Source organism: Mustela nivalis (assembly GCF_964662115.1).
Source record: "Mustela nivalis genome assembly, chromosome: 8".
Classification (NCBI taxonomy): Eukaryota; Metazoa; Chordata; class Mammalia; order Carnivora; family Mustelidae; genus Mustela; species Mustela nivalis.
The window spans coordinates 30549836-30621443 of record NC_139027.1 but is presented as its reverse complement, the minus strand read 5'-3'; the positions used below and the strand labels follow the sequence as shown (position 1 = coordinate 30621443).

The 71608-nt window shown below is 48.5% G+C and overlaps 1 long non-coding RNA gene across 1 annotated transcript; it reads left to right on the top strand.

Annotated features, from left to right (window-relative positions):
* The first annotated feature begins 62392 nt into the window (after positions 1–62392).
* On the top strand, positions 62393–65544 carry LOC309872088. The gene is made up of 3 exons (XR_014315657.1): positions 62393–62463; positions 62886–63024; positions 64886–65544. It is a non-coding gene; the product is annotated as an uncharacterized lncRNA (long non-coding RNA).
* The last annotated feature ends 6064 nt before the right edge of the window (positions 65545–71608 follow it).

The following is a 71608-nucleotide window of genomic DNA, read 5'->3' as shown; positions in this document are numbered from 1 at the left end:
GTGTGCGTCCTGCAGTGGGGGGGTCTTGGGGCGATGGTAGCCCAGCTGCTCTGCTGAGACACCACGTGACTTTGACAAGTTCTCGATCCCTTTGAGCCTCACCCTGTTTAGCCTTTAAAACAGGGTGTTCGATTAGGCCGCCTTGCTCCGAAACTTGAATGATGTTATGGTGCGAGGGGTTGAATTTAAATGATTTCTGTAGTGATACAACAGTATTTCCATGGGAAAATCTGAGGCACGGGTTGAGAGGGAGATTGACATATGGAGAAAAATTGGACCATATGGGATTAGGAAATTAAAAATTATCTCCTCCTGCTCAGTAGATGTGCCAAATATGAGCCTCTCATCCTAAGAACTGTCTTCCTTTTAGCAAATGGAAAGGAGACATCATGAGCATTTCCAAAATTAAAAGAATATTCATGTCATGTCAAATGTGTGATGTGTGTAGGCAGTGATGTGTTAGGTTCTAGGAAGGAAATTTGTATTTCAGGCAACATCTTCGTTATTTAAGAGATTACAACCAAGCAAGACTAGCCCAGACGCAACCATTAGCAAACAAAGCTGGTGAGATAGAACCATAACCCGTGATTCATGTTGGGCTAATTTCGTAAACTATGGTACATCAACTCTATGGAATACTATGCAGTCATCAAATAAAAGGAATGACACATTTATCCATATTAACTTGGAAAGGTGTTGACGACATATTGTTAAGTGCAAATAAACAAGTGGTAGAATAATATGAAGAGCAGGATCATGTTTTTGTAAAAAGCAAAAGTGAGACTATAAGTAGGCAACTCCGTATGAGCATAGAATAGCATGGAATGATCTATACTGATACACTAACGTCAGTTACGTTAAGAGGGTGGGATTGGGCAGAGGAGGAAGAAAGGAATTTTAAAAAATCTTTCTGTCATTCAATGTGTTTAAATTGTTTCGGTGAGTGGGTACTAGAATCTTTAAAAGTGTTTTTGTAAAATGCGAAAATTGCCTGACCTTGGTCTGCAGATCTGTGGATGTCCGTTGGGTTGTGTAATAGTTATAGCTTTCACTCTGCAGTGGCCCCAGCTCCCATCAGGTTGCCCCCAGTGATTTCAGAGCCAGCCTTCTCCGGTTTTGGGGGGGTGTGTTAGCCCACCACCCAGACAGAGGTGTTCCCCCACCCCGAGGAAACGCTGTCTGTGCTCAGGGCTTGGCCACGCTACCCGGTAGCAGTGTGCCTCAGATTCCCAAAGTGCCAGCAGCCCTCGGTTCTTCGGGAAGGAGGAACACCTTTCCTCCCCTCCCCTCTCCCCTGTCACACTCTGCTGGGTGGTCACAGGGTGGGCCTGCTTGGCCTGCCTTCCACGCGGGTCCCACTCCTCTCCAGAAACGCCTGCAGCCTTGTGCTGGGGTTCAGCCTGCGTGGGCCCGCAGACACACAGTGAGTGCTGAGTTGTACGAACAGGCAGAAATTCGGTGAAGGGAGAAATCCAGGGTCCAAACAGGGCCGTGGGGGAGAGGACATCAAGACGGAGGAGGGGGAGTGAGAGAAGAGAAAAGCCGCTGGCCTCCCGCGATGGACTGGTCTGTGGTCCTCTCTTGTCGATTTCACGCCACACCAGCGGCAGCCAAGGCCACTCCGTGGCTGTGGGGGATCCAGACGAAAGCAAGACCCATCTGTCATCATGTCTGACCCTAATCAGTGGCACGAAATTGTCCAGATCACGAAAATGAAATGACCACCTACGATTCCCCTATTCCTGGGTAATAGGAGTGACTGTGGCTTCTTTCTCCGAGGTCGCTGTAGGCTCACTCTCTCCTTCCACCTTGTAGGTAAGAGTTAAGGTTCCCATCGCAGGAGCGCCTCTGCTTCCCGCCGAGACCCCCAATCCAGAGCGGAGCCCCACGTCCCACCCCTGCCCGGAATCACCGACCACAACCCCAGATCCTCCCGTCAGCTCCCTGGGACGCCCTCTTGCCGAGGCCCTGCGGTCTCCTTCAGCACAGCAAGCCCCCGACCCCACAGCTGACTGGAGGTGTGTTTGGGGGGCTTTCGGCTGGCGGGCGCTGACGAAGGGCAGGCTCCCGGGGGGCGTGGGGCGTGCGAGCGAAGGCCAAGGCCTCCGAGGCTTCCCCCCCGCCATTTCCTTTCCCACTCGTGAGAAGCTCCCGTACACATTTGCACGCCCAGTATGAATTCATTGCCTGAAGGAGCCACGGGTGTGAGAGCCTTTCAGAGAAGGATCTGAGTGGGGACACGAGAGTGGGGACAGAAGAAGACGTGTCTGAATTCCAGGTGCTTCACCAATCTGTGTTCTACCCTCCTGGGGGCGGTTGGTGTTGACCATGTGGAGTGTAGAATCAGCCCCGGCTCCGCGGCTGGCCAGGCGTGTGACCTGGAGCAAGTTTCTTAACCTCTCTGAGCTGCTGAGTCTGCATCTCATGAATGAAGAGGAGACCGCTGACCCGAGGCTTGGGTAGCATGTGTAAACCCCTGGTCCGCAGGGCCGCGGGCACTCGCCGGAGATGCCACTCGTTCCCTTCCCAGTCAGCAGTGGACAGCCTCTGTGGGTTCCTGAAAGAGAAGCGGCCCCCGGACAGTCGGCATCCTAGGAAGACAGCCTGATGGCGGCGTGAGAGACCACCGGAGTTGGGAGGCTGTAGGCAGACCTCAGAGAGGCTGGGGCGCTCCGGCTCCCTCTGCAGACACTGCATTGCGTTCTCACAAGCAACACAACTGTCCTGGATGGACGTGGGCAAAGTACGAGGGATGGGGACCGGCCACGCAGCGCGTCTTCCTGCAAGCCTTAGTGGCATAGGGTAGAAAGGAGAAATGTTCACTTCAGGGACCCTTCTAGAAAGGCAGCCAAACTCTGGACTGGCTGGAACAGCAAAAGGAACGGACTCCCTCAGAGGGCCGCAGTCAGCAAAGACTTGCCCCTTTCTAACAATAAGCCCACAGGCGGTAACGTCTTCTAGTTGTGGCTTGTTGCTGGTCACGCAGACAGCCTGCTTCAAAAGGGAGGAGGACGCCGAGCTCTGAAAGCCAGCTTGGGCTTTCCTCTGCGTGTTATTTCTTGAGTGACCCAGGCGGATCGTTCCACCCTGGCCCCAGGGCACATTAAGTCCTAGGAGGAGAAAACGGATGATTGATGGCAAGAGCTGCAACTGGCAAGCACTCTCTCCTCACTAGTTTCACCTCTAGGAGCTCTTTGATTTTGTAGCTAATAGTACCCCAAGCAGACCTCAAGCTGGCACATTCCTAACCGAGCAAGGAACTTTGGGACCTGAAGCATTTGTATTAAAAAATCCAAACAAAACACAAAACCCCAGGCGATGTGTGAAGGCTATAAAAAAATAATGGCAGCACGTGAGTTAGCTGCAGATGGGGGTAAGAGCCAAGTCAAGGTGAAACCAAGTTGCCCCAATGGTCTGAGTCATAAAGTAAATCAGCGTTTATGGGGCAGCTACTTTCTGTGAGGTTGGGCTCTGAGGAACCTGAAGATGAATGGGCTGATCTCCTCCTTCACAGAGTTGGTCATGGAGTGGAGAAGCAACAAGTCTATCAACCAGTGGAATGCAAGGGTGTAGGAAATGTGCCCAAGCCGTCAAGGTCATGTGAAGAAGCGGATGATTACATCTTACTAGAAGGATCAAGATTTTATTGTGTGTGAGTATGTATGTATGTGTGTATGTATTTATTTTCAAAAATTTTATTTTTTATTTGACAGAGATCACAAGAAGGCAGAGGGGCGGGCAGAGAGAAAGAGAGGGGGAAGCAGACCCCTTCCAAGCAGGGAGCCCAATATGGGGCTTGATCCTAGGACTCTGGGATCATGACCTGAGCCAAAGGCAGAGGCTTCAACCTGCTGAGCCATGCAGGCGCTCCAGTATGTGGGTATTTAAAGTAGGCTCCACGTCCAGCATGGAGCTCAACACAGAGCTTGAAGTCACCACCCTGAGATTAAGACTTGAGCTGAGATCAAGAGTTAGGTGCTGACCGAGCTACCCAGACACCCCGAAGGATCGAGATTTTGAAAGAAAGGGTTTCTGAGGAATTCTTTTTTAAAGATTTTTTTTAAATTTATTTATTTGACAGAGAGAAATCACAAGTAGATGGAGAGGCAGGCAGAGAGAGAGAGAGAGGGAAGCAGGCTCCCTGCTGAGCAGAGAGCCCGATGCAGGACTCGATCCCAGGACCCCGAGATCATGACCTGAGCCGAAGGCAGCGGCTTAACCCACTGAGCCACCCAGGCGCCCCTGAAGAATTCTTGATTTCGGTTTTAGGCCATCTGCCAACAGCAATGGACATAATGGTCCCCTCCTAGCCCCTCTCCTGGAAGCATGGGCCAGTCCTGATTCCTACGAGACTGTACTGCCCTGGACTTTCATGCCTCTGGCTTGCAGGCATGACAGAAGGAAGGATTCAGGGGAGAGTCAGCTGCTGCTCAGCTCCGTGGATCCCTAAGGACTCTCATCCTCAAGGTGCAGAGGTCCCTAGGCATTGGAGACCTAGCCTTGTGGGGCTCTTGGAATCCTAACCCAGACACTGGAGAATAAGGATCAGCAAAAGGCATAATTGTGCTAGATAGCTCAGCCAGCTTGCTAAAAGAGAATGGTGGAAACTGGGAATTATATACCTAGGTCTAGACAGTTTCTCTGCTTGATATAACTTAGTTACATTTTTTTCCTGTTTTGAGAATGAGAGCAAGACAGATGCCTACTTTATAAATATAACAAGAGAAAAGCACCAAGATGTGTACACCAGTGTTGATTCAGTGAGAGAATCCACTTAGCTCATTAAACTACAAATTAGAATACTGTGCGTGAGTCTGTGTGTGTATGTATTCCTGGATTCGTTTGCATTTTTGTCTCAGGGCCCTCCTTTGTAAAATGGTTATAATCCCAACTTCATAGGGTTGTGAGGAATTGTCTTTTCTTGTGAAAGTCCCTTATTAACAGCACTATAAATGTTACAAAGTCTGAGACCCCCTGATGTTGGCTACTGTTATTAATTATACTGGAAATAGGATAACCCTTTCCATAGAAGCTCAAAACTATCCCACAGCGCAGTGTGCTCCTGCTTCCCATCACTATCTGTCACTCAGGCAGTAATGACAGTAGAGCTGAATTTCAAAAGGACCCAGGATATAAGACCTTATTATGTGTTTGGCTTCCATCTGTCTAAAAGGGCTCTCAATGTAAGGAATATGAGGCAGATGTGTATGGACCTATGTATCTTACATCAATCGTTTAAAATGTTAACATAGTTCCAAATGCCTTGAGGAAAAAAAAAATTGGTTAAATTTTCTTTGTGCAAGTGGCAGTGTAAGGAACACTCTAAGCAGATAATGGTTTACCCCCTGAAGTGCTGGGTGTGTCTCCTAAAACCTTCACGTGTAGGGAGAAGAGTTTTCCTTCTTGAAATGGATCATATCCTGCTCTGAGTGCAGGAATCTGACTTTGTAATTAGGAGAAATCTCCTTCCCAGCCATTCAGCCTGGGCTGGGTTTCCTTGGATAAAAAGATCAGCCTCAGGGCGCCTGGGTGGCTCAATGGGTTAAGCCGCTGCCTTCGGCTCAGGTCATGATCCCAGGGTCCTGGGATCGAGTCCCACATCGGGCTCTCTGCTCGGCAGGAAGCCTGCTTCCTCCTCTCTCTCTCTGCCTGCCTCTCTGCCTACTTGTGACCTCTCTCTGTCAAATAAATAAACAAAAATCTTAAAAAAAAAAAAAAATCAGCCTCTCGGTTCTCTCTGGGAGGAAGCCAGTGGCTGAAGGCAGTGTTCTTTCCTTAGAACACGTCTGTTGCGAAGTGGAAATACTTTTCCAGCAAAAAAAAAAAAAAAAAAAAAAAAAAAAAAAAGCAACCACACACACACAAAAACCTGTTGCTCCAAATTTTTCATTACTGATTCAGTATTCAGTTCCAATTTTTGTGTCAAACACTGCTGTGGAAAAGATACTCAATGTCATGGGAAATTGCATACTGATGAATACAACAGATTATTCACAGAGGCAATATGAAATAAACATTGAGCTTTAAAAATTACCGTGCAATAGTCAAGTGTGTAGGAATGAAGTAATACGAGATCTGGGGTTCGCTTTAGAATAACCCAGCTGACAGGAAGAGGGGGCATGGGGTATAGACTAAACAGAATTGGCCATGTGTTGATAATTCTTGAAACGAGGTGATGGGTCCATGGGAGTTCATCATACTATTTTCACTAGTTTTAGAAATATTTGAAAATCTTCATATAAAAAGATAACAAAAAAGCCCCACATGTGTAACTTTCTCTTGTTTGAATGAAAGATTTTTTTTAAAAAATTAGTTATTCATGGACGTTGCATACTGGAATATAGGTATGCTAACAGGGGTGCTCACTAGGTTAAGCATTTGTATACTATTACATATATCACTGTAACTTTATATAGATTACTATATATAATAATGTAATTTATAGATATACATACTTATACATGTACATATATAATTTAATATGTACATACATTTAACACACACATACATATGTAGTGTATCAACTCATTTAATTCCTGTTCACAACTCCATGTGTAGGTTCTATATAAATTATCTGCATTTGCGCTTGAGGCCAAGGGATATGGAGATTAGTGCACAAGGTCATTAAGTATGTTTCAAAGGCATTTAGACTTCGGAACCCACGGTCCTTCTTAAACAGAGCCCTCCCCTGCTGTCAGTAACCACGCTGTTCTGTACTATTACATTGTCGCCATCAACTTTCCTTATCACAGTTTATTTTTTATTTTTAAATTGATGCTAGGGTGGTGGGTGGGGTGGAAAGTTTTTTTAAGAGACTGTTCAGTAATCCCGCTGAAACTGCCTGCCCCCCTTAGCCTCAGGCACGGAGCCGGTGTGACCGGAGGAGTGAGGTCCGGCGCGTTGCTCAGAGCGATCCTCGGTCCTTGGTTCCCTGGACCGCAGGGACTCAGACCACCCTGGAGACGCGCCCTGGCCGCCCAGTGGCGCCACCTGGTGGCCAGAATCCCCGCAGCGGGCGTCTCCGCGGCCGAGGGCCTTCGGGGAGGAGTGAGCCGCCGCGATCGGGCGGACCTGGCGCCGCAGCCCAGAGTGGGAGGAGGCAGGCCCTTTCCCCGGGACGAGGTAAAGGCGTGACACGCTCAGGACAATTGCGCCTTTGACTTTGCCGGGAGCCTCTTGTCCGGCAGAGCCGGCCTCGGGAGGGCGAGCTGGGGCCTCGGGGACCGGAGAGACTGAGTAGGGCTCCCTCCAGGGGCCCGCCTTCCCTGCCCCAGCCAGCGCTCAGCCAGAGCCTGGAGAAAGTGGGAGTTGAGAAGGGGGTGGTTTTGCCTAAGGACTCTTAAAATGAGCTCTTTAACATTTCCAAGTACTTGAGATTCACGTATTTATGTACATAGACATATGTATATTTCTTTGTATCCTCACCTCTTTGCAGAAACGGTATTCAAGCTGGAATCGTGTCATACAAGGTTGTTTTTTTTCTCACCACAGTCATCCTAGGCTTGTGAAGAGCACAGACCTGCTGCTGCTAGTACCCAGACCTAGGGAGCAAGGCCACCCCAGGGCATTTGTACAGGCTTGAGGACCTCAGCCCAAGTTCTGAGCCCTGTATCGCCTGCAGACGAGCCCCACCCCCACCCCGTTTGCTGGAGGAAGATGGCACAGCTCTAGAGCCAGAGAATGTGGGCGCCCTGGCAGAGGGCACAGTGCTCCCGAGGGCACAGCCCCCATGCAGGCAGGGACCTGGGCACCAACTCTCCCTCCTTCATGTACCTGCCGAGATCAGTGAGGCCCAAACAGGTGAATCTACAGGACTTCATGGGCTACCTGGACCCAAAGGCAGTCTTTGAGGCACGTGCTCTGTTTTCCGTGGCCTGCGCTGCTGCTCCGGGGCTAAGCCAGGAAGCTCCTCGCTGGATGTCCTTCAGCTCTCGGGGCACCTTCTGTTAACGTGAAGCAGTTTCTGGATGCCACAGAGGGAGGGCAGCCCCTCAGAGGGCAAGGCCTCATCTGTCCTCCAGAGCTGCCGAAAGTGACTACAGCAGAGGCCCAGGTCCATGGAAGCCTGCCCTGGCCAGGGACTAGACTGGCCAACTGGTCTACTTTGTGAATGCGGCAGGGCACACCACACTAGGAAAAGGCAGGGTCCTAACTGAAGGGCGAGGTCATTCATTATTAAGGCTACTCTAGTGAGGAGGGACATTTTCCAGTTCTGATTCCATGATCTGAGCAGTGTAAACGTGGGGAGGCAGCAGAGGGGCGCTGGCACTCTGTCTAGAGATGGAAGATGTCAAGATTGCCCATGAGGGGACTCCTGGGGGCTGGGCTGGAGGATGGGCTGCCCTCCATGTAGAAATGAGGAAGGCAAAGAGTGTACTCGAACACTTGTATCAGATCCTTTGGGCAAGTGTGTGGGTCTCTCAGATAGCGACTGAGCTGGGTTAGAAACCAAGGACAAATTAGCCAGGTTGGAGGCAATTCCCATACTACCAAGGCCATTTATCTTCGGAGAGCCAAGAGAAAATCAATGGATGAGGGAAGGGGGTGGTGTCCACATTTAGATTCCAACTGGAAGAGAAGGCCTTGGCCTGGGCATCGGGGCAGTGTTGACGTGGTGACAGAAGCAAGAGAACCTAAAGGTTACTGAAGACTAGGGGCTCCTTAGTCATCCCGTCCTCTTTGACGTCTCCTTCTGATCCCCAAGCTTGCAGGATCTAGGGTTAGTTTTACTTAGGAAAAAGTTGTTCCTTATAATGAATGATTTAGTAAGAGCCAAGAGCAAAACCAGTTCAATAGGTGACTGCGAGGTTTGCCTGTGGGACCAGCAGCAAGCACCTGGGCCAAGGGATGGAATTATCCACTGTAGTTACTCACTCCTGGGTGGTTGGTGGCTTCTTCTGTGTTGGGTAGAAGGAGGTAGAGATGGCTGGTCTTGGCCAGCCCTCATGGCTGGGCAGGCTTCAGCCATACCTTATCCCTAGAACTAAGTCCAGGCCAAAGGCAGGCCAAAAGCCTCTCTGGATCCCTTTATCTGGCCTTTTGACTTGGCTAGTGAGAAGGCCTGGGTAAAAGACCACAACCCTTCAGAACCTGGGGTACAGCTGCCAGCCAGCCACTCGGTATCTCCTTTGCCTGGCTTCCGTTTGGGCCCTAAGGGCACGTTCTCCTCTCTGCCCACAAAGGAGGCAAACCCTGGTCCTTTTGATAAGACTAGGCATGTGCTTCCGGGAGATAGAGATGCTAACAGGGAGAGGGAAAGAAGCCAAAACAATGTTCAATTCTGTACCCTTTTCCAGTTCTAGCTTCCTCCTCTTCCGGGGCAGATTAAAGGAGTTTCAAGCTTCCCTTTGTGGCTAAAGTGTGCCATGACTCTGGTCAAATCATCTTTCTTAAAAAAAAAAAAAAAAAAAAAATGCATCGTCCATTAGCGTATAGTTAACAGGGAATTGTGGGCAACAGGCTTGGGAACCAAGTAACAGTTGCAGGAACTAAGGATGTTTGTTTTAGAAGATATGCAAGGACCAGTCCCTCTTTAAATAATTTTGAATGTGTGGGACGCCTGGGTGGCTCAGTTGGTTAAGCAGCTGCCTTCTGCTCAGGTCATGATCCCAGTGTCCTGTGATTGAGTCCCATATCAGGCTCCTTGCTCAGCAGGGAGCCTGCTTCTTCCTCTGCCTCTGCCTGCCATTCTGTCTGCCTGTGCTCGCTCTCTCTTCCTCTCTCTCTAATAAATAAATAAAATCTTTAAAAAAATTTTTAAAAAAATTTTTGAATGTGGGGGCACCTGGGTGGCTTAGTTGGTTGAGCATCTGACTCAGCTCAGGCCATGATCTCAGGGTTGGGGGATCAAGCTCCACATTGGGCTCGGTTCTTGATGTGGAGTCTGCTTGAGAGTCTCTCCCTCTCTCCTTCTGCCCCTCTACCAGCTGTGGCTCTCTCTTTCTTTGTCTCTCTCTCAAATAAACAAATAAAACCTTTAAAAAAAGATAAAAAAACAATTTGGAATGTGGAAGAGAAGGTATTTATCTGTGGAGGATAAGAGGGCAAAATTGGGACCAAGGAATGAATAGGAAGGGGATTTCTGCCTCAATATTAAAATTACTTCCACTCCTACTTCCAGACATATTCGAGAAGGTGCCTTGGGAAGGAACATCCTGGCTGGAAAGCTGCGCATTCCTGCAATCCCTCGTCACAGGCTTTCCACGACAGTACTATTTTCAATATTAATCTGTGATGGTGCCTATAAATGATGCCGTGTCCTGGAGACTCCAGTATGCCCACGTGCACTCCACACCCTCTTGAAGGCATCTCGCCTCTGGAAATGGAATAAGGATGTTTGCCTAATAGATCTTGACTTGTGGTTTGCAAATCATGGGCAAGGGGCCATTAGAGTTGCCTCTAATTCTGAAGGTCTGTAACTCCACATTTATCACAGGAGATCAAGTAACCACTTTAGATTACCTAGTGAAACAGTGACCGGGTGGGATCTAGAACCAAGGATCCGACTCCTCTCTGGGTGCTATTTGAGACTTTTACAAATTCTGACTCGAAGGAGGCTGGCTTCCCTTGATAAGATAAAAGAATCATCTTGTTATTGGATGGGATTGGAATCAGCTTTCCTTATTTAGCTCTGCCCGCTGCGTTCTTCAGGTCTTCCCCTTTGTCCTCCCCTCCCTTTAACACAGCCCCACAGTGCCGGCTTTCCTCTGCTCCCCGGGATGCCCCTGGTACAGTAGGAGATGGAACAGAGCTCACTCCGGAGTGGAGCCAGGGTTTCTCCAGAGATGAGCTCACTTCTGTGTGTCTGTCCGCCTGGGGCAGAGACCGGCCCTGGTGTCATCCAGTGCCCCTCCCTCAACCCTCCCCTTTGTGTCTCGGGAGAGTCTGTTCTTGCCTTCGAGGCTGGAAGTCCTTGCAGGCAAGCAACACCTACTTGTTACTCTAAATCTCCAGGCAGCTAATAAGGTGTTACGCCCTGTGGGTATTTGGTGCACACGTGGTATTTGCTCCTCTTCTCCCACATGTAATTTCAAGATTCCATCATCTGGGGAGGCCGTTCCACCTGTCACTCCTCTTCCAAGCTCCGCCTTGGGAGATAGGCTTCCAGGGAAGTGCATCTTCTCGCAAACGGCTCTGTTTTAAACTCACTATGTTTATTCCACTACCTAGATACCATGGTGATCGGCGCTATAGAAACAGAAAGATCCGGGAGGCGGAACAGAGAAAGGGAGCACCCCAAACACCAGGGGGCTGGAAAGCAGTGTTTTGCGACACTGGTGTTTATTTGGAGCTGGTAGTGTTATTTATCATATCCTCCGTGCACGGATCTGTCCCCTGGGAACGTGCGTGCCGGCTGCTTCCTTACCCACTTACATTTTCTGGGCCTTGACAGGAGAGACGCTGCCTTCGGCATCATTGTCACGACTTCTTACATGGGTCTGTCACTCGCTGGTTCGCAGTGCATGTTCAGGCCCATTACTTCCCTCCTTTGATCCTAGGACAGCGCAGATTGCATTCACCCTATTTCTTGGTGAATTGCGTGTTCAGGGCTAACTTGCGCAAAGTCACGCGGCGAGTGAGTGGTCAGAGCTAGTGTGCACCTGCTTCCGAGAGTCAGCCCCCTTCCCCTAAGGTCGGACTGCGCGGCGCGGGCGAGCTCGGGGCAGGCTGGACGGAGGCAGTGCGCTGTGGGCCGAGTCCTTCCAGGTAGAATGAGCTGCGCGGAGGAGTCCAAGTCGCAGAGAAACGGGGAGCTCCTGCACGGAGCCCACAAAAAAATGTGATTGGCTGCGGAAGAAATGTTGCTAATCTGATGTCTGGAGACAAAAGAAAGCGCAGGCCGGGGTGCCTGGGTAGTGCAGTCTAATAAGTGACAGACTCTTGATTTCGGCTCAGGTTGGGATCTCCAGGTTGTGAGATGGACCCCGCTCCTCTCCCTCTGCCCCTCCCCCCACATGTGTGTTCTCTCTCTCTCCCACATACATACATACATACATACAACCTTTAAAAAACAAAAACAAACAAACAAACAAACAAAAAAAACTCGACTCTAGATCCCCCAAACCCCCAAATCCCTAAACCCCCCAAAACCTCCACTCTAGATTGTGGGATTATGAATGTCTTTTGTTTTCTATTTTCTTTCCAATATGAACAGATATGCCCTGTTCCATTCTCCTGAACTCAGAAAGACCTTCTTTTCATGTTAGAAGCTTCAGAGGACTGGAATGTGTGTTCCTGAGAGGATGTAATGCAGGCCCAATGAGAATACTTTTGTGGAGACGTTTGTCCATAATTCATCCGCAGTCAAACAGGGAGGATTTGAGGGCTTACCATACATACCCACCAGGGAACACGAGGAAGAGCACGGCCATCTGAATAGACATGTCTAAAAGTCAAGTCTGCTATCCTGGAGGGGACTGTAAGGGCCTACTTAGCCAGAGGGAGCCATTTTGTTGTTTATTTATTTATTTTTTTTTAAAGATTTTATTTATTTATTTGAGAGAGAGACAGTAAGAGAGCATGAGCGAGGAGGTCAGAGAGAGAAGCAGACTCCCTGTGGAGCTGAGAGCCCGATGCGGGACTCGATCCCGGGACTCCGGGATCATGACCTGAGCCGAAGGCAGTCGTCCAACCAACTGAGCCACCCAGGCGTCCCCATTTTGTTGTTTATACAGTAAACTTAGATCGACCCTGCCCCTCCCAGAGGAACTTATTTAAAAAAGCAAGTCTGGGAAACCAGTCCCAGGTAGCAAAGCCCAGATACAAGGGCGGGTCAGGCCAGGTGGAGACATCCAATCAGTGGGGTGCACAGGTATCTACTAGGGTAAATTGAAATTCAATTGGCCACCTGTGTGTGACCTAGTATGACTGTGCAGCTTTTTCTGTGTGTTGCAATCTCATTGGCCACCTGTGTGTGGCCAGGCCCAACCAACATGTCCTTTGCTCTATAAAAGTTAGTCTGTGAGGCTGGGAGGGGTCGCTTCTTTATAAGAGATGGCCGCGAGCGGTCGTTTGATTCTCGATGCTTGGCACGAAATAAAGCTTTCCTTGACCTTCGCTTTGTATCAGTCTCGATCCTTTGATTACGGACCTAACAAGGACTAGGGACCATTTAAAAGCCAGATGAATGGTGCAGACAGGCAAGGTGAATAGTTCACAGGAGGGAGAGATCTCGGGGCCAGGGGTTGGGGGGCTGGAGGGCTGGGGAGATGGCGACCTGAGAGTCTTCGCGGAGGAAGAGTCTTCCAGTAGGCGCTTGGACAATGAATAGGATTTAGAATGACAGGGAGAGAAGAGAGGCACAGCCAGACAAGGACAGTATGGTGAGTAGAGGCGAGGGAGAGGCCTGTAGGGTGCCCAGGGCACCAGGTGGGCAAGGCTAATCAAGGAGAGTCTTCCTTGAGCATCTGACACATGACAGGGGAGCCACGCTCCCTGCTCCTGCAATGGGGCGAGTCTGTCTTCAGTCATTAGGGACAGGGAGCCTCTCAGAGGATCCAGTCGCACACAGAACACCTCCCCAGGGGGCTCATTTCTAATGGCAAACCGCTTGCAGATGCTGATGCTCATGGCCGAAGAGACTGTCAAGGTTTGGATTTGATCTTGCTCTGAATCATCCCGTTCTTGGCCGGAGGCCATGGTCGGAGGACCCTTGATCCTGTACGTGGACCCTGCCAGCTCTCCAGGATGGGAACGTAGCAGCTGCCTGGCCGGGCCCGCAGAGGGCCAGCACCCAGTCTCCCTGAGTGCAAAGCTCCCCGCTCTTCCAAGTGTCAGAATAAGCAATGGAATTTATTTTGGGGGGATAAAGGGACAGCCAAGTGTGATGGCTGAAAACAGCCACCTCCTACCCTGTCAGACACTAGAGTTTTATTCCTTTGAGTGTTAAGGTTAAAAATTAAAAAAAAAAAAAAAGTTCTCCCAATTTTCAGTTTGATTTTGTGCGCATGTGTGTGTTTGGCGGGGTGGGGTGGGGGGAGGCTCTTGTGACTCTCCCTCTTCTGTGACTCTCTGAAACTACTTCTAGGCCTCATCCCTTCCTCTGGGCTGCCCCTGGATTACCAAGGGAGCCCTTCGCCATGGCTTCTCCGACTTTCGGGTCAGGACAATACGGCCAGGTCATCTCGCAAAGAGATTTCTTTAACCTCCTCAGAGAACCCATTCTTGAGTCAGACGATTCCTATTTATGTCTAACCTGAGGCTTTCATGTTGCCAAAATAGAAAGCATCCAAGTACCACCTACTTTCCCTTGAACCAGACTCTCCTATTATTCCCCGCCGAAGGTCCCGTGGTGTGATGAGCCCCAAGTCAGAGGAGCCTTGCTTCTGTCCCTGCCGCTGGGGGACCTGATGCAAGCGACTTAGCTCAGAGCCCGTGTCTCTACCTTTGCCTGGTGAGGACTGATAGCAAAGTGCATGACTTGTCAGCAAACCAGGGCAAAAGTAGTTTCTTTGATATTTTCAAAAGCCTCTGTTGCTGTAGCCCTCAGCCTTCCGTGTGTTCAGCCCCTGAGCTTATCCGTCCGTTTCCAACACTTTAATCCCACCCGTCTTTGAGTGTGTTGCTGACCACAAAGGTCCTGAGCTCGCCCAGAAGGCTCTTTTGAGCCTGTACAGAGGAAGCAGTCCTCTCCAGGCAAGGTTTTTACACCAAGAGCTGACTTCTAGGCCCAAGGAGGCTGCCGCGGGGAGCCAGCACGGCCTGGACGCTGCCTGCAGGACAGGAGCAGACACAGACGGGGGCCTGTGTTTGCGATCTTGTCCCCCGTTACCCGAAACCAGTCTCCTCGGGAATTAACAAAAAGGTGTCTCCAATTCCAGGGAGCGTATTTCTATCTGAAGTTGAGCTGTCGGTCTTCTCCCTCCATGGACCTGTACCACATCCTCCCAGAAATAAGTGACCCAGCCTCCTTGTGGAATGACCTATAGAGAACACCTGCCTTCCTGGGTACAGGACGAGAACTGGGACAAGACGCGAGGGAGAGGCAAGGCTCTTGTGACTTAAACAGAGCTGGTCAGGAGCCAAGTCATTAATGTTCCTAGTGACTTCCCTTTGGAGCGGTCAGGAGCTGTTTTTCTCTCATCTTCACTCCTCTCTCTTGGGTCTGGCAATGACTTTGATCATCCAGATGGAGGGACACATAAGCAGGTACCCCACACTCCCAAGAACTGTATTTCAGGGACTCTCCCTTCCTTTGTCCTGGGGCAGCCACCCTCACACCTGTCTTCGATCCACCCTCTGCCCCCATCTCGTTTTCCTTGAAGCTGGTTTTGGCTGTGGTGCTACCTGCACAACTACACAGCCGTCTCACACCAACGTGTTAACAAACTAACGTAATGAGTGTTTCCCAGCTCGGTGGGAGAAGACCGGAGGTATTCCTGACTCCCCGTTGAGTTCCTTGTGTAGTTCCAGGCATCCCATCCCTGACTTGGTGATTCTGATGCTGGAAATTTCTTAGAAAGCAGGAGTTGCTTTTTGAGCCAATGGGTCATTCAAGTAACCTCCTTATGGAGAACCAAGTTCTCCATAAATTAAAGACAAAATTATGAGATGACCGTCATGCTCATAAGCAAGAAACAGAATGTTGTGCCCTGGTGATCCGGACCAGCCCTGTAATCAAGGATGATATAATCAAAAGGATCTACTGCCTCTTTGGTGACATTATTTTATGCTTTCTTACAGCCCTCACTGCAATTTGCCATGGGGGAAGAGTCTGTCTTTTTTTTCTTTTCTTTCCTTTCTCCTTCTTCTTTCCTTCCTTCCTTCCTTCCTCTCTTTCTTTTCTTTCCTTCTTTCTTTCTTTCTTTCTTTCTTCTTTCTTTCTTTTTCTTTTAAAGCAGATTGCTCAGTGAGCCCGGAGCCTAGATCCCAGGACTCCAGGACCATGATCTGAGCTGAAGGCAGTCACTTAACTGACTGAGCCACCCAGGCACCCAGGAAGAGTATCTTTCAACGTGATTTTTTTTAATGATAATGGATAGCTTCTTATAAGTCATGATTTCTTTCTCCAAACTATAGAGTGGTGGTCTTCAGACCATATATGGTCTGGGAACCAGCAGCATCAGCATCACAGGTCAGCTTGTTAGAAAGGTAAATGCTGGGTGCCTGGGTGGCTCAGTGGGTTAAACTTATGCCTTCGGCTCAGGTCATGATCTCAGGGTCCTGGGATTGAGCCCCGCATCGGGCTCTCTGCTCAGCAGGGGGTATGCTTCCCTCTCTTTCTCTGCCTGCCTCGCTGCTTACTTGTGATCTCTATCTGTCAAATAAATAAATAAAATTCTTCAAAAAAAGAAAAAAAGAAAGAAAGGCAAATGCCCAGGTCCTGCTGCAGACTGTGGAATTGGAAATCCAGAGGGGGGCCCAGCCAATCCTGCCAGGGAGTCCTGATGCTCGCTGAAGTCTCTCAACCACCGGTAGAGAGTCACCCCATTAACTGTTTCTTAGCTGTTACCTGCTCTAGCTTAGAGCGCTGGTCCAGCCCTCACCAGGAGGCCTCCCAGAGAAAATAAAATTCTTGTCAACCTTGTCTCTTCCCTAATCAACTTAACTTGTTTTGCCTGGAGTAGTGAGGTGAGAAAGCTCGCTCCATCCAGTTGAGGGCCCCAAGCCGAGAGCGCACCTGGGATTAAGTCCAGCTGAGTTCACACGGAGTCAAAACGGAGGCACGAGCACCCATTGTGCCCAGGAGGGCAGCCGGACGCCACCATCCCAGGAGTGGGTTTCTTGCTGATCTACCCCTCTCCATTCATCGATGCGGATAAGAAGAGCTGTAGAAACGTTATTTATTGGCGTGTGGTGCCTGGTTTTAAAGTAACTCATGAACAGGACTTGTAATCATAGGGACGGTCTACAAGCATACAGCCTTTCTCTTCGGTAAGAGGGGATCAATTAGATATTATACTGGAATGATTTCTTCCAAAAGAAGGTATCTATTTATTTCTTAATTTTAATTTTTAATTTTATTTATTTATTTATTTTTTAAAAATTTATTTGGGAGAGAGAGAACAGGGAGAAGGGCAGGTAGAGCGAGAAGCAGACTCCCTGCTGAGCAAGAAGCTCGACATAAGACTCGATCCCAGGACCTTGGGATCATGACCTGCACTGAAGGCAGATGCCCAACCAACTGGGCAACCCAGTTTTTTTTTATTTTTTTATTTTTAAAGGTTTTATTTAGTTATTAGAGGGAGAGCGAGTGTGTGCATGTGCACAGGCTAGGGGGAGGGGCGGAAGTAGAGGGCAAAGCAGGCTCCCCTCAAGCAGCGGCCTGACAAGAGACTTGATTTGAGGACCCTTGGGATCCTGACCTGAGCCGAAGACAGACAATGACTGAGCCACCCAGGAGCCCCTAAAGGATTGATTCTATGTTTAGAATCATACACTAGTGACAGAGAGCGTCTTGTCAGCGTGACCGCACCGGCCCATGAAGCCTGCAGAAACACCAACTACCTCACGCACCGGCGACTCCTGACTCTTCACGAGCGGTACCGATAGCCCAGTTACAGGTGGGAAAATGACGACTCAGAATGTTGGGTCAACTGCCTCTTACCAAGGGACAGAATTGGTGCTTGAACTAAGCAGCGTCAGAAGCCCCCAGGTTTAACCACCATGAGTCTAATGAGCCAGAATCTTCCTTCTTCGTTTCCCATGAAATCTCAGCTTCTCTGCTCAACTCCATCTTCTTGTCCCTCTCCCTGGCTTCATCTCCCTCTTCTTCCTGAGTTTGCCGACAGTCTTTTCTCCATCCTGATGGAATGCTTTGCTTTTGGGAGTCTCTATGGGCTGCTCTCTGTTTGATCCATCCATAATTAATCCTAAAAATGATCAGAGGCAGAAATTTGTATTTAAAAACATTTCTTGGAACTCTCTTGGGTTTAAAACAAACACAGTAGATTTTGATTAATACTTATTTGCTAAATGTCAGACCCCCTACTGGATCTTTCTTAGAGGTCAATGGTGTTGGGCAATGGTGCGTGTTGGATGTAAACCAATGGTTGCTGGAGCCCCAGAGAGCAATTCTCAAGGGCGTTTCGACAAGTGGACACGCCCCACCCCCAGGAGGTTTGCATCTGACTCTGAGCCTGGCTGTGTCAACTATTCTCTCGCACTCTGTTTCTTAATCCCCCAAGGCAGGAGCTAGGACACTGGTTTTTTCAAAAGGGACACAGTAATACCTAAGGTTAGGCCAGTTTGGGAAATGCTGGCCAGAAGGAGTACACTCTGGTTCTTTTTTTTTTTTAAGATTTTATTATTTATGTATCAGACAGAGAGAGGGAGAGAGAGCACAAACAGGGGAAGCAGCTGGCAGAGGGAGAAGCAGACTCCCTGCTGAGCAGGGAGCCCAATGTGGGACTCGATCCCAGGAATTATGACCTGAGCCAAAGCAGACGCATAACTCACTGAGCCACCCAGGAATCCCAAACTCTGGTTCTTTTATGGCATCTCCAATCACCTATTTCAGAAGCTCCCTCTGGAGATCGCGAGGCTGGGCTCCTGGGACCAAAACTTGAGTCCACTGCTCCCTGAGCGAATGCCCTCAAACCTCCAGCATGCATCAGAATCCTCCCACCGCTTGTTAAAGCAAGCGGGGGGGGGGGGGGGGGGCACTCCCAGTGTTGCTGATCTAGCCGGTTGGGGAATTTGCATTTCTAATAATCCCCTAGGGGACACTGACGCTGCTTGCCTGGAGACCACACTTTGAGAACTGCTTTGCTAGATCCTTCCATTGCATGGAAGAATAAACTGGCCCTCAGCCCAGACCAGAGAGACCTTTCTTTACTTCAAGCTAAGATGTATAACGGAAGTGCCATCTGACATGGCCAGGCTTCCTCATAAATCACCGGGCTCCTTTAGTCCAGAGCTCTGCACTCGCTCCGTCCAGCAAATGCTCTATTTGCTGTTCACACCAGCTGTTGGGAAACTCAGGCTCAAGGATTCCCGGACCCAGACGCTGTGTACAACCCAGACACTGACTTTGTGAATGACCACAAGGAAGTCATTTATCTTTCCCTGGCCCGATGTCCCCCTCATCTGACAAAGGTGACATCTTGAGGAGATGAAATGAGAGAATAAATTCAAACCCATTAAGACATGTTTAAAGCTCAAGTTACAAATGCTGGACATTACCCCCAGTAATGACTAGAGAGACAAAAAGAGTGGCTGCCGGGTCTTGGTTTTTCACTAACTGGGGTGACTTGGAGCCAGTGGCGTCCATCCGTCAATGGCAAGGGATTGACCTGGGGGGTCTCAGATGTCACATGTAGCTGGAGGATGGCGGGGTTTGACTCCCAGCCATAGCACCCGGGATCGGCTTCATCCTTGTGCTGGTTTATACAGATGTTTCTTTCTCCCCTTCTTCACATCGTAATGCAGGTTTGGGGCACCAAATCATGTCCATTTAGTGTACCTGGGATACTTGGAGCAGGTGGATAGAAAAAGCATCAGTGTCATTTAACACAGAACAAGGCCAAGAGAAAGCAAATTGCAAGCAAAACGTGGCCGTGGACCTCGGCAGAGAGTTCTGACTTATCTTGACCTCAGCAAAACCTCCAGCGTGCAGGTGAACACAGAACAAAGGGAACTAGGCAGGAGATGGGTGAGTGAGTGGGACTCCTTGCTCTCTTGACACAGGCGGGAGGTTCACAGGGCTCTGCGGCTCCAGCCAGCCTGCGGACCCAGGCGGGGCAGGAGGCAGAATCCCTGTTTCCCTGGCAGGAAGCTCTGGCCCTAGTTCCTGGGACAGGACTGAGCTTGGAATCAGCTCTTTCATGAAACGTGGAAGGTCAAGAGATCAAGGGTCTCTTCTGAGTGAACCCAGAGGAGTCCTTGGTTCATCAGCAGCTCCTCGGTGAAGGCAGAAACCCCGGCTCGCGCTCAGGGTGGAGGGAAACGAAACAGAGGGCTCTCCCGGAGCTCACGGGAATGCAATCTCTGCCAATGTTGCCTTTTACTTGCAGTTTGCAAGTTGCATTTAAAAATTATCTGCTGATTGCTTTAACATTCATTCTCACCGGTGTGTGTGTTTAGACGTTCTTCTGTTTGAAAGGAGAGAACAGGGTCTCCGGGGTGGCTCAGTTAGTTAAGCGTCTGCCTTCAGCTCAGGTCCTGATCTCAGGGTCCTGGAATCGAGCCCCACATCGGGCTCTCTGCTCAGCAGGGAGCCTGCTTCTCCGTCTCCCTCCGTCCCCCACCGAATGAATAAACAAAATATTTAAAAAAAGAAAAGAAAAAAAAATAGAGAGCAAAGTCCCAAGGGCATTGCCTCCGAGGGAGTGGCAGGCTTGGAGACAGCCAAGGCTGAGGGTGGGCGCTAGGGGCTGCTGCATCAGCCTTCATCTGGGGAGCAATTTTTGGTTGTTGAGGAACACTAGGACAATTTGCAAGATGTCATCAGAATACACAGAATATAAACAGCTATGAGGACGAATTTTTGCAGTATTTAGGGACTGACTGATAGTAAGATAGAACACTCAGCTGTGGCCACTAGAGAGACAGCTGGTGTGGAATTGTACTGTAATTGTCCGTGTACTTGACCACACACCACTGTCTGCACCCAGATTAGAAGTACAGTTGGGCGGGGCTCATCTTTGTCTTTTCCTGGATACTGTCTCACCTTTATTAAGGTTGGCATTTAATAATTATCCATTGAATTAAACTACTGAAAGCAGTTGATGCAACTGCAAATTATTATTACAGCTACCCCAGTTGTTGAATTACTCGTACAATTGAATCCACTTAAAAATGTCCTCTTTGGTGGTTTCACCTTAAATCCATTTTGCCACAAAACAGGGATATGTAGGTTACTGAATGAGAGAAACAAGGAGCAAATGCATGAATAAGCCAATGATTAAAACAGTGAATGGAACAGAGAAATAGGAAACACAGACATTGGGGGCACCGGGGTGGCTCGGTGGGTTAAAGCCTCTGCCTTCGGCTCAGGTCATGGTCCCAGGGTCCTGGGATCGAGCCCTGCATAGGGCTCCCTGCTCGGCGGGGGCCTATTTCCTCCTCTCTCTCTCTGCCTGCCTCTCTGCCTACTTGTAATCTGTCTGTCAAACAAATAAATAAGAAAAAATTAAAAAAACAAAAACAAAAACACAGACATCGGGAGCCTCGTGACTTGGCCTGATGGATTGAGGCCACGAGCAGCCCTTACACTAGAGCAGTGGAGGCCTGTGGTTGTCCAGCCCAATTTGGATGGGGACCCAAGGAATGAGATTGGGCTTGTCAGCTCCATTCACACAGGAGCCACGGGGTGCTGCTCTGCGTTGAGGCCCAGGCTGCAGCATGGAACCAGACCCAAGGCAAGCGAATCCTGATAGATGATGGTGTGAGCCGTGTTTGCCTTCTCAGGGCTCCTCCTTGTGGAGCGATTTCTCTCCTTCCTACAAGGCCTGAACCATCCATGCTGCATGACCCTGGAGCATATCCCTGCTTGTGTCTCTCACAGGACTGACAATGTCCCATGTATCAGCAGTTCCCTTGACTTAGTTCATCGCGGGTTCTCGCCCGTGGTATTCTACTCAGGTCTGTGGACAGTGGGGAGGTCCCAGTTAACCTAGTCAAAGGGAAGAGGCCTTTAGGAGGTCTAAGTCATGGCATAAGTGTCAGGCATAACTGAAAACCAGAGGAGAAGGCGTTTCTGGAAAGATAGGCCACCAATTCCTTCCATCTACAGGGTAGTTGTTTATGTGTTAGATACCAGGCCAGGGGCCCTAGAAGGCCAAACAGACACAGATGGACACACACACACACACACACACACACACACTTTCTTCCTCCAGAAACTTGCAGATATGAATGGAGGAAGCCACACAAATGCACAGAAATTATGATAGAGTCAGTATATAAAAACAATCATTTTTGGTCTAAATAATGATTTGCTGATTCTTATAAAAAGCTGCCTTTGCTCCTCTTTTCTTCCCACTAACCTCTCTTTCCTGTCTACCTTTGTCTGATTGCCTGTCCCAGCTCAGGGACTTTATACAGATGAGCAGTTCCCCTGAAAAACAAGAATAAGAAAAACAATAGCTTTTCAGTCAACTCGTGCTGGCAGGAAAACACCAGAGACGGGAGGGTCCTGTGAGTCGGTGAACTGTTGCTTCTGGCAATTGAAATACTTCATTTGTCATCTGAAAAGGAGACGTCAGGACTGGCCTGGAGCTGAGCTAAAAGCTGTGGGGTTACCTGAGGTCTGGAACAAGGCTTCCAGGAAAGGAGAAGGGAAATGACCCAGCAGGGCCGGGGTCAGCAAAGCCTTCCACGAAGCCTGCAGCGTACCTCACTTCTTCCATATCCTGCCTCCGACTTAGGGGGGTCATGCTGCTTCTCTGGACCTCGATTTCTTCATTTGCAGCACAGCCGTAACATCAACGCGGTGCACCTCACAGAGTTGGCCTAAGGATAAAGTGGGTTAACATATGCACGTGACCACCATTCCGAGCACACATCGCAGGTACCGGCTGCTCATTTCAGGGGAACTCGTGTTTCTTAGTTTGTCGGAAAAGAGGTGAGATTGGCAAATACCCAATACTCCATTAAATCAGAGAAGTGATCTAGATTTTTCCTCACAAACCATCCAAGGACTCAAACATGTTTATCAGGCATCCGCTCTGGTGTGATGTACATAATTTAATTTAATCATCTCACCAACCCCATGAACAAAATATTTCTTTCTTCTTTAGGCAGAGGGAGAAAACAAAGCTCAGAAGAGTTGACTATACCATGTTTGAGACCACATGGGGCCTCTAACTCAGATCTGTCTGACTCAAAGCATATGCCTTTTTCACTGTGCCTTACTGGCTCACAACTTTGATAGATATGGGAATAAAATCTCGGCCTTCCCAGGAAGTCACCAAGACCTTGTACGCCCAAGTAGGCCACAGAGAAGTGAGAGAAGAGATAATGGGATCTCTGAAAAAGTCACCTCACCTCAGGACTGTTTTGTGGAGACAGCTGGGGGTTGATGAGAGGCCCCAGGTCCACTAAATGGGCTTTGCCTTTTCACCCTCTCTCTGTCTCTGTCTATCTCCAGTGTCTACTTCAGATGACCCCAAAGCCAGTGGTCCACAGAACATATCTTCCTGGCCTCACATAGTTCTCTCAAAGTTGCCCAACTGCCCTCCAACAGCCAGGCCAAATGGGCACTAGAGGGGTCACCTACTTTGGAAACAGCTTGAGAGCTCCGTGGGGGTGGGCTGGGCGAGGGGCAGGCTTCACTCTATCTCCCTTTCTCCATGCAGTTCTGACTCCTCCTCCTGGCCTGCTTTCTGATGTCCCCAAGGCCTTTCCAAGTAGGGAGAGTAGAAGGACAGAGTGGATGGGGCCAATCAAGAAACGACATCTTTTAATCAGGTCATCCAGGCAGCCCCTGGTCTAACCCGGCTGGCTCTGAGCCTTTTGCCGGGGGATTGTTCTGTTTTGTAACCGTGAAGCTGACCTCAAGCTAGGCCACTCTGTCCAGGTCCTTGTTTGATCTAAACAAGCACAATAGTGATCTCACCAGAGAGCCCTGTCTCATGGGCAGGTCCCCAGAAGGGGGCGCTGCTGTTTAGACAGGAGAGTCAGCAGAGTGCCTCTCCCCTGCTAGGTCACCAAGGGTAAGGGCTTGCGGATGGATTTTCCTTGGGTGCAGAAGACCCAGATTTTCTAGAGATGTGTAAAAAGAAGACTCACACAACTTGTAAGAAAAGCATCAAGTTTGCTAAATAGAAGAGGATTATACAAAAACCATTTTGCATTTTTATGACCAATCACAGTGAGAAAACACAAGCTTTTAGATAAAGATGTGGTATACACACACACACACACACACACCCATATCCATACACAATGGATGTATGTATGTACAATGGAGTACACACACACACTGAAATATTACTCAGCCATCAGAAAGGATGAATACTTACCATTTACATCGACGTGGTTGGAACTGGAGCATATTATGCAGAGAGAAATAAGCCCATCAGAGAAAGACAATTATATGGTTTCACTCATATAAGAATATGAGAATGGGATATAATAAAGAGCACAGACGATAATGGGGGAGGGAAGAAATCAAGAGAGGAAGATAAACCATGAGAGACTCTTAACTCTTGGAAACAAACTGAGGGTTGCTGGAGGGGATGTGGGGGGGGATGGGGTAACTGGGTGGTGGGCATTAAGGAAGGCACGAGATGTGATGAGCTCTGGGTGTTATAGGCAACTAATGAATTACTGAACTGTACATCTGAAACCAATGATGTACTATACATTGGCTAATTGAATTTAAATTTTAAAAAAGTAAAAAAAAAAAAAGAAAAGAAAAGAAAACACAAGATTTTAAAGCTAACATCTAAAAAAGAAACAAAAGCTATAAGCACCAGAAATAAATCTAATAAAATATATGCGTGATCTTTATGAAGCAAAAGATAAAGCCTCACTTATTTAGGTATTCTTCAATAGATGAATAAGGTTTTCATGATGCAAAGGTTCACCGTCATTTCATTTTTTCCTAAATCAGTTTATAAACTCTACGTGACATCAAACCAAACCAAGCCAGGGATGTGTGTGTGTGTGTGTGTGTGTGTGTGTGTGTATAACTAGAAGAGATTATTCTAACCTTGCTGTGAAAACGCAAAGGATCAAAAGAGTCATAAAATTTTGAAGAAATCAGGGTGAGTGACTTTCCTTACAAGATTCTCAGACTTTCTAAATTAAGGCAATGTGGTCTTGGCCCAGAAAGAGACAAATAGAACCAACGGAACAGAAAAAGCATTCCCCAGACAGGTCATACTGGGAATTTGGTTATCCACAGAGAAACACAAAACCAAAAAGAACCCATTAAATTTTAGGTGAAAAACTTGAAAAGCAGAACTTGTGGACTTCTAGAAGCAAATACAGGAAACTTTCAAGATCACAGTGTGGGCGGCACTGTCTGAAATGACAAAAAGAACAGACCATAAAGAAAAGTAGCAGTAAATTTGACTGCATCAAAAATGTAAAGCCTCTTGGGCTCCTGGGTGGCTCAGTGGGTTAAACCTCTGCCTTTGGCTCGGGTCATGATCTCAGGGTCCTGGGATCAAGTCCCGAGTCGGGCTCTCTGCTCAGCAGGGAGCCTGCTTCCTCCTCTCTCTGCCTGCCTCTCTGCCTCCTTGTGATCTCTCTCTTGTCAAATAAATAAATAAATTCTTTAAAAAAAAAGAAAGAAAGAAAGAAAGAAAAACACCTGAGTTGTTTCTAATTTAAAAAAAAAAAAAAAAAAGGCGCCTTGGTGGCTCAGTGGGTTAAAGCCTCTGCCTTCAGCTCAGATCATGAGCCCAGGGTCCTGGGATCGAGCCCCACATCGGGCTCTCTGCTCAGCAGGGAGCCTGCTTCCCCCCTCTCTCTCTACCTGCCTCTCTGCCTGCTTGTCATCTCTGTCAAATAAATAAATAAAAATCTTTAACAAAAAAAAAAAAAAAAAGAAAGAAAAAAAGTAAAGCCTCTTTTCATCAAAAGATGCCATGAGGGAAAAATAAAAACCAGATAAGCTCAAAGTAGGAGAAGATCTTGGCTGTGTGGCAGCCATAGGACTGCGCGGCTCAGTCTCCCTTCTAGAGAGAAGCACCTGCCAGGTGTGTGACAGGGAGACAGCCTGTAGCTGTTGTGCCCTTCAGAGGCACCATAGGGTTCAAGTTGAGGCCATGCTCTCCCTGGTCTGATCCTCACCGAAGACTGAGCATGGCTGGACAACCAGAGCTAAGCCATTCCTGCCCAATGTTGGACTCTTAAAAGGCAAACTTCTAAGGCTCAGTAACTGGGCAGAGATTTTTCAGAGCTGCCCTAGAGTGGAGGCTCTTCGTACCCAATCCTTCTTTCTTCTCTCTTCCCCTTTCCAGATGGCAAGATCTGCACTGGCATCTAAAGGCTCTCCCTACCCATTCCCACCCTCATCCCATTACCCTTCAGAAGCATTAGCTGCCACAATTGCAGTCTGCTTCTTAGAGGACTTTAACAGACATAGCCTATAAATGACAAAGGACTGGTACCCAGAATGTGTATGAAAACCAAAGTATATATTGCTGAGATAAAAACAAACAACTCGGGGTGCCTGGGTGGCTCAGTGGGTTAAAGCCTCTGCCTTCAGCTCAGGTCGTGATCCCAAGGTCCTGGCTCTCTGCTCATCAGGGAGCCTGCTTCCTCCTCTCTCTCTGCCTGCCTCTCTGCCTACTTCTGATCTCTGTCTGTCAAATAAACAAATAAAATCTTTAAAACAAACAAACAAACAAACAAACAAAAAACCCCAAACAACTCAATAGAAAATCAGGCAAAACATAAGTACAGGCAGTTCACAAGAGAATTCTAAAAGACCGATAGATACAAGAAAAGATACATGATCTTACTCATAGTAGGAGAAGTGTAAATTACAGCAATCCAGATACCATCTTATACCGATAAGACTGGTGAAACCCCAAAACATTTGCAAACTACTGGGGGATATATGGAGCCGCAGGAACACGTACTGTTGGTGAGAGGGTGACTGGATGCCGCCATTTTGGATCGTAGCTTAGTAATTGCAGCACTCCTTTAGTAAAGATAAGCAAGTACTCACCCATCGATTCCTCATAACAGACTCTCCTGTGTGTGCATAAGGAGACTTATAGAAGAATATATTACAGAATTATTTGAAAGAGGAAAGGAACTCAGGACAACCTAAATGTCCATCAAGAAAAAAAATGCATGAACACGTCATGGGATAGACAGGGTACGACAAGAGTGTCATAGAGCTCTGAAAATAAATAAACCAAAGCAAAAACTTCCATATGGAACGAAAGTGAAAAGCTGCATTTGGGCTGTGAAAAGTTCTAATAATATTTATTTTAAGAAAGTTTAAGAAAAACAACCAGAGAAAGAGAGCGAGAAAAAGAGACACTTGTTTATCCTCTAGTCTATAACCAAGTTGACAAGTACTTTTGACATAATTTGTCTGGGCCACACTAACTCTCGAAGGAGGCTGTGATTTTGTAAGTTTTTCATCTATTAAAAGCAGACGGAAAAGAGCTGTTGTTAACAATTTTTTTTTTTTTCTCATCAACCGTGGAAGTTGCTAAAGGTTTGGTGGTATTCTCTTAAAATGTCTACTCCCCTCTTGAAAGGGCCTGGCAGTCAGGGCATACACATGGGAGGGGAGAGGTGTGGGGAGGGGAGGGGCCTACGGTGGGGGGCAGAGGTGAGGTTGGTGTGGGAGGGCTGTGGGCCCCCAGATGTGCATCCCTGCTGGGGAGCTGCTGTACTGCCCCTGCCTTGGGCTGACAGAAGCAGATAGTCCAGCTGCCGTCTCGTGTGTGTTGTCCTGGAATTCTTACTATGTCACAGGAATCCAGCTCTGGCCAGCGATGAAATTACAGACAGCAGGGTCCAGCCTTGCCTAGGTGACCCAAGAGGGGAAACCTCTTTTCTGGATCCTGGCTTTGGAAAACCTCCCAGACTTCTTTGCCAGGGCCTTGTCCCTAGTTGCCTTCCTGATCTGGGACCGGCTGACAAGCCCTGAGCTGTTCACGGGCGCCTCTGTGTCCATAGGAAAGTGGCCCTCCAGGGACGTTGCCACCGCACCTTCCGATCAAGTCAACAGTAGGTAATGCAGGAGTCCCCCTTGACCTGCGGTCTCAGTGACCAGAGGTCAACCTCAGTCTGAAAGCAGATGATCTCTTTCTGCCCTATCGATAGAAGATCAGTAGTTGCCTATCACTTCGCCATAATGCCTACATCGTTCGCCTCATTGGGTCTCATCACGTGGGGACCTTATCATCTCGCACCACCACAGGAAGAGAAGAGCGAGTACAGTATAGTAAGATCTCTTCAGAGAGAGAGACCACATTTGCAGAACGTTTATTCCGTATACTGTTATGATTGTTTTATTTTATTGTTAATTATTGTTGTTCCTCTCTTACTGTGCCTGATTTAGAAATCAAGCTTTGTCATAGGTATGGATGTAGAGGGAAAAGCATAGCATACATAGGCCTCAGTGTTATCCGAGGTTTTAGGTGTCCCCGGGGGGCCTGGGAATGTATCCCGAGAACCAAGGAAGCTGCCAAAAGCACTAAGGGTGAGTGGGATCTGGGGTAGGGCCGTCCATGAGCTGACCAGATCGGGTCTGGTACCCAAAGACTTTTCAACCAAAGGGGGTGTTATTTATTTTATTTTTTAAAAATCTGGTTCAGAAATATTTATTGAGCCTTGCAACGTATTTGGGGGAAAACATGGAATAAGATTCTGACCTTGTCCCCAAGGTATGCAAAACTCAGAGAACACAGACTAAGGGGGCAGGCGGTTACAGCAGGGCTCCATGTGCCCCCCAGAGCCCCATCACCTAACACTGGAAGTCCGAGAAGGCTTCTGGGGAGATGATGGAACCACGGAGTCTGAAGGGCTGCCACCTCGCCAGGTGCTGTGGGGAGGGGTTGGGGGCCACTGACTGTGACTCTTAGGACAATACAGAGAGAAGCTTCTAGACAGAGAAGAGAGCCAGGAAAAACTTGGTGGCAAAGAGCGATGTCAAAAGGAAATCGCATGACCAAGAATGGTACAGAGGGGGAAACCCTGGGGCCAGGGGGGCCAGTAGAGCCTCGGAAGGAAGGTATCCTTTCCCACAAGGGGTCTATGGGAAGAAGCATCCTTCTCTTCCCTCTGGAAGAGCCATGAGGTGGGCAAAATAATGGCCCAGATGGCAGAAAAAAAGAGTTTACTTACTAATCCTGGACTCCATGACTGTGTTACGTTTAAGGGATTTGCAGGTGTGGTTACATTAAAGATCTTGAGATGGGGAGATTAATCTGGGTGGGCTGGGTGGGCCTTAGATGTAAACGAACAAGAGTCCTTAGAAGATGGATGAAGGCAGAAGGTCAAAGTCAGAAGGAGATTCAAAGATGCTGTGCTGCTGACTTTCACAATGGAGGAAGGGGCCAAGAGCCAAGGGACGCAGCAGCTTCTGGAAGCCGGAACACATCAAGAGGATGGATTCCCTCTAAAGCCTCGGGAAGGAATGCAGCTCTGCCGCCACCTTGATGTGAGCCCAGTGAGACTTAGTTTCGGCTTGTCACCTGCAGGAACTGTAGGACAATAAAAGTGTGTTGTTTTAAGCTACTAAGTTTGTAGGGATTTGTGACAGTAGCAACTGGAAACTGATATGAGATGAACAGATTCTAGATTGATTTAGTAAATAATTTGCTTAGAAAGAGGAAATGGGAGAGAGGTCTCATGGGGTTTCTGGGTGCAAGTTAGGGAGGAGAGGAGGTGATCACATTTTGGTGTTGGACACATTAGGTTTGAGTGCCCATGGGGGGTTTAAGGTAAAGATGTCCAGTGAGCAGCTGTCCTCTTGGGTACAAATGGACATATTTCTGTTTTGCACTCCTGGCTTCTCCCTTTTACCTGTGTTCATGCCCTCCCAGAATAGCAGGCCTCGTCCAAGGGCGTAAAAAATGTTCCTGGGCTCCAGCTCCCATTCCTTCTTCAAGCAGAGCTGCACCCTCGTACTGGTTGGGAGCATTAGGGTCTGCACGTAGCCGTGTCCGCGTCCAGGCAGCGACCCGGCCATCTGGGCTAGCTGGTGGCCCTAATCAGTGTCCCCTGGGCCCATGAAGGCCTCAGTGCCAGCTGGCCATTGGCGCGATCTCCCTGGCCTCCCTTCCGCCACCCTTCTCTGCCCCTTCAGTCCTGATCTGTTTTTACCCTCGCTCTTTCTCTGCTTTTCCTGCTCAGATTTGGGCCCTGCAAGCAGGCAGACAACCTTCCTGACTCTGCTCTTGGCATTTGAATCTTAGCTTAATGCTGCTGCTTCAGGATTGGAGGCCCCTAGCCCTGCACCCCAGGTTTTGCACATACTGTTCTCTCTGCTTGGAATGCATTTCTGGAAGAAACCACTGGATCTACTTGACACTCAACTTTCAAAGCACTTTTGCAGGCTTTGATCATTCATTTTATGTAGCACATGGATCATAGACCACATGGATGGTTAAAGACTGTTTACTGGTCTGTGTCCCTCTTGACCACAAACTACTGGTGAAGAGGAACCTTGGTTTATTTATTTCAGGATCTCCCGCACCTAATAAGGTCGGTGGTTCAATCAATGTTTTCGTTGAAGGGAAGCAAACCCTTCTAGATTGCCTCTTTATGCCTTCACTCTGATAGCGAGGCGAGCTTGCACCAGCAGGCGGGGTTTTTCCTGACTTGAGTGCACTAATTAGCAACAGGTGAGTAGCCGAGCTCTAACCCATGTGCGTCACTTACATAACAGAGCCTTCTCCTCCGCCTTTAGCTGTCTCCCTCTGCCTGCAAAAGCTCTGGTTCCCTTCTCATCGCCGCCTGCCAGAGGCAGCACAGAGATCTTGCCTGCCCCCCTCCCCGCCCCTCCCTGACAGATACCTGTCTTTGGCCTCCTTTCTCTTGTTTGACAACGTGAGCCAGGCAGGAAGGCATGGCCTCTGTCTTGGGATGCTTTGACACGTCTGGAACCCAGAGGAGAGAGTCACGTGGAATGGGTGGCTGGGGGGAGGAACAGGATGGAGCCAGAAGGTGACGGACTGTAGGGAGTCTCCAGGGCTATAAATTTCCATTTTCCCTAGGAGGGGACAGGGAGTCAGTGTTGAGAAATGCTAGAATAATTGACCTTGAAAATGAAAAGGAAGTGGGAAGCATATGAGCAGTCTTAGCGGTTACTCACCTGTCACGTGCGGCCCTCCGAGCTCTTATTTCCAAAGAGCAGGACGAGCTGGTGCAGGTCTTAAGGACACTTCTCAGTTGCCTTGCCAGTTCAGGCGGCTCTGTTTGGAGGGGGGATCCAAGTACAGCTGGAGCCTGGTCCCCCTGCCTCTCTTTCTCTTTTTTAACTTTATTTTTATTTAAAAAATTTTTAAACTTGAATTCAATGTAGTTAACCTACAGTGTATTATTAGTTTCAGGGGTAGAATTTAGTGATTCATCAATTGCATATGACACTCCATGCTCATCACATCCAGGGCACTCGTTAATGCCCATCACCCAATTATCCCATCCCCCCAACCATCTCCCCTTCAGCAACCCTCGGTTTGTTTCCTAGAGTGAAGAGTCTCTTCTGGTTGGCCCTTGTATCTTTTTGTTCACTTTGTGCACTTCCCCCAGCCTAGGAAGGAAGGTCGATCAAATTACATTCTGGCCCTGTCCTACCTCCTCCTTACCGCCAAGGTTAAAAGAGTTAACTCAGTGCTATGCATCGTAACCGGGAAACAATGGGCTCCATGTGCTAGAAACCCTGTACATTTCTGCAAAGAACTTTTAAATACAAAAGGCAAACTTCGATTGATAAGTAGCAAAGGGTGAAATATTTAATACTTTTGTGGTTCAATGGGTCTGCCATTCTACTGAAGTGGTAGGGCTGGGATGAGCCTGTGTGCGCACCACCATCCACAGAAGGCCTTGTAAAACCCAGGCTGCTGGCTATAGCCCCAAAGTCTCTCCTGCCTTAGGTCTGGGGTCAGGTAGAGCATTTGCATTTCTAACAAGTTCCGTGGTGACGTTGCTGTCCCTAGCAGAGGGACCCTTGCTTTAAGAACCACTATTTTTTTAAGAGCTAAAGAAACATATTGAGAGAGAAATTAACAACAACAACAAAGAATAAATAGGAACAAAAGGGAGTATGAAAACTGGTGTCAGGGAGGTCACCAATGCAAGACCTCTGGATACTTCTTTGCCCCCCATGTGGCAGGTCATCCTCTTCCAGATTCATTGAAGGTCGAGGAGAAATGGCTTTTCCAAAGGGGGTGCCCTGGGATTCATAGCTTTTCCCCTTTTTGGCTCCTGTGATCCCCCCCGCCCCAAAACAGCGTCTACCCATCCAACCTCTTGGTGCACAACCAAGTGGAGACGAATGTCGGGGCGCAGTACCTTGAAGACGATGGAATTTGGCGGTTAGAAGGCACTGCTTGTGTTAACCAAAAATACTACCGAGTCGTCTCCAAATCTCTCAGGTTTCCTGCTCTTCTCTGCTCCCCCAGCCTTGGCTTTGAGTCTAATGTCTTTGAAGGCAGACACGGAAGGCCCGTGTTTCTCTGTGAATAATCTCCTTTCCCCAAGAACACAAGTGGTTCTCTGTAGAAACTCGTTACTGCTTTTGACCTTGGTTTCCCAGATGAGTCAAGATAATTTTGTGTTTGACTCCTTGTCTACCCTCTGATTTCACTCTGCTATCATTCTCCCATGGGCTCCAACAGTCTCACATCCCTTCTGTGAGCCTTCTAGAGCTGGACTCTGCCACCTCTCCCTGGGAGAGACTAAAGCTTCTGGCCGGGCTTCCCCAGAGAATTCTGATCCCTCCCAACTGCCTCCGCCTGCTTCAGACCACTTCGCAGTGCTTGGATGTCTCCCTCTTTCCCATGGGAAAGAGCTCTCACTTTCTAGTCAATGACACCACTCAAATGCACCTCCTCCCCCACCCCCACCGCCCTAGGCTGGGTTGCAAATTTACTGGAGGGAGGAAGGTGGAGGGAGCTGGGTGGAGGGGTGAAGTAGGAGAGGTGGAGAGCGTTTGCTCATGATATATTTATCATGGGGAAAATCAGATCTGTGTTCTCCCTCCCTTACACTTAAAAAAAAAAATGCAGTTTGATGTCACTTTTACTTGGGGCGGGTTCTTTGATTGGTTCTGTATTCGTGGTCTCTAAAAGGTTTTAACTGGGCTCCGACCACCGCCTTGGAACCATTCTATCTGTGACCAGAGGTATGTTTTAGTGAGACAAACTCATGCACTAGTAACAGCTGCATACCTCGTGTAGACTTCACTTCAGAAAGTATCTTACATTTAAGCAAAAGTGTGTTTGAGGCTGAAGAAGGTAAAATCTGCAAAACCTTTTTGGTCTCCACAGAGAAAACCTCACTGCCTGCCCCTCCGAGAGAGAAATGGCAGGAGTCCCCTGACAGGGCCTGCCCAGCTGTAACTCCACACAGGGCTCGGGGACATACTGTCTTCTAACCCACAGGCTTTCTGGGACCGCATCCTGGTGTCCTTGCTAAGCCTGGAGGAAGTATTGCTTGTCAGGACTCGGTTGTGAAGCAGGTGTGGAAGGCAGGGCAGTGGAGTTCAGGTTTGGCTTGAGATCTGACCCCCGGACAAAGGTCTTTGCGCCATCTGAGCAAATACGAAGACCGGCTCACTGTTCTGTGCCGGCCTCGGCTCAGGTCGTGGGGGCATGGCTAAGAAGTCCAAACCCAGAGCCAGAGCTGTCCTTCCTGCTGGACATGAACGCGGTCCCGGATGGATGCTGCGGAGGGTGGGAAGCCAGCCAGAAGCTAACCAAACACATACGAGTCTCAAAATGTGGTGGCCACCCTGTCTCTCACCCGTCCTTCTGCTCTGGAGGGGACCTTCTCGGGATCACCAGGATGACCATCTCCGGCGGTCTGAATTAGGACCACGGCAGCAATAACAGAGCAATACATGGCGGAGACCCCCCGCCCCCCGCCCTTTGCCCTATAGAGTGGTCGGCCCGGGATTTGGGTCTTCCTCAAGTCACTTCCTCAGAAATGGCAGCATGAGGCCATAGCAGACTGAGTGCCTGCCTCCCCCCACCCAGACCCAACCATGCCTTCCCCCACCCCCCACCCAAATGGGCCCACCAAATGGGCTTCTGTCCTGAAGAATGTGTTCTTCTTAATAATACAACACATTAATTGTGCATTTACTCTATGCCATGCATTGTTCTAAGTACTTGACATGCATTAGCTTAATAGCCCTATGAAGCAGTACTGCTGCTCCCAATAAAGAACTTTGCTGAGAAGAGTCCACTGCTTTCTGGAGTAAGACTCCTTTTGAAATTTCTACCTCATTGTGAAGTCAGAGTGGTTGTTTCTGGGTGGGTGGGGGGTGGTGTCTGTAATGAGGAAGATTACAGGCAAAGGTAAGGTGGAGGAATCATTTCTTTAAAAGTACTAATGGCAAACATAATTCTCTGTTTCTTTACAGGGAGCGCCCCGGGCCCTGAGTTGTTGTTCTCTCTGATTCCGTGCTGTGGGGGTGCTGAGCATCCCCCTCTTCGGTCAGGTGCGCATCTGGGAAATCATGGAGTGACAGGTTCTTCCTGGACACCACAGGTGAAGCCATCCAAATGACTGTGGGTCAGGTCCCTATGCTTGGTTTTCTTTTCTAGGGGGGAGACTTGAGGCTCTTGGGCAGGAGGGAGTTGTATGAGGTCCCACAGTAGGAGTGCAGAATAGAAGACCAGGTACCTGCTCGGAGGGAGGCATTGTGCCAGACCCGCCATGTTTTCCTTCCCAAGGCCCAAGCAGGGCTTCATTCCCAGGTGCACAGGAGGGCGGTGGGGGCCCAACAAATGGACTTCTGGCTGAAGAATGTGTTCTTCTTAATAATACAACACATTAATTGTGCATTTACTCTATGCCATGCACTGTTCTAAGTACTTGACATGCATTAGCTTAATAGCCCTATGAAGCAAGGGCTGCTATAATCACCCCCATTTTATAGATGGGAATACTGAGGCACACAGACACTAAGTAGGTCTCGTAGGAAATACGAGAGCCAGTGCTCTTAATTTCCGCCTTCTGCTGGCTCATGCTCTTCACTGTCTGAGTATTAAGGACAGCACTTTACCTGGAACATTATGTCCAGAACATGATCACATTTAATTTCTTTCTACAACAGCCCTTGGAGGCAGGTAGATTGAATAATATTGTTCTCACCAGAGGCTGAGGAGACTGAGGCAGAAGTTAACCATCTTCCTCAAGGTCACCTTACTAGTTAGTAATAAACGAACCACTCAGGGCTTCTGATTCTGAAGAAACGTTTGCTGCATTGACCCACCAGGAGTTAACCGTCAGTGCTGGATCGGAGAGGGCCAGTCTGCCCAACACAAAAACAGGGTACCAGGCGATATGCCACCCAGGACTTCCCCATCGGGAGCTGCTTACAGAATAGAATGGAATAATCACCTCTAGGTGCTTTCAGGCTACAAGGGCAAGACAGGCATGCCTCTCTTTAGGTGATGGGTATGAATTCTACACCCATAGAGGGAAGTGAGGAGTCTTGGAAAGCCATCTCAATAGTGCCGAGCTGTGGTTTGTCCCGGGCCTCCCAGAGCTGCCCCGTGGGGTTATGGTGGCATGTTCTTTGTAAGAACCTCACATTCATCCTCCTGAGACAAGGATATCTGAGAATCTGGTGACCATCAATCAGGAGGACCCCTTTCGGATGAGTCCTCCCTGCCGCCTCCTTGCCGGCTAACCTCATTCGGTCCAGGGTGGGGATTGCTTTTGGCATCTTCTCTGTTCCAGGTGGTTCCTGGTGGGCGGGTTTGCAAGACTGATTGATCTCATTCAGCACGCAGGGCACTATCCAGCGTAATGACACCAAAAGAGCCTCCTGGGCCCCTTACCTCAAGGGGAGGCAAAGGGCTGACTATGAGTGGCCATGAGTGGCCTGTCAAACACAAAGGTAAGGCGAGTAGAGACCTTAGAGACAGCCTTTTAATTTTTTGGAAAGCCGAGTTTGGAGAGGCCAGACATTTGCTCAGGGCCCCTGGAAGGGTTCACTGCGGAACTGGAAGCAGAGCCCAGTGGCCATGGCTCTAGGTCCAGCCCACTTCCCATTGCTCCCTGGACATGTCAAGGAGGAGCCTGCCATCCGCTTGTCTGCTCAGCTGGGTGCTCCCTGAGTGCTGCACAGCAGTTAATAAATAAATAAATAAATAAATAAATAAATAAATGAATCAGGACTTTCTTGGGTATGAACATTTCCCAATCCTCTCTCCCCCCACAGACCCCTGCTGTCTTCATTTGAAGCAGACTCGGTATAGACAGGGTGAGCAGGCATGAGGAAACCCCACAGGCCAGAGCCAGGAATCTGTCTGCAAGACAGAGCGAGGCAGGAAGCGCCGAGCAGGTGGGCAGGCATCTGACACCACGACACCACGACACCACGTGTCTTCGAGGTGGCGGCACGTCTGTCCCAGGCAGCCCAGCCTTCCTGGCACCAGCTGCCTCCCCCTCCCCCACCCCTCCCCCCAGAGGGACGATTCAGCCAGAGGGCACACTAAAACCTGTCAGCCATGGGACACCAAGTAAACAGCCCCTAGGAATTTCTCTTACTTGAATTTCAACTCATTTACTTGGGAGCATCTGTCCTCTTTGGTTGGGGGGTGGGGGATAGGCTAAGATTACCATGTCCTCTGCGTAAAGGAGCCGGTGGGGTCTAGATTGCTGAGGTCCCCAAACCCCGTTCCCAGGATGTTTGCGGGGGCTACTGCCAGTACAGAGGGTGGGGAAAGGGGAGACTGAGGAGGACGCTTATTCCCGGCCGGCCACCGGTTGCTCAGCTTATCAGTGGGTTCAGCCAATGTTTTGTTTCAGGTGAGGATTCTGTTGCTGAAGCTTTTGGAGAGGCAGGGATCTAGTAGGAAGATGTGGGAGAGGAGATGGCAAGGCTTTAGGCTCACCGCTCCGACAGCTTGGGAGTGAGCTCCGTCAAGTCTGCTCAGCCCGGGCGCCTGGGAGGCTCCCTGGGTTGGGCATCTGCCTTTAGTGCAGGTCATGATCCCAGGGTCCTGGGATCGAGTCCCGTGTCAGGCTCCCTGCTCAAGCGGGGAGGCTGCTTCTTCTCCCTCTCCTTCTGCCTGCCGCTCTGCCTACTTGTGTTCTTTCTTTCTGTCAAATAAATGAACAAATAAAATCTTAAAAAGAAAAGAAAAGAAAAAAGCTTGCTCACCCCAAGAGCCAGACCTTGGCTATTTCCACGCCAAGGAAGGCTCACCTGGGCTCTAGCCTCTCCTCCTTTGCAAAAATGGTCAGGGAGGCTGCCCTTCTTTGGAAACACTGCCAGGCTTCTATCTGTGTTCTCAGGCTGGCCCCTCACGGCCCACCCGGGGCTCCCACTCACCCACCCTAGAGTCTTTCTCAGGGGAGCCCAAAGGTGTGATGCTAACTGAAACGATAAAAAGGATGATTAAAGATCAAGGTTCTATTATTGCATAAATTGGCAGGGAAGAAGAAAGACTGGCGGTGGGATGGGAAAGAAGGCAGGAGGGAGATGAGGACTCCTGAGCCTGGAAACCCGCTCGGGGCTACGTTTAGCAAATAATATTTACTTTCTAGTCAACAAGCTTCATAGATCCCGGAGGAAGGGATGCGGAGACTTTGAGGCAGCTCCTGCTGGCTCTGGTTAGGTAAAGTACACTAATTAGGATGGGGTGGGAAGCCAGAAAAAACGTAATTACTCATCTGATCCCAAACGAAGCTCATTGACTCCTTGGGAAACTTGCCCTGGGAACACACCCTGTTGGAAAGGTCAAGACCTGCAGATGAAAACTGCAGGCCGATCGGGAGTGTCCTCTGACATTCAGCCGGGGACTGACAGGTCTCCAGAAAAGGCCAGGCACCTTTGCTGACTGCTGAATTCCCAGCTCAAGTTTGCTCTCCAAATTCCATGACGAGCAGAATTCTCCACCTCCCCCAAGTGCCTTTGTGCTGTTCTGTGCACTTACCTACGAAAGGAATGACGACTTTCAAAGCCACATGCCCTGTGTAGTAGGTGGATCTCAGGGGGCTGGGGGAGTGGTGATGGCGGAGCGGAGGAAGAGGGAAAAATAATAAGGTTATATACAGGTTAGCAAATCCAGATTTTAAAAAAGGAGGCTTTGGAGTACCTCCACTCCAAAAATAGAGATTATAGAACACAAAAACAGGCCGAAACTTTCCATTGAGATTCTTAGGAACAGAGGGATTTCAGCTCAAGGGGATGAGAGCCTAGTAACTCTACTCCCTTACCCCCATGACTAAAAATAAGGATGAGTAAAGAATGGAATCCTAGCTCCCTGGCATCCCAGAGAGCCAGGCCTTGTTCCTGGACTTGTAAGTCAAGCAAGCAGGCACACGAGAGAAATAGTTGCCTTTGTAAGTATTTTGACTGTTATCTACCCATTGTTTAGTCAGTAAGGTTGAGGACCACAGGGCACCCATGGATTCCCGTTGGGTCCTTCTCTGGCCAGCTGCTTCCTGGGTGGGTCAGAGCCTATGCTTGAAATGACTCTGAAGTCAGCTGGCCTCTCGCAGACCGCATCTTCCGTGGCTTGGAGTGACTTGCATGTCCTCCAGAATTTCTCAGGCTGCATCTCCAAATGCCTTCTGCACGATTTGGAATGTCATTCTTATCTCACAACCTGCTCTCTCCAACCAGGATTCCTCCCAGGGCACTGAGTGTATTTCCACCAGGCGCTCACATAGCCACAGCTGTGAGAGCAGATAAAGCCAGGCGGACAGGTGAAGCTGTCACTGCAGCAACTTCTCAGACATGGCAAAAGAACTCCAGCCAACAAGAGAACCCAGAGAATGTCTCCGTTATGGGGGGCCAGTCCGTGGGACATATGTTTCCTTAGGGGCAAGACTCAGAGATGTCAAGGCCAGGACTCTGGCCAAACGGGTTGGCAAAAGGCTGACTCCGGGAGAAGGAAAGATAAGGGACACAGATACCTCCTGAATGTCCTGAGCCAAGCCAGCGTGAGACAGATTCACACAAGACAGATCTAAATTCCCTTTGGGATTCTCCTAATTAAATTCTCTGAGACCTTGAAATTACAGCAAGTATAGAGTGTAAATGACTCTGCGTTTTGTTTGCCTTCTATTAGGCTCGTACAGTTTTCGATCCGTCTTTGGCTCACGGTTGTTGGCTATAACTGAATCCCATGAAAGGTAAGGACATTTTTATTAACTCTCCCAGAACCCCATACAGGGATCTACACACACACACACACACACACACACACACACACACACACACTCTGTAGGACTTTGCTATCATCCAGGTTGAGCCAATATTTCTGTTGTTCTAGGAAAGAGAAGGAGATGAGGCATTAATGGTATCTGTATTTACCTGAGTTAGTACAGATTTTTTCAGCCCTGGAAACTGGGAAATCAAAACTTAGAAGGAAAGAGAAAGATAAGTGACCCTGCCATCTAAAAGTCTGAGATAGGTGACACAGAGCAAACGGGTGTTACTGGTATCTCCAAGGCACCCCCTTGGCTCCAATCTTCCCAAAGAACCTGGGAGAGCAGGGTTCTGCCCCATCCCTACCATAAACCTGAGATACCTGTGGGTGCACTGACCCCATGGGCTGCCCCAGGAGAAAACAGTGAGGGCTGTGGGTTGGATAACAAGGATGTTCATGAGATACGGAGTGGTGAGAAAAGCCTGCTGTAGAATCTGGGCCCCACCATTTACCAACTATGAGATCTTGTCCACGTGCCTTAAACTCTCTGGGCTTCAGTGTCCTCGTGTGGTATGATGATCAGAATTGTCTAATGTGACCGTGGGTTCTCATTCTAGATTGCCTGGATACTGAGATGGCGGGGACCAGGTGGGAAGCTCTCACTGTCTCTGCATCTCAGCTTAGCCCAAGGGCCCACTCATTTTTTCCTGACAAAAGGAACTCTAATATCCCATGGGCCCCATGATCTGAGCAGTTGGCCTTCTCAGAAAACTCCTAGAAACAGCTGGCAAACCCAGATGGCCTGGCCACACTGTCAGCTTTCCTAAGCTTGGACTGTTGGGGAGGATGGGCGGACCCAACGGACGGCTGCCTTCGCTCATTTTCTAGATCCTTGTTTGATTCACTGGCCCTCTCCCTGTTACAGCACATTCCCTAACACATGCCTTGTGACACCATGGAGTTTGTCTCAGACCCTGGTAACAAGGAGCCATCTTGTGTGACACCTTGTTTGCAGAAACACTCTTACTAACTTAAGGTTAGTAACACTAACCTTAAAGGGCTGTGGTAAAAAATCATTTGCTGAATCAGGTCCAGAGGCAACGGCCTGAATAAAGGCATGAGGTTGTGCCCTGGGCTTGCGTCTTCAGGATATTTAAATATGGAGATCATTGCCCAAAATGAGGTGAATATTGAGAGATTTCACCTAAAACACTCCACTGAGTGAAGCTTGCTTCGTTCACCTCCATTTCCCATGTGCCCTTTAGAGGCATGTAGGCTCCTGACTCCTGGGTGCAGCAAACTGGCTTCCCTGACTGATTTTTATGTTAGATTGGATTCATTCTCTGAACCCAGTGAGAGAATGACCCGCCCCAGGATCTGAGGTGGATGGTTATGTGTGTGGCCGCAGCGGTGGTGTGGGTCCTGGTGTGAGAACCAGAATAGGGATGTGGAAGCATAAACATACTTGGGTTTTCACATCTCAGCCTCTGCATCCTCACAGGAGAGAGCACTTGCCAGCCTTTTGAGATCTCTATTCCCCAACCGCACCCATCCCAGAAGCCAGCCTTTCCAAGGGTTAGTCCCCTCCGCTGCCAAAGCAGGAGAAACATTTACACCAACAGTGAGCGTTCAAGACCTGTCCCTACCCAGTTGGCGGGAGGATGTTGCTGCTTGGGTCTTCGGTGGCCGGATAAAGTGACCGCAATCTTGGGAGAGCTCACTGTCTGCAACAAATCTGGGGTTTCCTCAGAAACTTCCGAGGACTGCAGCCCCACAGACTGGCTTGGGCATCAGGGAAAAAGAAAGTCCAGAGGGAGACCCTAGCTGAAAATGTCACATCTCTTGTTCAGTTCAGTTATGGATTGGGCTTGGTTTGGTTTTGTTTGGTTAGTCTTTGAATTTTATACCGCTCTGAATGTGCCCCAGAATGAACAATTAGAGTTTTTTCATTTAGGAAAAAAAAAAGTTTTCTTGAGCCATAATTCACATATATATAATTCACTCATTTAAAGTACAATCCAGGGGCGCCTGGGTGACTCAGTGGATTAAGCCGCTGCCTTCGGCTCAGGTCATGATCTCGGGGTCCTGGGATCGAGTCCCGCATCGGGATCGAGTCCCGCATCGGGATCGAGTCCCGCATCGGGCTCTCTGCTCGGCAGGGAGCCTGCTTCCCTCTCTCTCTCTCTCTGGCTGCCTCTCTGTCTACTTGTGATTTCTCTCTGTCAAATAAATAAATAAATAAATCTTAAAAAAAAAAAAAGTACAATCCAACATGGGTGTGTGTTTGTTTCTCTTTTTTTTTGGTATATTACCATGTTAATTTAAAAAATGGTGGCAAAATAATTGTAACATAAAATGTGCAGTTTTTAAGTATAAATTCAGGGGCACTGATGACATTCACAATGTCGAGCAACCATCACTCCTATTTCCAAAAGGTTTCCATTCCCCCAAACAGAAGCTCTGTTACTCTGTAACCAACTCCCCACTTGCCCCTCTTCCCAGCCCTTGGTGGCCTCTAATGTGCTTTCCGTCTCCATGAATTTGCTTATTCCGGACAGCTCGTATAAGTGGAGTCATGCTGTATTTGTCCTTTCTGTGTCTGGCTTATTTCGCTCAACTTCATGCTTTGAAGGTTCATCCATGAGGAGGAAGGCATCAGAACTCCATTCTTGTTTCAGGCTGAATAATAGTCCATCACACACACACACACACACACACACACACACACACAGACACACACACACACACACACACACACACACACACACCATGGTTTGTTTTTCTAATCATCTAGTGGTGGACACCTGGGTTGTTTCCTTTTTGGCTATTATGAATAATCCTGCCAGGAACATCGGGGAGCAAGAATCTCTTCAAGTCCTGAGTTTTCTGTTCCTTTGGATATAGATCCAGCCGTGAAACACCATCCGCTTTTAACTTCCTCCCCCCACCCTGGGTGCTCACACCAAGCCAGAAAGTGAACTCTGATCCTAAAAATAGACAGAGATTCAGATGTTCTAGGGCAAGCTGACTGCAATGCGACCACATAGCAGTGCCTGTGTCAATCCTTTGTCTTTTCAAAGCCGCAAATGGCATCCCTTCCTCTGTGTGCAAATCGCCCAGCCTCTGTGGAGGGCAGTGTCAGGGGAGGGCAGATACTCTCAAGGTTCTCCTGCTGCGAGAGCAGAAAAAGAGAAGACACTCCATTGCTCCTGAGGACAGGGGCCCATTTAAGAGGAAGGAGAGATGAAATTGGCATATTGAGTCTTTTCGCGGAGCCAGATGCTGGGGTAGGGGATGTTGGCTTCTTTTATCTTCTGGAGCATCCTTGCTTCCATCTAGCTCAGAGGAGGTAACTCAATGACTCAAAGACTCAGTGGCAGAAACGGACAATGCAGAACTTCAAAAACCCAAGCAGGTGACACATCCTGAATGAGGATCCCATAAAAATGCTGTGGGAGCTCAGGACAGGGAGAACCCACTGCTGCTGGGGGGTCCCGGGTATTTTCATAGAGAAGGTGAGCCATGAAATATGGACCATGAAGGGTAATTTTATTTGCACAGGAAGATGGGGCAGAGAAGGGAAGCGACAGGAATTGAGATGCGGTTGAGAAGTATGGAAATTTGTTTGGAATTTTTTCTGTTATATCTGGTTGAACCCCCCAGTCCAGCAGCTGCTGTCTGAGATTTGGGTCTGCAGGGGTCTCCTGGGAGGCAGATTCTGAGAAGGCAGGTAGTGAGCAGGACGTTTATTGGGGATTGCTGCTGGGGTCCACACCAGGGGGAGGGAGCTGGAGTGGCCAGAGGGGGAGGAGGGCCTGCGACGCCTGCCAGTGAAGGTGGCCCTTCCTTTGTCCCAGGTAGACAAAGGAGCGCGGCCTTTCTCTCCTGCACTGGTCAGTCATTGGATACAGTCTACCCTCGGAAGGAGCATGACCTTGGGTGAGGCTGTAATCTTCAGCCAATATAATCCTCAAACAGGGTGGACAGCTGAGGCCTATCAGCTGACAATCTTTGCGGCATCTGGCGGGATCAGGTTTCCATTCCCAGAGGGGGATCTGGTGGCAGAGCATAGGGTCCCCATACACAGACTCCCCGAGGGTCCCCTTGCCCTGTTGTGTGCTCAAGGCTGAGGACCATCAGATTCCTCGGGCCTCTCATCTCTCCTCACTTAGGTGATGGTTGAAACAATAAATCGGCTTGAGCGTGTTGAGCAGATGTCTAACATCTTCCATATTAGACAGGGAGATGAATGTATGCATTGTTATTAATTAGTTTATTTGATTTATGAAAAAGAATAAGTTTATTCATCAAAAATGCAGAATTTTAAATATATATGGAATATAGATTTGAAACAGAATAACACATTCTGATATTATTATTCCTTCTAAATGGGATTTCCAAGGAAAATGTGCAGAACCTGTCATCTTTCAGAGCAAAACGAACACCTCCCCTCTGCCAGCCCACTGGGGAATCAGAGACGGGAGTGGTTTTTATATCAGTGAAGATAAGTGAGGGCCGCAGCTGTCCATGCTGTAACCCTCACTCCAGCTGCTCACATCTCTCCATTGTCTCTGGACTTTCTCACTCCAGTGTGAATAGTTAACTCTTAAGGAGCTGGGGTACTAATCTCAGGAAACCAGTGGCTGCCTCCTGCGCGTTCAGGGGAGTGAATGATCAAAATGGGTCTTGAATAACGTTCCTGTGTGTTTCCCTCCACTCACCCAAATGAAAATTAAAATGAACTTAAACAAAAAGAGAAGATACTGGCTCATGTACCTGAAAAGCCCAGAAGGCTTCAGGAATGTCTGAATCCAGGGGTTCAAAAAATGTCATCAGATCCCAGCGTCTCTCCATCTCTTGGCTTTGCCTCATCTCGGTTGGTTCCATTCTCAGATGGGCTTTTCTCCTGCCATGAAAGATGGATGCTCCAGAATTTTCAGATTCATGTTCAGCTGGAAAGAGTGAGCCTCTTTCCCAGGAGCTTGGGCAAAAGTCCCAAGGTTTGATCAACTTGAACTGTCTTAAGGCATGCGTCTGCTTAAGCCAATTACTGTGGCCAGGAGAATGAGTTATGCTGATTTTCCTGTCTTGCACCTCTAAAATCAGAGTTAGAGCCCACCCCCTGCCCCGCCCTTGAATATATGGATTGATACAATGAAAGTTAGCAGCTAAAGCCCAGAGAAGAGTGTGGTAGACACAGTCGGTTGCTGTGGCTGATTAGGTGGGATTGGAAGTCAGTGTCTTCCTTCCTTCCCCTGGTGTACCTCTCTGTATCACAGGTGATTAAGAGCGAATAAGGACATTTCCCAGACTCTCTTGCAGCTATAATTTCTGCTGTGATTTGATTCCGCCTGTTGAATGCTTTCCTATGAATCTTGCCAACCCTATAGTTGTCTCCTCCGTGCTACTGCCTTGCAGCCCCAGCCCCTACTTTTTTCTTGCTGGCAGTGCCCACTCCCACTAGAGACTCTGAGAACCCTTCCCAGTCTCTTTGCAGCTGCGTGTTGGGTGTGTATGTGAGGAGGGGAGGATTCCTGGACAAGTTTTCTACCCTCACGACAGAAATGCCCTGGAGATAGTTAAGAAAAATCTTCCCTCTGGCTTTTGGATGTGGTTGGGAGAAAATGTGCTGTGTGGTGCTGAAGCATCCTTTTCGTAACCCTGTGGCTATAAGCCTGAGGAAATAAACTGACTGATGTGCCACTAAATGAACAAATCTTAAAATTGGAAATTGCATGAGAATTTCCTTAAAAAATTTTTTTTTAAGATTTTATTTATTTATTTGACAGAGATCACAACTAGGCAGAGAGACAGGCAGAGAGAAAAGGGGAAGCAGGCTCCCTGCTGAGCAGAGAGCCCGATGCGAGGCTCGATCCCAGGACCCTGAGATCATGACCTGAGCCAAAGGCAGAGGCTTAACCCACTGAGCCACCCAGGTGCCCCTGCATGAGAATTTTCTATTGTTTAAGCCACTTTCAGCTGGATTGTGTGGTTATCTGCAGCTGGAAGTGGAGAAAGAGAGAGAGAGAGAGAGGACACAGGGAAGCAGGGGAGGGGATAAATTCTAATTCGGCTAATGTCCCTTGTGGAATTAACAGCGACTTTGGGTGTAGGCAGGAAACCACAGTCTTCGTATCTTGTATCTTCATGAGATACAAACACTCATCTTTTGGCTTCCCTGGTGCTGAGTCCCTGAAGCTTGGCAGAGGGGAGGGGCAGCAACTGCTAGGCTGGTTGGCGAGTGTGGTGTCACCTCCTGCCTCCCATTCTCATTCTCAGTTTATAAAATAATATAGTTCTTCTCCATGCTCCCCCAAGGCTTCTTGTGCCTATTTTTATGTGATCTTCACAAAAAATCTTCAAGGCGGTAGGGCCAATGTTATTCGTTCTGCATTTCTGATGACAAAACTGGGACAGGGACTTAAATGGCTCGGCCAACCTCGCACAGCTGATTAGGAGAGACACAGATTTCCTGACCCTTGTTCTAGTTTTGTTTCTGCTACGCTATATTGCTGCCTCTAAACTTTGGCAAAATGATTTGTGTGTGTGTGGCGGGGGAATCAACTGAAGTGTCTAGCCCCAAACAGCCTGCAGGTTCAGCCTCTGCTCCCAGAGGGCAAAGGGCCTCACTGGTCTCCCTGGGACCCTATCATGCTCTTGGCCTTCTGTGGCTCAGCAGAGGCGGGGGACCTCTTGCAAAGCTGTCATTTGGCTCATGCCTGAGTGAGGGGGAGAAACTGTGAGCTCACCCAAGTTGGGGTGTTTGGGGTGAGTTTGATATCAATAAGGAACATTACACAGAAATGCAGACAAGAGCTGCCCCAGGTCAGGACTCACAGAGGAGGGGCTGGAGGGTGGCTCTGGGTCCTGTCTGGCTCGCGGTACCTTGCCGTGGGCCTGGTGACGGGCATTTCGGGTTCCTTCACGGAACTCGGCTGCCCTCTGGGTTTGCTTTCCTGTCCCACCATGGGCTTCCTCATAGTTTCTGTCCTGGGTCACTTCCTTCTTGACTCTGGCCACACGTAACCTCTTTGGCCTCCTCTGCATCACTAGGAGGAAGGGAATGTAATAGAGTAGGGGTGAAGGAGCTCCGGGTGATGAATGAAGTTCTTGCAGCAAAACACAGGTGGGCGAGGCTGCTTGGGCCACCAGTGGCGCTGCTAGGAGAGAAATGGGGCAGCCCTGCTGTCTGTTACCCAGGGGAGTGGGTCCTGGGTCACTGGCCGGCTGGAGCCACACTGGTGCTGGAGGGGATGGCCAGAGCTCCGGGTCATATGATGGAAACACTCAGGGGCCAGGGGCCTGTGTCAGAGGGCAGTTTCTGTAGAAGGGGCTCAACAGTGGAATTCCCTGAGTGGCTATGCCTTTGTCAGACTCAAGAATGAGCTTTGAGCATGGGTTTGGTTTCTCAGACCACTGCCTGTGCCTCAGGGAGGGCGACACAAGCTTCTCTCCACGTGGGCCTGACTTAGCTCTCCTTACGTGCCCCGGGCTGACCTGTATGAGGGCCCGGGCCACAGGCGAGGCCACGTGTTTGGAAATTTTATGGATGACCCCACTGTGGTTTTAACTTCCTCTGTCAGAGAGGAGACAAATCAGAAGGAGGGCTTGCTAACTCTCCTTCTAAATCACTTCCAGCCTTTCCTAGTTCCAGGCAGCTTCACATTCCACATTTTCCTTCCGGTCTCCAAACCTTTCCATGCTTGGGCTCCTCTTCCGACAATGGGCCAGTGTGTGGCTGAGCATAGAGATCGTGGGGGACCCCCTCTTCCCTTGCGGTGTTGGCCCCACAAAGTCAAAGACGGCTATAGACAAACTGTGAACCCAAATGAACATGAAACCTAATCGGGTTTGGCCTCTAGATGGAATTAGACTATTTTTAGACAAACTATTTTAATAGCCTCCCCACCTGCTTTAAGTTCAGACTTTTCACACCTCCCTGAAACTTTGATTTGTCAATAATCTGTTTCGTTTAATTCTGAACTGCCACTCAAGGCGTGATGTGAGCACCTGGGATGAGCTGTGACACACGGGCCAGCTCTCCAGCAGATGGGGTTCTGGGGTTCATGAGAGAGTGGCTCGTTGACTTTGCTAAACCTCCTCTTTTATATCATCATGCTCAATACCACGTCCAGAGGTCAAACTAAGGCGGGGATGTTGTCACTCAGTAAATGCTTTCAGAATAACTAAGTTACTAAATAATGGGGAATAGCTTTAGTTGAGGCTCTCTGTGGCACCTTGTCTCCCCCTTTCCGGATTCCCCTTTCTTCCACGGATGGCCTCCACCTTTGGAGGCCACAGTGTCCTCACAGCGCACCCCCCACCCCACTAACCCCAGGCTCGCTCCAACCTCTTTGGTCTGCCTTCCAGGATCCTATTCTGGGAGAATGGAATGGTTAACTCAAAAAGAAAGGATCCTCCTAATGGTAGACCTCCAGACATTGGCAAATGGGTCAGAGAACAATGTTTGTTGGGGATGAGGTAGGAGTGGGGGACAGTCAGGAAATGTTTCTGGAATCCCAGCTCTGTAAAGCTGGCTCTGGCTATCGGAAATGCAAACCTCAGTTAGTGGAAGCAGCGGTGCTTGTTCTGATTCAACCCTTTCTGTGGATGAGCTAAGTGCAAGGAACAATACACAGCCGGAGAGCTGTCCCTCAGGAGAGCACAAGAACCGGAAGATACCAAGTCACTGGATTCCAATTTAGACTATAGGGCATGACTGCAAAGTTTAAATACATATGTTCTAGGATGTACAAGTTCACACGAAGGCTGTCCTTTAATGGGAGTAGGTCACTTGTTTTGTGATTTTTTTGTTTGTTTGTTTTTAACAAAAACCAACCTGCATGGAGAATTGCCTTCAAGTCAGCCTGGCAGACACACCAGAAGAGTATTCTCTTAAATTTTTGTTAAAACAATAAAAAAGGAGCATGATTATGACCCTTAAGCATTATTCTTTGCAACAAATGACTTTAAAAAGTAGTTTTATTGGGATATAAGTGATGTACAATAAACTACACATATTTAAGTGTGTATTTTGATGAGTTTTGACGGGAAACCCATCACCACAACTGAGACACGAATGCCTCCATCACCCCCAAAACTTCCCTTGTGCCCCTTCGTATTCCATCTTTTTCCTATGCCCCCACCTGCCCTGTCCCAGGCAACCACTAGTATTTGGTGGTAAATAAGCGTCTTTTTAAAAAATGAGATTTTCCCTAAAAGGCAGAGAATTTTCCAACTCTGGGGCTGTGGTCATGACGGGAGGAGGTCCCCAAAAGAAGTCCGGGGCAGCTCTCAGCAGGTGCACGACTGTGGGAATAATGCGCAGCCTTCAAGGAAGGTATGATTTGTTTGGATATGTAAATCCTGGTACGGCTTTCGAAGAGTTAACCACATTTTTTTTTTTTTTTTTTTTTACATTTTATCTTGTATCTGGTGACAGTCTGTAGTTGGAATCTACTCACCCGAATTAACTGGCCAGTGGCACAATGACACATTCAAGCCCTCATCTGGGAAAGTAACAGTCCTTGCTTCTTACGCCAAATGGTGTCATTTGAGGAATTCCAAACAGACTTCAGGACATAGTTTTTCTTTTCTGGCTCTGTCTTCTATGAGGGAAGTGCTCCCTTTACCCCTGAACTTGTTTCTCATGCCCTGATACTGCATTCAACCCCGGTTCGTGTCCATGCTATCCTCAAAATAGTGGCAAGCCCATCGCACCCTCTCTGTGTCTTGTGTCCGTCTCTTAGGCGACCTCCTGCCTTCTTCACCCGTGTTACTCAGGGCCTGTTGGCCCCTTCAGACTCTTCTCTGACTCTCCAGCTTCCAGTCTTCTCCCTCTTTCACTCTCTGTGTATCAGTGGATCTTTATGAAAGGCAAATTCATTCAAAATCAACGAATTCGTTGATTTGTTCTAAATCAACATTTGATAACCTTTAGGACTGTGTCACTGGTGAGGAGGATTTAATAAGTCAGACGTTCATAGCTGATGGAAAATATTTGTAGCCTGATACTAAAATGCTGTTCACCTACTATTTTTTTTTTCTTTGCCCAACTCCCTTCTCCCAGAGACTGACTTGTCTCACTCCCTTACTTCCTTTAGGTCTCTGTATTTTGAATAGCGAGGCCTGATGACTTCCTGTCAAAGAGCAATGACCCACTCCCAGCAATCGCTATTTTCCTTTATCTTGCTTCCCCCATCCCTTCATACCTATTACCATCTGACATACATGTACTTACTGTGTATTCCTTTACGGTCTACTTGTTACCATCGGGATACAAGTTCTGTAAGTGCGAGAATTTTTCCATTTTATCTCCTGCTGCATCCCCAGCGTCCCCACAGTGCCCGCCCCGGCCACATAGTAGGGGCTTGTATGCATGTGTTCAAAGAACAAATATGCACAGAGAACAACAGCACGTGTCTTCGGAGGACAGCGCTGTGCATTTCAGTGTCAATGTGCTAGAATGAATGAAATACCAGCTTGCATGTGGGAACAGTGGCAAGCTGGGGTCATAGGATGGTGTAGAGAGTTCCAAGAATGAAAACAGCCTTTTTCAGCCTCAAACAAGAGGAAAAATGTATTAAAAAAAAAACAACTTATCACCCTGTGTCTGGAATACTAATAATGTATGTGAAGAAACAAGATCAGAGCAAACAAAGAAAAGTGAATTCTAATAAATCAGAGAGAGAGAGAGAGAGGGAGAGAGAGAGAGAAAGAAAGTGAGAGGCTCGGCCACACCATCCTTTAGATGCCACCAGCAGATCTTTGGTGTTTGCTCTAAATTCTGTAAATCAAGTGCACTGACCTATGAGAAGAGACAATGGCAAAGACAAACTGAAAGCTGGGACTTTATTTTAAGAAGCAACCCCAGGGATTATGGGTGATTTCACTGAGATTGAGTTCAGTCTCACAGGAGCTTTGAGCGGCCAGTTCGTGGGCCTGAGTCCGTCTTGGCTTTCCCTTCACCTGTCCACTGGACTCAGGGCAAGCTGCTCCCTCCTTCTGGGCCTGGGCCTCCACCAGCAAGGGAATGTGGGAGCTGCAGAAAACCCACCTCCAAGGTCTCGTCCACCCATAAAGTTCTGCAATCCCGAATCTTGATAGGGTTTTCAATTTGTCCTCATTAATGCAGAGATTCAATTAACCAGGACAGTAAATTCCCTGAGCATTCTGCTTAATTGGATTTTTACTAAAATAGCCTCAAATTTTGTTTACTGCATTAAAGAAAAAAAAAGTATTATTATTATTTTTTTTTTTGCATTATTTTACATCAGCCATCCCCTGAGCCGGAACACCCTCCCCTCTACCCTCGATGAGCCTGGGCGTCGCTCCTGAGGGCATTATGGTCAGTGGAGGAAGCAGAGGAAGAGGCAGGTGCAGAGAGAATGCAGAGCGACCACAGAACCACTCCTAAGCCGGTCTGCAGTTTGGGAGTCAGGATCGGGCTGGGGATGGGGGGTGCTTTACACGGGACGTGATAGAAATGTTTGGGTTTAGATTTGACTGTGCTTTCTCGGTATCTGAAAATGATGCAATGAGTTCGTTGTGAAAGTGGCTGGGAAATGCACGGGCTTGAGCTGTCATTTGGGGTTGGGGGAGGGGCCCCCGGAGAGGAGTCAAAATGTCTTGGTGGGAAAGAATAAAGTTGTTTTCTCCTTGTGCCCTGAGGAGTCTGGCTCATGTGGTAGATCATTTACCCCAGGTATTATTTTTTTTAATCTTTCCCTTCCAGTCAAATAACCTGTGAGGCTCATGAGAGGGCCTCCCTGTCCCCACGGATCCTGAAGTTCCTTTACCTCATATGGCATGCAGGCCGGGGCTGTATGACATAGTGCCCTCTCAGCTACTGTCAGCCGGCTTCCTATGTGTGAGACCTGCGGCCACCATGCTAACTCGCTCACCATAAGGGGATGGGTGGGGACAGAATTCTGAGAACCCCTTGGTGAAGACCAAATTCTAAATGACCAGGTTAAAGGCTTTAGAGAGCTGGCTTAGCCCCTCTGGACCCCCGCTTTCTCTTCCCAGAGGTGAGAGGTCACAACTCCAGCTGTGACTTTTTTTTTTTTTTTTTTAAGATTTTATTTATTTGCTTGACAGACAAAGATCAGGAGTAGGCAGAGAAGCAGGCGGGGGTTGGGAGGGAAAGCAGGCTCCCCCTGCCGAGCTGGAAGCGCGATGTGGGGCTCAATCCCAGGACCCTGAGATCATGACCTGAGCCAAAGGCAGAGGCTTTAACCCACTGAACCACGCAAATGCCCCTGACATTCTATTTTTGATATTTTCTGAGTTCCCTTCATTTTGTCTAGCTTAAATTTTGAGTAACTGGGAGAGAAGATTCAAGACCAAGTCCCACCATCCTTATACCTGATGTGTACCAGGTATTTTCCCAGATGTCAAGGGATGAATCCTCAAGCAGGTATTATTACCCCCAATAAAGATGCAATTTAAGAGCAGACCGAAGGTCACGGAGTATAAATGTTCGGTCACCACCGTTGAATTACAGCTGTGGTTTGAATCCAGGCCTTCCGATTCCAAGGCTAGTGCTCTTTCTCTCTCAGCTTTTGTTAACTTACAGATTATTGGACTTATTTAATAGTGTTTCCAGTCAAGGCTTGAAGTTGAGGTGAGGAAATGAGTCTTATTCATTTTCAACTCCTATAAAACACGTCCTCTCAGATACACGCTCATCTCTTCTTTCGACTAAGGGAGGAAGAGAAAGCAAGGAGAGGGAGGAATGGAGATAATGCGGTTGACTCTCAAGTGGAAGAAGGAAACATAACTCCCAGGAGAAGCACAATTTTCTCTTCTAGCCCCTAGTTTCCAGCTTCGACATCATTCATCCCCAGCTGAGATGACCAGTCCTGAGCCAAAAAATATCATTCAGTAAAGATCATTCACACATCACTGTCAATGGCTAGCACTCCATGAGCTTGGTCCTCTCTACCAGGCGCTGTAGCCATGGCACTGCTTGGGGGCTGGGCATAGAGAAGCAGAAAGGAAGAAAGAAAAAAACAACAAAGCCATATGCTTTGCTCTCTGTCTCCGAGCACGAGAATTCCTTTATGCCTGGCCTCCCCTCCCCGGAGTACTCACAGTCTGTGCCCCACTGTCTTCTGGGATTTGAGCTGCTCTGAGTATAGGCAGGGAGCTGGCTATTGGAGGAAAAACTACTGGCAAACTCACCCCTGGGTTCGTGGTGCTTTGATCCCCATCTTTTTCCCCAGTTCACCTGCTACGGTTTACTTCTCAGAGTTCTCAAACACCTGCTCCAAGCTTGTAGCAGGAGAGACAGAGTCAAGAGAGGTGGGCTTTTGTGCTCCCCTGCATTCACTGGCTAAGGGACTCGGGGTTGGGGTTAAGTGGCCAGCCACTTTCAGCTCTTCTGGCTGTGGGCAAAGGGGGTTTCTTCTTTCTCCAGGGCAAAGGGAGCAGCCCTGGAAAGAGAGAAAACACGGAAGGGAGGGGATGGAAGCCATCAGAAGAGACTCGAGAGAACCCTGGAGGAGGGGCATGCCAGTTTGGGCAGATCCCAGAGCAGACTGTGACCAGGTGACCCAAGGACACACAGGGTGCTCATCTACGGGTGAGGTGGGGGCACCCCGATCTGATCCATCCACTCCAGACACCACGACCATGACTTAATTGTGCTCTGTGTCCACCTTCAGGTTGAATTGAGACAGATGAAATGCCCACAAAGGGCTTTCAATTTCTGTGGTAAAATGGTTTAAAAGCCCCCCTGGCTTTTAAAGCAATTATTTCTGGCTCAAATGTTCCCCAGGAGACGCCTGCTATTTCTTAGTGCTCTTTTGCTTTGAGCTTCTCCATCTCCTTTTATCACCAGATCCCCAAGTGTCCCAGCCGCTGTCACACATTCTTCCTGGACCCTCCACATACATGTGGGTTATATTTGGATGCGGAGAAAGAGCCTTCCTGGTGGTGTCCCACGGCTCCCTCAATGATGTACTACAGAGGAACCCTCTGGTGAAGGGGGCCTCGCACGCCTTGTGTGAGATCCGTGTCCAGACACTTGTAGTCAAGAGCCAAGCAAAACCACCCAGCTGATCACTGAGCCATGATGGGCAAGATGAGAATGACCCTTATGGCAGTATGGTGACCTCAGACGTCCCCTTTGCTTGGAATTTTTTGTTTGGTTTGGTCTGGGTTTTGGTTTGGTGTTTGTACCAACACAAATCCGAAGGACTGACAACCCTTCTTCAAATATATCCATGAAAACCAGCACCGCAGTCCAAAGGTTGATCTTGATTCCAGCTTTCCGCAGCTTCAGAAGGCTAAAGTATGCAGTATTTATTTTCTTTCCAGACCTGGAAGCAGTTCCAGCCAGCTTGGGCTAAAAGGAGAAAACCAAGAACGAGGCTGAATAATTGCATGGAAAGGACAGGACACAGCCAAGCCCAGCACGGCAGAGCCATGAGTGTGGCCAGCTTCTCGCTCCTCTTCTTGTTCCTACTCCTTTTCTCCGTACCTCGACTCAGTCCTCTTTCGTTGCAGACCTGCTTCCTCCAGAGCTGGTAAAGAGGGAGGCTGACAGCCCTGGTGAATGGCGTCATAGCTTCTGCATTGGAGATAGAATGACCTCCTTTCTTGGTTCCAGGGTGGAAAGTGCTGGAAAGGTCTTTGATTGTCCCAGCTTGCATGTCAGGGCTTGCCCCCGCCCCACTCTGACAAATCAACTGGGAGATAAGGTTCATGGAAGAACATGGAGGCTCCTAAGGTAGATGTGTGGGCGGGAAAGGTCAAACCATTCATTCATCCAGCCAGCTAGCCAGCCAGCCAGCCATCCAACCATCCATCCACCCAACAGAGTTTTGTTGAGCAAAACTTCGAGACTGAGTGAGGGGTCAGAGTCTGCACTGACTGGGGAGAGGTCACCTAGAGGTTGGGAGATGAAGGTGAAGAAAAAAGGCAACAGGCACCTCACGCTCAGCAAAGTCCCAGATGTAAGAAGAAATGAGATGCTTGTGCCAGAACGTAGCTCAGCGGCTCCTTCACAGTGGAGTCCTGCTCGGGGAAAACTGCTGGTCCCCCGACAGACACAGTGTCTAATAGTGTAGTTGTTTCATGATCTAGTGCGAGTTCCCTCACTCGTGGTCAAGCAGGGCCAGTTCGTGCTCCAGCAGTGGGGCTGCAGACGACACTCGAGGTAGCTGTGCCCGGGGAGATGCTCCCACATATTCTACAGGAGGCATGTATGAGAATGTTCACGATAGCTTTGTTTGCTTATTGATTTATTTATTTTTAAAGATTTCATTTATTCACTTGAGAGACAGTGCATGCGGGAGCACAGAAGCAGAGATGAGGGGTGGAGGGAGAGGGAGTCCTATGTGGGGCTCGATCCCAGGACCCCGGGATCATGACCTGAGCCAAAGGCAGACAGACGCTTAACCATCTGAGCCACCCAGGCGCCCCAATAGCTTTGTTTGTAACTAAAAAAGGTAACAACCCAGATGTCCATAAACAAAAGAATCAAGAAGTGATCATGGTGTAATCAGACAATGGAAACCTATGCAGCCCTGACAATGAATAAAATCCAGTTACGTATATAAATGTGGACGAACTTCAAAAATATCGACCATGGAGTAAAAACAGCAAATTGAGGAGATTATCATTAGTATGGATTCTTGAGATGAGCTTCGAAACCAGGCACTAATGATATAATGGTTAGGGATCCCTTATAAATGGATTGAAATCTGGAAGAAAAGCTAGGGAGTGAACAATACATCTGTCAGGTCAGTGGCTTGCCCACCCCCCGCGCAGGGATGGAGAGTGGATTGGAAGGGGGCCCAGGAACAGAAGGAGCTTCAAGGCATTGGCCGTATTTTATTCCTTAAGCTGGGTGGTTCTTAGCTTCACTGTTATTCTTTAAACTGTACATAGAGGTCATACACACTCTTTTGTAAGTATGATCTATTATTGCACAGTGAAAATATTTAAAAATTTATTTTGTCAAAGCTATAACTTCCCCCAACCCCACATCAATAACAGGTAGAAGTTAGTGTAGGTCAGTGGTATGAGCCTCAAAGGAATGAGAACTTTTCCAAATGTGGTGCCTTGAAGATCTGGAAGGACATCAGTGAGAGAGGAAGGTAAGCCACTCCCTGTCCACTGGCCATGGGTACCAGCAGCTTGACTCAGGTGTGTCCCACTGTCCCAGAGGCACCTCCTGCTTACATGGCCTGCGAACCTCACCTCACCTACTTTATAACCCTTTCTTCCCCCACCACAATCCTCAGGATTTAGCCTGTTTTGCTTTCCCTTTCAAAGCTGCCCCAGAGTCCTCCTTTTCTCTGCATTCCTACAGCCACCAGCTGAGAAGGGTGCAAAAATCCTAACTTTTCCATTTTTTAAAATTCCCTTCCGACCCCACCCACAAGCCCCAAGCAAGTGCACAGGTCCATTTGGAGTTAAAAGCGTGAAAGCCTGTTGGATAGTGCAGAAATCTTTCCTAATAGCACTCCCGAAGTTTGTTCACTCACCATCTGATTACCTTTTTAGGGAAGGTTTGTCATTTGCCGGCTGAAGTTTATTTTATGTTGTATCTGGTTTGCAAACATATTCTTTGTTGACAGCTCTAGTTTGAAATGTTTGGACTCACTTTGCTCTGGGTAAAACACGTTGTCAAGTCTTTTTTAAACTGCTGGTCTTTCTGGCCCTGAACTCTGGCATCCAGTAACCTCAGGGACATAAAAGCTTTGAATTAGGAGGGACCCTGGACATCTCCCATTGGACTTCCCACCCGATGAAAGAATTCTTCCTGAAACATGCCAGATCACAGCCTCTGAGAGCTTGCTTTTTAAGGGCATTGTTGAGAGTCTCATAAGTTACACACTCCCTATCAAACTTAGCATCCATTTTCACTTTGTCATCAAGAACCAGCAGTCAGCACGAGCATTTTCCAAGTTTGCTAATTAAATTAAATTGAACGCAGACTCTTGCAAAACCGGTTTCCGAGACGCGGCAGGTCCTACACTGGTCACAGACACCTTTAATCTACTTCATATAATCATATCCTGGATTAGGAAGGACCAAGGAACAAGAGAGGAATTGGATCTATCCACACACTTGGAAATAGGGCAGAGAAGCCGGGGGATTTGGCTAATCGCTTGAGAGTTCTGCGTGCATATTTCCCTCGGTCCCTTTGTCTCGGCTTCTTGCCTCCTTAAAGGTACAGAAACAAATGCAGACGGCGACTTTCCTCAAAAAGGAAACTCATCACGGGCCCCGGAGGAGGGGGGGCAGTTCTGTGCTCTGTCACCCCTTACTCCCCTCTGTCTTCCCCACCGCCTCAGGCTGTTCCTGGCTGCCTTTTCCCATTAAGCTGGGCCCACCCCACTTTTTGAGCCCGGCTCAGGGACAGTGCGATGTGTGTTACTAGTTGCCTCTTCCACCTGTCTCCCTACCTTCGGTTCTGCTCTGCCAGAGCCTGGAACCAAGCTGTGACCCCAGGTGCGGTCACTGTTAAGTGGGTTTGGGCCCTGAGCCATGCTGGGACATTGGTGGCCCAGGTCCTTCAGGGTAAGGGAAGGAAGCCAGCCTGGAAAAGGCCAGAATTAACTAATGGGACAGCAGGGTTGTTCTATACCGGAATCCCAGTCTCACACAAGCCGGTGAGAGTTTCTGGGCTAAAGAAGGGAGCTGAAAATGCTCTTTATAATTGGGGAGGGGGGCAGGAAGCCCAAGCTTGGGTGGATAAGGGACAGTTAAGGATGCTGACCCAGTTTGAACACAGAGCAGGCGAGATGCTGTGGGCATGGGAAGCACAGGCAAGGTTGAGAAATGCTGGGTGTGCCCTGGCCGGTGGAGCCCTGAGGGCCTCTGTGGCAGGAGGTCCGCAGACCTGGGGAACTGGACCCTTGACAGCCGGGTGTTGCTGTCAGAGCAGATGCAGGTGGGACTTGTGGGGCTGAGTAGTCAGGGACAGGGTCCAGCCCATGGGGCTCCAACCTGACCATTAGGGAGGCCAGGGTGCCCCTCCCCACCCCCCATCCCCAGGGAACCAGAGGTGGGAGTAGGGGTGGGTGGCTGACTGACAGGGAGCTGGATTAGGAAACACGGAGATCATGCAGCAGATTATAAAAGTGAAGCACAACTGTGTTCAGTAGTCAATACAGTACAGGGTGGTTGGTGTTATGCCCGAGTTTTTGCGTCCGAGAGACCACCAAGGAGCCAAGCACTGATGCAATCCCACGAGGGTTTATTTGACAAGCTTAAGCTTGGGCCCAAGTATACCGGACACAGCAGGGATAGGGACTTGGACCCCGAACCAGAAAGGCTGTGGGCATGGGAAGCACAGGCAAGGTTGAGAGTAGGGATGGACTCCATGGTGGGTGAGGACAAAGGGGATTATGGATGATATACATCTCTAAGGAATCAAGGTCTCCAGGACCTTGAGGGGCTAACTATTGTTGGGAGAGAGGTTATTTATTATCAATAATAAAAATCTTCTCGTGAGACCCTTTAGATGTACATCAGTGGGCCATATGCTTGGGAATGATTCTTGACATTATCTTGGAGGTTTAGAGATAAAGGAATTGTTAAAGTAGACTTACAGGATCCTGGTCGGACCTGTTGGGGTAGGGGGTTGGTCAGGATAGGATTGTCCTTAGCAAAATCTCAAGGTGAGGGCAGTTAAGTCACCAGGGGAGAGGCACTCTGTCTGTTTCAAGGGCTTGTCAGTAGGTGAGGAATTTTAATGATTTTCTTCTGCCTCTGTTTCCCACATCAGCTAAACTTGAAGCGGGATGGCCTGAATTTTATCGGCCTCCACATTTCCCCCTGAACAATTTTGACCCTTAAATCTTTAAGGCTGTTGAAGGTGGAAGGTCTTATCTTCTGTAACTTCTTCCTGCTGAATAGGGTTGTAGAGTTGTCCCTACCTACTCGGGTCAACACTGGTCAGTTGGGGAATGTGTAGAGGAGTTATGCAGCTGAGTCCAGGGGTTTAAATCAATCATTAAAAGAGAGAGGGACTGTTTAAAGTGCTAACCTGAGTATGTCAGAACCCAAAAAATATTTTGTGATAATCTGGAACATCAAGATGGCTGCGCTTATGTCAGGGCTAGACTCGAAGTGGGTACAGCCTTGTTTTTCTTGGTTTCCACAGCTGACATGGGGGAGGGGGAGGGAAAGTCAACACCGGGGAAGGGAAGGATGAGAGTTTGGCACAGATGCCCTTCTCTGGGCATTGTCTCCCAGGCCAGTGGGACAGTCAGCAGGCAGGGACCGAAGGTGTCATTTTCACAGGGTCTCAGGGACACAGAGGCCATAGCTGTGTGCTTTGGGTTTAAAGCTAACTCCCAGGGACACCAAGTGGAGGAGGGGCATCATCGTCATGCCCACCTGTGCAGCAACGCATCTTTCTCGAGTGTTGAGGCTAGCAGAAAGCATAACTGCATGTTGGTCCCTGCCCCCTTGATGTCATGGAAACAGCACCTTTGGTAAGGATACAGATGTATTCGCAGAGGGCAGCCTGAGAACACATGAGTCTCACTCGAAGGCTCTGGAACACCAGAGAATCATTGGTGGGGCTAGAGAGCCTGCATCATGTAGGTGGAGGCAGGAGCCACTGACGTTCCAGATACACCTGTGCCTTTCACCTGGTGGGTACCTACAGTCCAGGGAGACCTAGAAACACTCAGATCAGGGAGCAGAGCTGATGCTCCTAAACGCTAGATAAAGCAATGCGGCATTTTAATTTTCACCTTAACAGCTTTGACAAATTCCTTCCTTCTTTTAGATTCATAGAGCTTTTAGGAGTCTGTAATCACCTTATTTTTCTTCCATTATTCCAAGGGTCAGCATGCTTTTTTTTTTTTTTCATTTTTTCTTTTTTGATAAAGAGTCAGATAGTAAATATTTACAGATTTGTGGGTCATCCAGTCTCTGTTACAGCTGCTCAGCTCTGCCACTGGAGCGCGGAGGCAGCCTCTGGACGCTATGTCAATTGTGAATGGGACTGTGTTCCACTGAAACTTTACTTGTGGACACTGAAGTTGGAACTTCATATAATTTTTTACAAGTTACAAAATGTGCGCCTTCTAATTGTTTCACTAATTCAAAAATGTAAAAAGTGTTTTTAACTCGCAGGGTCCAAAGACAGGCTGTGGCCATAACACTATTTAATCCCTATGATGGTGGGAACTGGCTCATGATCGGGTCCCCAGTGCCTGGCACAGGGTCTGACCTGTAGTAGGTGCTCAATAAGTATTTGCTGGAGGAGTGAACTCTACTTTACATACAAGGAAATCACGGCTCAAAGAGGTTAATCGACTCTCTCGTGTGCGGTAAGCACTCAGACTCATGTGACGGTTGGCTGGTGGTTGCAGAGTTGGGTGGTTTTTCTATATCTGGTGCTTCATTCCACTAAATCACAGCTTTAATCTTTGCCAAAAAGAAATTTATATATAATTAGTATATATTTATATATAACAAGTATACATAAAATATTTTATATATAAATAAATATATATTATATATTATATATATTTTTTGCTACATGGAAGTTCACAGAGTTTGGAAACTTTACTCGAACAGTAAACTAACCTGATAGATCCTGCAGTGTCACCTTTCAACATGGTCAAGTTGCAGAAACTTAACTTCAGTTCCTCAGCCTTTTTGTTTTTTTAAAGTCTGGGGACCATGCCATGGCTAGCCTACCCTGGAAGATGGCTGTGAAGAATAACCATATTAAAAAGTCCCCAAGAGACCTGAGTCATATGTATATTCTTCAGACTGGGCATTTTCTTAGAATCACCCTGATGTTTTTATTGGTGGTGTTTTCAACAATGGCTCTGTGTGAGCAAGGGGCTACAGGCCCTAGGAAAATCCAGTCCCCGGTGGAAAAACTGGTTCTCCCTCAGTTAGTCTAAGTCAGTCTTTATCTGCACCTCCATCTCTGTCAACTCCTGCACTGTTTCAACTGAAGTCTCTGTCTTGATTACTACACTTTCTTTTTTTCTCACTCCCAGGACTGGCTCCCACGCTCGTCCTTGGCCTCAAGCGGGCCCAGCTCTGCGGGGGGTGTGGTTAACCACAAACCACCCAGCATTCCACGCAGGTCAGGACACGTGCTCCTGCCCTGAAGACCTGCGCCCAGGTTTCCTTCTCAGCCAGTGGTTCGGGTGGATTGGTATACCATAGGCTCTGCTGGGGCTCTGGCCAGGGGCTGGGCACCACCGTGATGCCTCCCGTGGGTGCTGTCCTGTGATGAGAAGCAGGGGCAGCAGCAGAAAAGAGACCGGAGTGAAAAGCTCTCGCCCCCGCACATCCCTATTTGCCAGAAACTCGCCCAGCCCAAGGGAGTGGCGTCTCAGGGTGGGCATTGGACAGAGCTCCCTGAATACTCTCCTTCAGAGGCCTCCACCTGACCGGTCTTGATTGCCCTCATAGGAGGAAGCATCATTTCCATCCCCCATTTTTGTTTTTTATTTTTAATAAAAGTAGTATACACTCCGGGTGGAAAGTTTGAACATACTGATGAGCATAATGAAAATAAAGTCTACCTATAATCACTCTAGGCGGCGGTAACCACTAGCAAACACTGTAGAACAGATCCTTCAAGTCATTTTATATTTATAATTTTCTAAGGAAACTACATCATATCACCCGTTTGTCACCCAATTTACACTCTGTCACCTGATAATACAACACGAGCACATTTCCATGTCATTAAGTATCTTTCTACAATATGATTTTTCACTGTTATTTTGGGTTCCATGGTAAATGTGGCACAGTATATTTAATAAACATTGATTGTTCAACATTGAGATTTTTTTCTGGTTTTTCATGCTGAGATGAACACCCTTAATTATAAATGCTTTTATGCATCTCTTGCTGCTTCCTTAGGATTTATTTCTATAAGTGGAATTAATTAGGTCAAAGGCTGTGCACATTTTTAAAGGCCAGATTGCCTTCTAGAGATGATCCAATTTTTTATTTCTACCAGTAGCGCAAAAGTCTGTGTTCCCCGGTGCCTGCCAACATATTTTGGATATTTAATAACTTTTAATTTGATGGGTGGAAAACAGTATTTCATGATTGCTTTCTTTTCTTAGACAACTGAATTCGTCATTGTGTTCTTTAGCTATTTGAACACAAGCAGGATTCCTCTTGGAAGGTGGAAATGTGCTCTGGTACCCAGCAGCAGGGATTGTTTGAATAAAGTAACATTGAGCGGATGTGCAGCATACAAATGAGAAGCAAAGAGAGAATGAGGGAGAGGGTGGTGACCTTCTAGAACAGTCTCTAGTTATTTAAAGAAAACTCTCTTAACATGTGGGTGAGGGTAGTGAGTTTAAGGTGGTGATGTTCTCATTTCTTTTTTCCTTTTTCTTTTTTTTCAATCCCAAGTTTGTTTCTGAGTAGGTAATATCATCACATACACAGAAATTCAAAAGATACAAAAGGGTGCACAGTAAGGAGGTCTTCACCCATGACCCAGCCAACAAGGTTGCCCCTCCCTGGAGGCAACTATATTAACAGTTTTTACATATCTCACAACAGCCTTGGTCCCTGGACTAACAGCAAAATAATCACTGGGGAACTTGTTAGAAATGCAAATTATCATACCCCACCCTAAATGTACTGAAGAAGAAATTTTGTGTGTTGGGGGAGGCCCAGAAATCTGTGTTTTATATAGTAATCTTCATAAAACATGTTTACAAGCAGACCCCAATTTTTTTAAAGATTTTATTTCTTTGACAGACAGAGATCACAAGTAGGCAGAGAGGCAAGCAGGGTGGGGTGGGGGAAGCAGGCTCCCTGATGAGCAGAGCGCCCAATGGGAGGCTGGATCCCAGGACCCTGGGATCATGACCTGAGCCGAAGGCAGAGGCTTTAGCCCACTGAGCCACCCAGGAGCCCCAAGATATGGTGCATTCTTCAAGGGAGGGCCATATTTGGTGAAGGCTAGTAACAAGAGAAAGGAGTGAGCAAAACAGGTTTAGAGTGAAGGGATTTCTTTTTTTGAGGTGAAATTCACATAAATTCAGTGAACTATTTTAAAGCACACAATTCAGTGGCATTTATTCCATCTACAATGTTGTGCAACTGCCCTCTCCTTCTAGGTGTGAGGGAAACTTGCTCACTTTGAAGTCAAGTTTCCTGGAGAAGAGGACTTGGTAGAGCTAAGGGTGGAGTATGAGGCCAGGCACCAGAGAAGTGGAACCGGGCAGGTAAGAGCAGGGTGGGAACCTCATGGCAGGGAGTGCTAAGGTGGTCATGGAATCAGAGGTGATGGAAGACCCAAGAAGAAGCACACAGGAGGCTGGAGAGGTGAAGGCCGAGATGAATTGCTGCTGGAACTCGTGGATAGGTGGGGAGAAGGACCAGGTCAACTGAGAACCAGACGTACAGGTGGGCGCGGAGCACTAAGGAACGTGCACACACACTGTGCCGAGTTGGAGAGGCTTTATTGCCCCATTCCTAGCGGGGCAGTTAGTGTGGCGGCGGTAGTGCCCTCCCAGGACCAGTTTCAAGCCGGAAGAAGGGGAGCACAAAGCCGTGATTCCCTCCCACGCCTCTCTGTCATCCGGGAGCCCCGGAAGCTCCGCGGCAGATTACTCCTTACATCTCATTGGCCAGAACTGGGTCACATGCTTACCGTTGGACCAATCACCATTCTCTCTGGAGGCCCAGCCCATTGTCTCTAGGACAAAGAGCACGTTCTGTTGACAGGGCAAAGAGGTGAATGGCGGATGGATCGGTAACCACCAGCCTCCGCCACGGATCTCTGGCGTCCCTCCTGGTCAGTGAGTCGAGGGGAGAAGGAAAGAAGAATAGGAATGTATCATGGAACAGAGGAGACGGGACCAAAAGGAAATATACACTAGGACATAGCTAATAACGAATAGGAAAGCAAAGGCAACCGATGGACGAAGGCGTGAAGTGCCTCCGAGTCACTGTGGTCTGGGAGTGTGAATATTTAATCCGACGTTTATTGAGGCGCGTGACCTTGCCGAGTCTCTGAACCTAAGCCCATCTTCTCATGTGAAAAGGGGACTGTAAGAGTTTACTCTTAGAAACTAATGTTGCAATAAGAGGGCATTTGGCCAGGACAACTAGTAGATCAACGAAGTAGACATTCGTCTTACTTTTTTGATCACTTCATCATTGGAGGAATGTGACCGCACCATCCCCCAGGCGATGATCGGCTACTTGCTTTCCCAGGCTGTCTCGCTGTCAAGGAGCCGGCTTTGAAGCCGGTTGTAGCCAGTACGACACCCTCCCTGCAGACCCTGAAGTTAAGGAGCAAGTGCTGTGTGAACCCATTTAAGCGAGAGCTGCAGCAGCCCGTCCACTTTCTCAGGTAGTGTGGATGAGCTGCCCAGGGCAGCGTCAGTGCCCAGTGCTGGGCATGTTGATTGGAGTGGGGGTGAACTGAGTGTCTGAATGCAGGAGTGGCAAAAATGGGGTTGTCTCTGGGACCGCTTTTGTGGTGTGATTTAGGGTGATGTTCTAGCTGCTTCTAGGCTTATTTCTCTAACCATCCCAGAAAGTCTGTGAACTGCCTAACATTCTTCGATAAGTATTTTTTCTAGTTAAATTAGGCAGTTTGGATTTCTATTGTTTAACTAAGAACTGCAACTTCTAGAGCCTCATCTCCCAGTGAAAATAAGAAAGTGGAGTGCCAGCCATTTTCCAGGGAGATCAAACCTCGGGCCAAGACTGACTCCTTGATGGAAGCAAGTCTAACTGGGAGAAAGAGGAGGAGAGCAGGGTCTGGCTTTTTTTTTTTTAAACCAGTGTGGACTTAAGAAACAGAAGGAAACACCACTTATTCTGAGACTTTGAATCAGGCAGAGTGACTCTTCCCACTAACACAGTGTTGGTTAAAACACTCTGTGGAGAGGATACTTATGTTCCCTTAGAAACCAACGTTCCCTGGTAGCGTTAGCTTGGGGGCTGTAATTCATGCAAAGCACTTGGATAGGCCTTGATTCAAACAGATACGTGCCTGCTATTGCCACCCATTACTCTAGGTACTGGGAATCCAGTGAACAAGGGAGACAAAAATCCTGCCTTCTTGGAGTTTAGTGTCCCTCCCTAGTGGGAGAGACACTAAACACATAGATAAAAAATAATGTCAAAAGGTATGAAGTTCGACAGAGAAAAATAAAGCAGGGACAGGAGCTAGGGGCTGCTGGGGGGATATATAAATACAAATTGTATATTTAATTAGTGTGTCCAAGAAGGCTTCACTAAGATGGGGGCCTGAGGGAGTGAGGGACTTGGTAATGGGATCACTTACCACTCTAGGGGTGTTTCCCATGGCTGTCCTCTCCCACCCTCCCCTCTTCCCTTCTGAGAACACCTGTTGGAAACAAGCTTAATTGTGAAGACTACGGGCAGAATATCTAAAGGGAAACTCTGGACCGTGTGGGTGCTTCGTGCTCTGGTGAGTGGAGGTTAGGAGCTTCCTAGGGTGCCCTGGGCCACCAAGCTGAATGGGCTCGGCTGGGCAGGGCTCCCCAGAGGAAATGACTTCCGCAAATGGGACGGGCAGCCACCCAGTCCTTCTCACTTGGCAAGCAAAGCCTTGTTGGGGCTTTACTGAAGGCAGATCCCCTTCCTGATAAGAGAGGAAGTCCCATCTTTGCATGGGAGTGTTTCCTCCCCAAGCAGTGAATCTACACACGGCAGAGAGAAACCATGACCTGGTTTACTGCTCTGTTAAATATAAACAAACCTAGCCCCACTCTGGATTCTCCATCTGGAATTCTGAGTCCCCCAGAGTCTTTACAAGGCAGGCTGAGCCTTTTGCTTCCTTTCCAACCAGACCAAACTCCTCTTTTGAATATAACCACCCTGGGCTATAATAACCGGCTCATTTTCATCCACCCCTCATCCCTCCTCCCCCTCCCTTCCCTGAGCGCTCATTATCACCATGATTCCTAGGAGACCGGAAGGGAGAAGCACAGTGGCTTTCCCTGGAATGCCAATGAAAGAGGAGAAAGAGAACTGTTGGGTTATTGGGTCTTGCAGCTTTTTATTGCTAAGGGACTCTGTGGCTTAGAAACTCTGTATTGTAGGTTTTGTTGTTATCAGAAGTGAAGCTTTTTACACACTGCTGTGCATGGGAACACGATCTGATCTACAGTACAACAAATCCAAAGTGCCAAACAGCGATTTGTAACAAGATTTTAATGTATTTTCCCTCATTATCCAAGAGGAACCTTCCTCATGTGTGCTTGCTCTGCTCAGAGTCTGTGGCAGGGGCCAGAAGGAAGTCCAGGGAAAGAATATACCCCTGGATATGTCTTTTACTACATTACAGAGACTAATTTAATGTCTTCCCAGCCAAAGTTCTTCATTTCTTTGCCTTGCTCATGATTATTGCTGGGGGACGATGTGGCTTTTGAGAGCCTTTTGAAGGGAATAGAAATTGAGATGCAAATCAGGGGGATGTATCTTTTTTTGCTATGCAAAATTCCTGTATGCAATCTAATCTGGTCCTGCAAAGCAGCAGGATCTAAAGATTTTGGATTTAATGCCTTTAAAAGTGATCAGTGGCAGGAATCAGGAATCAGTAAATATTAAACCCATGTCTCTCCCGTCTGAGACTCTACACTTCCTGGATACTGACACCCATAAGCGGCAGAAATCATATTCAGCTGGTCAGTTGAAAAAAATATCCATGCATCCATGCACAAATATTTATTAAATGTCTAAAAACGTAGACTCTGCTGCCCACTGGGGCATAATCTGTGTCCTTAAAGAGCTCTGACATTTTGGTGGCAGCAGCAGGCAGACAACCAAGAGAGAGTGAAGGACTAAATCGAGGAGGAGAGGTGTGAGAATTTTAACAAACAAGTGGTTCCTTTCTTGATCTTCCTGGTCAACAGATAATGGCTGTCAGTGGGGTATTGAGCCCTTCCCATGCCAGACCAACAGTGCATTCTCCAGACCAACTGCATTCGTGGGCCACTTGTCGAGTAATGGTTCTGTGCTACCCATGGGCGACACTCTTTACATATGCTCTCATTCAGTTGTCACATGGGTTATATGAGGTAAGTATTATTGACTTCATTCTATAGATGAGAAAACTGAGACTCAGAGAAATTAAGTAACTTACCCAGGATCACATTGCTTGTAGTAGCAGAAGTGATATTTACAACTGGGTCCGAGACTGAGTTCTGAGGATTAGTCCTTGCTGACCTAATTCTTCATTATTGCAGACACAGTCACAGTCAAGAACAGTGGATAACATTTATAGTTCAAACACGACTGATGAATGGCTATAGGTCTCAGGAGCCAGAGCACAAGGACCTGAGAATTAGAACCACCTCTAAGGCACAGGAGTGAAATGCAGAATACAGTGACTGTTCAGACTTTGATGTTTGCTGCTGCGTTTTTGTGTTTCATGGGAGAAAGCAAAGGTGGACTGTTTTGTAGTGATTTCTCTAAGTCTGAATCTGGCAGCACAAGAAAAATAGTAGGAAGAGGAGACCACACCTTCTGCAAGATGAGCTCATAAAAGATGAGCTCAGCGGCCTGCATCATTCTCTTAAAGGCACAGCTGCAGGATGGCTTGAGCTGCCTTGGTTTGGAAACCCTCCAAAGTGGGCCAAGCCCTTCAGCCTGGTTTTGGAACAGTTATCCTTCCTAACCCCCTTTGTGGGGGAAGGGCAGGTCCTGAAGAATGTGATTGCGGGCTTGGGGACAGATGAACAAAGTAACATGGTGGGACTACCTCTTCCAGGCAAATGAGTGAGGTACCCCCTCCCCTGCCTCCTGGGACCTCCTCTCTCACACCTGCTCTCCCAGGCTTGAAGATGTGTAGGGTGCTAAGAGGAAAATTGCAACACAGTTTGGTTCACTCATCACTACAGCCACATCTAAAATGCTGACTGCAGTGGGGGCAGCAAGTGAGGCCTAGAAAATTCTGATGATGTAAATTATTTTGAGAGCTTCCAAGTAATCCTGTCTCACAGGGTCAGTGTCAGACTTCGTGGTCCGTCCGTCCTCTATTCTTGGCAGGGAAAAGACCTTCTGGCTTGCTCTCTCCTCTATCTGGTCTCAGTCTTTGTGTCTTCCCAGGGCCTGCTACAGTGCCTGGCACAAAATGGGAGTTTAGTTAATGTCTGCCAGATCAATCCAGAAGGAGGCACTAGGGGAAGGCTTCAAGGCCTTTTTGTTGGATGGACCAAGAGAACGGAGAAAGTGCTGGATGGGGCCTTAGATCCATCCAAGACCGTCCCTTGGTGGCAGGCCGCAGGTGAGGCTTTATGCGGCCTCAGAATGTTTTAGGGCTGGAGTCTGCCAGGGCTTCATTGAAGGTTGGGAAATTCCATAGCTAGCTTTGGAGAGACAGAGGTAAGAAAGTCCTTCCAAAATCAGGGTGGAAAATGTACAGTCAGAAGTGATGACTGACGTTTTTTGCTGAAAATTAAAACGGCGTCTATTGAGGACCCAACCCAGTCATGCCGGAGGTGAACTTAAGGCCTGGGTGGAAAGATGGGTGACTGTCTTCTGGGGAGAGAGGCTTCCCTATCAGCGGCTTTTCCCCGGACCTCCTTTCCAAGCAGATGGCAGTCCTGACGCGGAGCCCTCCAGTCTGACCCTGCCCGGGAGTGATGAAGGGCAGGGTCAGCCCCACCTGCCTGCCTTGCCTAACCTGTCTGTCTGCTTCTGCAGGAATTGCATTCTTCTAGAGAAGAGCTGGGAGCTTCCTGCAGGGACAAAGCCGCAGGGGAAATTTTACCGTGGGGCCACATGGTCCCCAGTTGGGGGCGGTGGAGGGTGGCTGGTTTCGCGGGTGTTCCTTGTCCAGGCAGAGCCCCCCGTAAATCTCCCACTGACCCGTGTGCCTCCAAGAGGGGCTCTTCCCTTCCCTCCTTTTTCCCATGAATCTCCTTGCTTCCTCCTTCCCCCTCCGCCCCAGGATACTTCGCCTTAATCTGCACATCAGAGCTTCCCCAGGGGAACAGGCATTCAGAGAGACTGCTCCAGAGAAAAGGATTCCTTTTCGTTTCAGCACTGCTGCCCTCAAGCAGAGTTCTGACTGTGTGGATTCCAGCTCTCTCCCTTGAGTTGCCGACTTAGACTCCAAATCTGGACCTCCTTGTCTGGATGCGTGACTCAGGGGAGCTGGGAGGACTCTCAGAAATCCTGGTTCCCTCATGGCAGGGGAGCTGGAGGACCCCGCTGAGGCCTACGTGTTTTCCCTTCAAGTTGCTACAGCACCTGAAACGCTTATGACTCTTCCAGCACTTTAAAAGGTAACTTGTGGGAGGATTAATCTAGCAACTACGGTGCACAAGTATACCAGTCTGTCAAAGGTTCCTTCCTGACACCCAGCTAAGAGAGATTCCTGGCGGGAGAGGTGCTTCTGGAGGATATTAACTACTTGAGGAGGGCCTCACCCTAGGGAGGTTGCCCAGATGATAGGAGCCCCACTGTTCTTGGGTAGGGCTGTCTTGTCTCTACCCTCCCCTCCCTGCCATGGCTAAAGGCTCCTCTGAGGGAATGCCCTGGAAGCATTTCTCAAAAAGTGCAGCTCCCAGCCTTGCAGTGGACTTAGGAAGTCTTCCAGGTGGTCTGCAGACCAGTTCAAAATGTACAGTCGGGGCGCCTGGGTGGCCCAGTGGGTTAAAGCCTCTCCCTTCAGCTCAGGTCATGATCCCAGGGTCCTAGGATCGAGTCCCGCATCGGGCTCTCTGTTCAGCAGAGAGTCTGCTTCCTCCTCTCTCTCTGCCTGCTGCTCTGCCTACTTGTGATCTCTGTCTGTCAAATAAAATCTTTTTTAAAAAAATGCACGGTTGTACTTCCTCAGTATAACTCTCCTCCCTCAGGTGTCCCCCAATGCTGGAGAGTTCAGTTGAGGTGCCCTATTCTTAGGAGGGAACCCAACATGCCTTCATCATCATCATCATCATTGTGCATTTCCCTAGATTCATGACTTTGGCCTTGACACCCATTCTGTTCAACTAACTTTTAGGACAACTATCTCTCTTAGGACAGGAGATGAAAGAAGACCACCAGGCCCCCGTCTTTCAAAAGACCCTATTTACCCTAGGATGGGAAACAGTAATTAGTGACACCGTGAAACAATTCTCTAAATACTGACAGAGGAAGACAAAAGTGCTGCGGGACACATGTGCCCATGTCGGTAAGTACCAAAGACATCTTCCCAGAGCAGGCGACCTGGGAGTGGACCACGCAGATGAGGAGGAGGACCTCTCAGGAGGCACAGGGCAAACACCTGTTTCTGAGAACACACGGAATAAAGTTGCTGAACTTCACGCGTTCCTTCATTCAAGGTGCAGATTGTTGAAGGAAGCAGCATCAATTTGAGACCCAAAGGATATCCTCTTCGGACATTCGGACATGGGGATGGAGAGGCATCCCAGGCTGAGAGGCCAGTGGTATCCAAGGCAGTGGGGTGGGGGCCGATCCGTTCTGAGTATGTGAAGAGGAACGGGGAGGAGTTGGGTCAGAATCCGACCTGCTCGCTCCTTGGCCAGTCAGCCACCTCATCCCGTCACCTCTACAAGCAGTGACTCGGGGCAGAGGTCAGCAGCCTTCGGGTCTCATCTGTCCTCTGCCCTCAGTGCTTGTTGCCATTGCCTAGGCCGTCGGCATCTCTCTGCCTTCCCTGCCAGCTGGTCTTCCTGCTTCTGGCTTCTTGCGGTTCCCATTCACTGTCCACAGCCCCGGTCGGGTTCCTTCTCTAAAATGCAAGTTGTCTTTTATCATTCTTCTGTGTGACTTAGCTCAGCGGTTCATGCTCCTTTCAGGATAATCCTTAACCCTTGGAATGGCTTGTTTCATAAGGCTCTTTAGGGGCCTGGCCTGCCTTCCTGGCTCCGTATCTGCTGCTCCTCCCACCTTGCATCCTCCTTTGGATACACCAAGGTACAAATGTGCCGCCGTGTCACTTCATGCCTCCAGGACTTTGCACATGCTGTTCCCTCTCCCTGGAAAACCCTTGTGCCCTTGTCCTCTCAGCAAACTCTTACTCATCCAATACCGTGGACTCAAATACCACCTCCCTCAGCCTCCCCAGAGTTAACCAAAGCTATCGCTTATTTCTGTTTATACCGTCTCTCTTATCAACTCTGCTGTTGGAATAAGCCCCTCACTGTGGGCTCCTCTGCTTGATGCTGAGCAGCTTTAGGGCCAGAACCGAGACTGCTGCATTTTCCAAGCTTGGGCCCCTAGCACAGGGCTGGGCTTATCCTGGAGCCAAGGGGAACAGACGGCTGAGTCAAGTTATGCCAGGTTGCGGGGGCCCTCTCCTTTGGCGTACTGCCCATCATCTGGGGAACTGTAAAATGCCTACGTCCAGGTCCCACCCCAAAAAAGGTTGCTCATTTTTTTGTTTTTTCTTTTCCCCCGAAGCTGGAACTGCCACTGACTCATCTTGCTATCTTGAGCAAGTCAGTTATTCCTCTGGCCCGTTTTCTCATCTGCAGAATGGGAGTTTGGAAGTGGAAGGTTCCTAAGACCCTTCTGCGGGACTGACCCTCTCTGAAACATCATAAGACTTTCCTGGGTTGGGGCGGGTAGTGGGCACCTGGCTTGGTTCTGCTCTGTTCCTGACAGGTGGTGGGGGAGAGCCGCTTCGCTCAGACTTTCCTGTTCTTCCCACCGTCACATGTTCTTCTGTCCTCCCTTTCATGCTGTCACCAGCCTCAGGAAGCAGCTAGGAGCACTTCAGGCAGCAGGCAGGCTCCCTGCCCATGTCACATGGTTGTGCTGGAGAGGGATCTCGGGAGCCACAGTCGGGCTGCTTTCATGTCGTTGGGGATGATTTCTTTCTGGATTGAACGCACTATACCTATTTCATTTTCAAAATCTCATGCTGCACTTTTGAGAGCACAGGTTAAAAAAAAAAAAAGTGAAAAATAAATACAAATGCTGTTCCCTGGTACTTAGCTGAGCACTCTGGGGGAATGGGACTCTGGGTGGGGACGGTCACTCTGCTGGACATGGGAAGATTCTCCAACACTTCTCCCTGAGAATAGGAGCGGCCTCTCGCAGTCCCTGCCTACAGTTTCCATCATCAGCAATCCAGGGCCCTGATCACAGACAAGACTCTGTCTTATGGTAATGAGCGAAGACAGAGCCCATGATGCCTCTATTTCCATTAGAAATAAATCACATCAGCCTGTCCCCGCAGTCAGTATAAATTTGATGTCTTGCAAATAAAAGCAGCTCTAACTTGAGCAGACACAATCCATTCTCCTGCCATCTGTTATGGCCCGGTTTCCATATAGGGATCGTGGAAAGATAGGGTTTTCTTGAAAGCGTGGCACTCTGGGTGACGAGGAAAACTGCCTTTCAAGGGTATTAAACTGGATCTCTTGGATTACTTACTGAGATCAGCCTTGGGTCTGTGTAGTCTCCAATTTGCTAAGTTTTCCCATTTTGACTATTTTCCATGGTGATTGGGATGGAGTAAAACCATTTTCCTTTCTCAGTTATCTGCCACTTTTAAGGAATATCAATCCCTAACCCTGCTTGTGCACTGAAATCCTCTGGGAGCTTTGGAAATGTACTGGTACAGGACTGCCCCTGTCCTTCCAAGATTCGGACGTAATTGGTAGGGGTGGGCTTCAGGTTCCTAAAACTTGGAAAAGTTCCCTGGGTGATTCTAACATGCAGTCAGGGTGAGAACAGCTGACCTAAGCATCATGGAGCTTTTTCTGCCCTTATTCTATGAAAATAATTCACAGAGGTTGAGTATACTCCCATGAATCTTTTTTTTTTTTTCTTCTAAATTCGGTATTTATTGCACTGTGGAGGGTAGCCACTGTGTGTCCTACAGTTCTGCCTTCTACTCTGGAGTCCATCTCTCTTCATCCCATCAGTCTCCGAAGCCTGTTTCCGTCCTGTTTTTTCATTGATCTGTCCCAGACTTACTGTGCACCTCCTTTGTGTGACGGGGT